This window comes from Rhipicephalus microplus, unplaced genomic scaffold (genome assembly GCF_043290135.1).
Source record: "Rhipicephalus microplus isolate Deutch F79 unplaced genomic scaffold, USDA_Rmic scaffold_35, whole genome shotgun sequence".
Lineage (NCBI taxonomy): Eukaryota > Metazoa > Arthropoda > Arachnida > Ixodida > Ixodidae > Rhipicephalus > Rhipicephalus microplus.
Window position 1 is genome coordinate 4537658 of NW_027464608.1, and position 72089 is coordinate 4609746.

General features: G+C 45.3%; 1 pseudogene; it reads right to left on the reverse strand.

Annotated features, from left to right (window-relative positions):
- Window positions 1–15148: 15148 nt before the first annotated feature.
- On the reverse strand, window positions 15149–41507 carry LOC142786875 (monocarboxylate transporter 10-like; annotated as a pseudogene).
- Window positions 41508–72089: the final 30582 nt, after the last annotated feature.

Genomic DNA, 72089 nt, shown 5'->3' on the forward strand with positions numbered 1-72089 from the left:
CCAAACCTTACGTTTCTGCGTTGATTATTGGAAGCTGAATGCCGTCAGCAAACGGGATGTTTATCTTCTGCCAAGAATTGATGACACTCTGGATACGCTGCGAAATGCCAGGTATTTTTCCTCATTGGATCTTAAAAGGGGGTATTGGCAGATAGAAGTCGACGAAAGAGATCACGAAAAGACAGCGTTTGTGACACCGGACGGTTTATACGAGTTCAAGGTACTCCCTTTCGGCCTTTGTTCAGCAACCGCCACATTCCAACGGATGATGGACACAGTGCTTTGTGGTCTTAAATGGCAGTCATGTCTGGTTTATCTCGATGATGTTGTAGTTTTCTCTGCTACCTTTGAGCAACATTTGGAAAAACTCCGGGCCGTGCTCACTGCGATCAAATCAGCGGACTTGATGATAAAACCCCAGAAATGTCATTTCGGCTTCCGTGAGCTCCTTTTTCTCGGACATCTCATCAGTGCAGAAGGCGTCCGCCCGGACCCTGCAAAAACTGAGGCTGTAGCAAGATTTCCGAAGCCGACAGACAAAAAGGCTGTTAGGCGATTTTTAGGTCTCTGCGCCTATTATCGACGCTTTGTTAAACATTTTTCAGGAATTGCTGAACCACTGACACGGCTGACGAAAGAGGCAATGCCTTTCGTATTGCTTGCCGAACAAGAGTATGCCTTCAATGAACTATGAAAGTGCCTCCAAAGCCATCCTCTTCTGGCGCATTTTGACGACGAAGCGAAAACCGATATCCACACAGATGCAAGCAATTTAGGTCTTGGGGCCGTGCTCATCCAATGACAAAACGGACAAGAACGACTCATTGCGTATGCCAGTCGCACTCTTTCGAAAGCTGAGGTGAACTACTCAGTGACCAAGAAAGAATGCCTTGCCGTGGTATGAGCTATCAGCAAGTTTCGACCATATTTATATGGTAGGCCTTTTCGAGTTATAAGCGACCATCATTCGCTATCCTGGCTGGCTAATCTCAAGGACCCATGTGGACGGCTTGCACTATGGAGCTTGCGATCACAGGAGTATGTTATCACGCTTGTGTACAAGTCAGGTCACAAGCACAGTGATGCGAACTGCTGGTCACGTGCTCCGATTTAACCTGCGGCTTCTGCTTCCACCGAGGATGGTGAAGAGTTTATTTTCTTGGGAGCTGTGACACCATCAGAGATTGCACATCAGCAGCGATCCGACCCTGAGATACTCCTCTTGATCAAGTACCTACAAGGACAGTCTGTCGATGTTCCACGACCTTTTGTCCACGGCTTGTCAGCGTTCGTCCTACGAAACAACATCCTGTATAAAAGGAACTTTGACAACAATACAGCGACATTTCTGCTTGTCGTCCCTTCACCTCTGCGACCAGATATTTTGGAGGCTTGCCATGACGATCCATCAGCTGGACACTTAGGAGTGAGCAGAACGTTAGCACGCATTCGCACTAAATACTATTGGCCGAAGTTGCTTAGCTCTGCACGAGACTATGTGAGAACCTGCCGGGACTGCCAAAGACGTAAAACGCCAACGCTAAAACCAGCAGGTCTCCTTCAACCGATAGAACCACCAGAAGCCCCATTCACACAATAGGGAATGGACTTACTGGGCCCATTTCCTACTTCGTCATCGGGAAAACAGTGGATATTAGTTGCGACCGACTATTTAACCAGATATAACGAGACAGCAACTCTTGTTAAAGCGTCAGCCGTTGAAGTAGCCGAATTCTTCGTCTCCAATGGCGCACTGCGGCACGGAGCTCCAAAAGCGTTGATCATGGACCGAGGGACTGCATTTACGGCCGACCTGATGAAATGTATTATGAAATTGACGCACACCAATCATAGCAAAACGACGGCATATCATCCTCAAGCAAATGGTCTTACGAAACGACTGAACAGAACGCTGGCTGATATGTTGTCAATGTACGTTGATATAGAACACCGTACTTGGGATAAAATATTACCCTATGCAACATTCGCCTATAACACTACGATGCAAGAGACAACACGGATAACACCATTCCAACTTGTTTTTGGCCGGACGGTAACGACACCTTGAGATGCAATGTTACCTATTGACGAGACGCCCGAGAATTACTATGACGTTCACGACTACATACAAAGAGCAGAAGAAGCCAGACAGCTGGCACGATATCGCATTCTCCAGCAGCAGAAAACCGACACGCATCGATACAATCTGTGAAGAAGAGACGTCCAGTACGCACCAGGAGAAGGAGTATGAGTGTGGATTCCCGTACGAATACGTGGCCTGTCAGAAAAACTGCTTCGCCACTATTTCGGTCCATACAGAGTGCTCCGCCGCGTCGGCTCACTCAACTACGAAGTTATGCCAGAGGGACAGGATATTTCATCCCGACGGCGGCATCGCACGGAAACTGTGCATGTCGTCAGGATGAAACCATATGACGACAAGCAATGAAACGATGAAGATACAACGTTCTTTGACGTTAACGACATCCCCGACGAGGGTTTGCGAATGACTGGCTTGCAACCAAATTGACACAAGCATCGAGACGATGCACTCTGGAAAGGGGGCAATGACACAATGTGACTTTAAATTACGCGCGCTAGCAAATACTTGTGCCTTCTAGATGATTTGCGACGCACGAGCCTGCGGGACGCAGCTGCGCGCGAACCGTGTTGGAAAAAAGTAGAACGTAGAAGAAGAGGCAGAAGTGAATCCTCGAGACTATCTAGCTGTGTTATTGTTCTCGGGCACAAGTTCGCCCTACCTACGTTAGCCTATTAAAAGAGTTCATTGAAGAGTGCGTTACAATATTCTTGTTTATCAATCAGTGACGACTATTTCAAGCAGGTGCATGAAAAAAGAAAGCAGCTACAGGAGTATGCCAAATAAAAAAAAGCAAATGGTCAAACTGAAACTTTCTTTTGAATAGCTTGTGATTGACGGCAGAGCTTCCACTTGAGGTAGTGATGCGCAGGATGTGGCAAAAGTAAGACATTCGTGGCGCGATAACAACGAAGTGAGACGAAAGCCCAAAGGTGCCCACGATATCGCCTTTCTGATGATGAGTTGCCGCAGTGTTAAGAATAACGCTGATGATCTGGATAGCTATATCAATTAGTGAACGCTGACATAGTCATTCGGTCAGAATCTTTACTTGACGAAGCAGTTTGGAGCTCTGAATTGTTTCCTTGCAGTTTTCAAACATATCGGAAAGACCGGTACAGCATGGTAGTGTTGTTTTCTTGTCGAAGATTCTTGTGAAGGATTCTTTGATGACCGAAGAAATCTTTGTTGATAACAACGAAACTGAATTTGTTTGTTGCCGCGCAGTGCAAAATGATCGTTCCAGTTTATTGTTAGTGCTTTTTATCGGCCTGCTGTTTTTGAACCAAATGTTATGTGTCGGCTGAGAAAAATTGCCTGCACGCTTTCTAAAGAGAGTGTCGTTTTCGCTGGTGACTTTAATTTGTCTGACGCTAAGTGGTATAACGGTAACTGTGTCTTAATATTTATAGCAGTGACCTATTCTGAATTGAAAACATTGACTGACGTGCTCAGCCTTGTGCAGTATGTCTCAAGTTCTACGCGAGGTGACAACATTCTGGATTTTCGTTTTATATTTCCTGATATCATTGATGCGACACGCGTTATTCCTGGTATAAGTGATCACAACGCTCTTTGCAAAGCTAACAAGATCTCGTGAAATGCAAAGAAATGTGAATCTGGGAGAACCTTCTTTTATAGTAAAGCAAACTATGGGCAAATATCAGTGAGACTTGAGCATCAATTTCTGTCTTTTGAATGCAGCGCTGACGAAGCTACTGTTGAGCAGCTATGGCAAGTGTTTAGGGAACGCATCACTGGGCTCATTCAGTACCACGTCCCGAGCGTCTCAAGCAATAAACTGAGCAAAATAAAGAAACCTTGGTGTAATGAGCATCTTATTATTCTTATCAAAAAGCGCAAGGGAGCCTTTTGCCAATATTGGTAAAATGAAGCCCCCGAAAATTTTTTATGAAGAGATCTTACATAACTTCCCAAAATAAACTGAAAGAAGCCAAAAATATAACTTAAGAGTTCGGCCACTTACTTTCCTAATGAGAAGACGTTTTGGAAGTAGATGAGACGATGTGGTAATCAGAAGGTTAGCACAGCAAATCTACGTTACGATGGTGAGATTGTAACTGAGGTTACAGATAAAGCCACATTTTTTAACGACTTTTTAAATCGGTTTTCCGCCTTCCTATACAAGTGATTGTCGCGAATAAGAAAGAACAAAGTTTGCATATGGGTGAGATAGAACTTTCATTCAATGGCATAGTGAAGTTGTTACAACCCATTGACGAAAGTAAAGCAACAGGCCCAGATGGCATATCACCAAGAGTTTTAAAACACTGCTTTGAGGCAGTAGCTTGTTGTCTATGTTATCTATAAAAAGCACTCGATAAAGGCAAGCTTCCTGATGACTAGAAAATAGCTAATATTGTGCCCATTTTTCAAAGTGGTTTTAAATCAGATGTATCAAATTACAGACCACTTTGTCTGACGCCAATTTGTTTTAAAGTACACGAACATGTTCTTTTTCCGCTTTAATGAATCACCTCACTTCAATTAATTTTCAATGCTAAACAACACGGAATCAGACAAAAATGTTCATGTACATCCTAAATTTTGAATTCTATCATGATATAGCATCAGCTTCAGATTATCGAGGACAGATTATTTGTTTATTTTTGGATTTCAAAAAGGCGTACGATACGCTATCCCACTCGATTTTGATTGAAAAACTGCAGAAGTTGAAAATTCATCAAACCATTTGCTGATGAATTGTGGATTGTTTACCTTCAAGAAAACAGAAGGTTGTTCTAGGTGTATCATGTTCTTGTTTAGTTTTGGTGACATCAAGGGTACCTCAGGGTTTCGTGCTTGGCCCACTTCTCTTTGTTGTCTTTATTAATGACATCTCGGATACAATTAGGTGTCATATTAAAATGTTTGCTGACGACTGTGTGTTGTATACTGAGCTAACCGACCAAACAGATTCCACCCAGCTTCAGTATGACCTCAATCACGCGGAGGTATGGTGAAAAAATAATGATAGGGTACTAAATAACAATGATGCGTTCACGTCAGTTACACGAAGAGAGTCGATTGGTTTACAAATCAGTACATCTTAAGCAATGAAGTTTTTAGGAAAGAACAAAAATACAAGTACTTGAGTGTCACAATTTCTGAGGGTAGGGGATGGTCTGAACGCATCGCCAGTGTTCTCAGCAGAGCTGGAAAAGCCCTAAGCTTTTTACAAAGAAATCTTGAATGTGTAACCAAAGAGAATAAACAGGCCGCATATTACGCCTATGTCAGAGCAATACTGAATTACGCCTGTCCTGTGTCGGGTCTGCTTCACAAAGTACAGATTCATGCACTAAAGCACATTTAGCCGGGAGCAGCAAGATTTTCCTGGGAAAATACGACCGAACTGAAAGCTCTAATTGTATGAAAAGAGAGCTTCACTTGCAATTCTTACAACGTCGAAGACGTAAGCTAAGATTGAAAATATTTTATTCAATCTATAACAAGATAACAGGCATTAGTCGTTCCTAATATTTAAAACCAACGCATTATCATTCCTCTCGTCATTATCACAAATTTAAATACGGCCTTATAATCCCTGAACAGATCTTTTTAAGGATTTTTTTCCGGAAGCCATTGTCGGAAGGATTAAGTTACCAGATGATTTACTTGGCCGCAAGACTGCAGATTCATTTTATTAGGCACTGTGGCCCCGGCAATAGTGCCTAAGATGGCGCTGCGGATAATCTTCCAAATAAATAGTAGCAGCAACGGCTCTTACCGCAAGTGATAAGGCAGATTCAGCATTACGCAAAAATAAATATTCGCCAGCACGCCCGGTGTAAGAAATGCGAAAGCATACGCCAGAATAAAAAACATTGTCATCGGCACAGCCATGTATGAAGTCAGTGCATACATGGCCGCTCCTAACAAACATCCAAGGGTTTAAGTAAAGTCATCGGCCCTGAACCGAGTCTTGATCAGCTTCAAGATATTATAATACAATCAAGAAACTAGAAGTATTGGACGTCAGAAGAACAAAATCTGCGAGTTTGGTCATTGCTCTCCTCGGTGGGCTTAAAGTGTCAGATTATCTCCACTGTGGTCTCAGTCTGATCAAATGCTCGCTATACTGCAGGCAGGCGAATTTGAGCTATGCATGCGGGAGACTGTATCACACAGCAGACGTATGCCCCACACCTGGAAATGGCATATGCAAAATCTGCGGCACAGGGAACCCAGATGACACACAGATGTGTACACCCGAATTCTTGTTGTGCGGAGGGCCCCACCCGACTGCTGACAGAGCCTACAGAAGCCGATTTTGTGTTTCTTGTGTTTTCAGACAAAGAAGGAGCCTAGGAAGAACTCAGAACCACTCAAGCCCAGCGGCAGATTCGCCAGCACGAAAATCAGCCTTCAGCAGAAAGTTGAGATCAAGAAGTCGCACACCACAACAAGCCCATAAGACACACAGCCGCAAAGCTGAAGGACGACACTTGAGCGGTGGAGAGAAGACCCTGTGCAAAGTCTCAATCTTAGAAGCGGCTCTCATCGAAAGAAGTTCTATGTCCCAGATCGAAGTCCTGATCGAGGTTGAAAGGTGCATCGGTACACATCCAGCCTCCACACCCTGGACTCTCCTGGGCAGGCAGGGTCTGTGGAAAGAATATCCAGACTGATGGAGCTAAACAGCAGCACGGAGGCTTAACCCAATGTTGAAGAAAGATGGAGCTGGGGGATTTTCACGTGAGTACGGGGTACGTGAGCACGTCCTAGAGCATAATTATGAGATAGAAAGGCTTGAAAGTGAGTATGCAGAGCTAAGGGCAATGAATCAAACTTTGCTAAAAAATTACCCGAAATGTGGAAGCTGCTTAGTAAGAAAAAGCTATCAGAAAGCATCGATAAGAAAATATCTTTTTTTTGCACCTGCAGGAAAAGCAGATATTTCAGCAAATTGCTGGGCAGTAGAAGGTAGACAAAAAAGCAGTGAAGCAAAGGTAGAGGAAATAGAACTATCGTCGTCAACTTTCTCAGAAAGCAAGAAAACAATTATGAACAGCACAAAACTCACCAGTACTATAGTACAAATTCAAGCAACACCTAATTGCCCTAAGAAGGGCCTCTGAGCCTTCGGGAAAAAATCAAGGCCCTAGAAATAATTACCATGGAAGCAGATACTCGAGAGCAATGCGGGCACCCCCTATTTAGACCAGCAATTCTCATCCCTGAAGCAGCGGACACGAGTACCCATTATGGCTCACAATGTAAAGAGTTCAAAATCTGGCAAAGGAATTGTCAGAGCTAAAATAACAAAACAAGTCCCTCTCAAGCAATACTTACGCACATCAGTTGACCAGCCAGACATAATAGCACTGCAAGAAACCGGCAAAGCGTACTTTACATTTGCAGACTTCAAGGAAATATTGTCTCAATCAAGTCGCAGGAGTATAAGATCTAGAACTGAGCATGATCTAGAACTGAGCACAAAAAACTTGGAGCACCTCTTCGTAGAGGTGCTTCCCGTACAATAAAATCACTAAACACTTCTATCTCAGCAGGAAAGTTTATCCACACCTTTACGCAAACCTAAACGGAGCACAAGCCATAACCCTTAAACAAATACAAACAAAATTGTACTAGTCACCGATCAACTCAGACAGTGGTATGGAGGGGAAGAATTAGAAATTACACGCGAAGTCTGCAAGAAAAATGCATGCACATTACATCATACTCTAAGGGACTGCGGTTCATTGGGGCCGGTATTACGCGTGAACGCTTTGAAAGGCTCCTCAGATCACCAGCTTAAGAAAATCAAATATGGTTGTCCACTACCACCATGACAGGGCCAGGAGGCTAGATTTTCTTGTTCCGTTATGCGAATAGTCAGGCTGACGCATTTATGTCATGCACGAGATAAAACTATAATTTTTAAAGAAGAAGAAGAACACTTACACAAGTTATGTTAAACTTGACATTGAGCTTTTATTGCGCAGCCAAGCTCCGCTCTTGCTGACCCGAACAAGTAGAGTGGCGAGTTGGTTCGGTTCAAAATCAGGCTGCACCGCTTTTGAATGGTGGAGCGCCCTGAATAATATTATTAAAATAACAGTGTATGTTGAGTGTGGTGTCTGTAATTGTGTTGCTTTCTCCTCAATGTCGATCGATACTGTGTAAAACTTGAATACTTCTGTGCGTTGTACTTTTAGTAAGAGTTGCTTTTCGTTTGCATTACGATTTGTAAGGTCTGTATGTTGTAGCTTTGTTTAAACCTGTCAGATGCATTGTCTGTTTTGATTTCACTGTGCAGTGCTTGTGTCTTTGAACAATGTGTGAAGAGTATTTCAGTACTCCACCCTGTATTGGCGTTTGGCTAACTGTGTAGTGCTTGTGTCTTCAAACAATGTGTGAAGAGTATTTCAGTACTCCATCCTGTATCGGCCTTTGGCTAACACTAGCAATAAAAAATAAAAATGAAAAAAAATTGAGTGCCCTTATGAAGTCTTTCAATTGGACACCAACGCGCATACAAGGAGCTGCTCTTGTCTGCTTTGTTTGCTCTTAGTCGGCTTTCGTAAGTCTGTTGCACGCATGCGACACGGATGCGATAATTTTCGGTGGAATTTCAGATGCCACAAAACTGAGCCTCTACTCTGAATAAAAGAGTTATAGTGACAGCATAATATCTGTAGCTTGAAGTGCCAAAGTTACCACGCCAGCATGAACCACGCCTTAATTGAGAGCTTAAGAAGTTCAGGCCGTTTGGGTTCTTTTAGCGCGAGCCTAAGTGAATGTGGACAGATATATAGCATTTCGCTTCCGTTGGAATATGTTCGCCACTGTCGAGATTTAACCCACAGCTTTCGGGTCTGTCTTGAGCACCGCAGGAACTGCTCCCCTGTGATGGCTGCAACGGCAACATACTATTCTCCTCCCACACGCCCAGGCAGACGGATAGACAGACATCAAAGACTGTGAAATTGATTCTAGAGAGCAGGCTATGTGAAGTGCACACACAGAGAATTTTTTTATCCTGTCAAAAAAGAAAGCAAGCTATTTTTTGGTCGTTTGCAAAATTTTCAGTTTCAGTGCATGTTATCTTGTTTCAAATGTGCTGAACACAACCAAATACTTGACCCGAGTGACACTGGCTACATTCTCAGGGTTCACACGTAGAGGAGAAACACTGGCATAACCATTGATCTTGGACATCGAGTCAAACGTGATAACTCATTGAAGCTGGTATGTGGTGATTGTGACTGAGTAGCTACAGCACAAAAGAGCCGTAATGATTCTAGGTGTGTTCAATATTCAAAGATAATCAGATATATAATATTGCCGCGAACTATGCCTTCTCGTCTGTGTTTCGTGGCGAACATCTGGCTGCGCCCGATCGTGCTATCTGTTGTGGGCCGCACCCATACTGTGCCGCAAGCGAAGTGCATGTTTTCCTCCTCCCTCGGACGATCTCATTTTGATAGGGAGAGCGTTTCGCGGTGGGCCGTTCCTTCACCACCTGGATTTATCATTCTTTGGCATTCATTTTCAGAGCACAGGTTCGCTCTAATAAAAAACTAGTTTTTCCCAAGAACTCTGCGTCGTTCCTGGCTACGTGACATCTGGTGGAGGTGCTGGGTACATGAACCCTGAACCCCTGACAGGTCGTCGGGCAAGTCCAACTCGCGCCAGCCGCCGACAGCTCGGACTTCAGCCGGAGTTTGGACTGCTTCCGGAAAACGTAAAGAAAGAAGACGTCGTGACCACCACCATGAACAACGCTGCTACTATGACGAACCCTGCAAACCCCCCTGTAGTCCTCCAGCAACCCAAGGAGCCGCCACCATTCCACGGGTCTCCTTCGGAGGATCCCGAAGACTGGTTGGAGCAAGTTGAACGGGTCAGGCTCTTTAACCGCTGGGACGACGAAGAGACGCTGAGGCACGTGTTCTTCTACCTTGCCGACTCAGCTCAAACGTGGTTTGAAAATCACGAGAGCACACTTGGATCGTGGCAGGAATTCAAGAGGAAGTTTTTGATGACATTCACCACAGTTGTGCGGAAGGAGCGGGCCGAGGCCATGCTGCAGACGCGCATGCAACACCCTAACGAAGGGGTTGTTGTCTTTGTTGAAGAAATGAAAAGGCTCTTCAAGCGAGCTGATCCGGAAATGTCCGAAGAAAAAAAGTTACGGCTGTTAATGCGCAGTGTGAAGGAAGAACTGTTTGCTGGGCTTATCCGGAATCCCCCCAAAACCGTCGCCGAATTCGTCGTTGAGGCTAGCACAATTGAGAAGGCCCTCGACATGCGCGCTAGGCAGAGTAACCGCCAGTTTGTCGACGTGGGCAGTTCGAACTGCGTTGACGGGACACGTATCCCGACGGATACACTACGTGAGACAATTCGCGCCGTAGTAAGGGAGGAGTTGCGGAAACTTTTTCCAGCGGTGCCGCAACCACAAGTGGCTTCCTTAAGCGACGTCATCCGTGAGGAGGTGCAACAAGCACTGGGCACCTTTACGCTTCCGGAAGCACCACGCGAGCTACAGGCGATGTCCTACGCCGCTGCAATTGGCACCAGTCGCCCGCTGGTAACTCGTCGCCAAGAGTCGCCGCGACGCCACTACTCGTCGCCCGCCCGACTACCTACGGCTCAACCTCCGACGCCAAGGAAGACCGATGTATGGCGAGCCCCCGACCGTCGTCCGCTGTGTTACCACTGCGGAGAAGCCGGCCATGTCTATCGTCGCTGCCCCTACAGACAACTCGGCTTGCCAGGTTTCTCAGTCGACGCACCACGCCCCGTACCCGGCCAACGACCGAGGGAGATCAACGAGTACCTCTCTCGCACTAGCCAGGAACCAGCTCGCTTCAGCCGGTCACCGTCGCCCCACCCCTACGGATCAACAAGCCGCAGTAGCCACTCTAACTCCACACGCGGAAGGTCCCCCAGCCCAGGAAGGGGAAACTAAGAGCTGCAGCTTCGGGAGGTGAAGTTGCACCACGGCCGCAAAGTAAAAACCCTCCAGCGACGCACCGACGCGCAATGGACGAAGATGCACGATGCGCCCACAGCCCGACGCTCCGTTGTGTCCCCGACATGATTCCCCAGCACGACGACAGCCACATGGCGCCGCCGCTACCCGATGCAACCAAGTCCGCAGTTACCAAGACGACGACGACGACGCCTGTACACCGACCATCAACGCGAACAAGCCGTGAGAGGACGCCCAGACGAACCCGAAACTCGAGAGTGACCACTTCTGATATACAACTGTGCATTGACGGCCTCGACGTAGTTGCACTAATCGACACGGGTGCCGACTATTCAGTGATGAGCGGCCCATTTGCATCGAAACTGAGGAAAGTTGCCACTAGCTGGGACGGTCCACACATACGTACTGCGGGAGGCCACCTCGTCACGCCTTGTGGAACTTGTACGTCACGCGTCACCATAAATGGCACCACTTACCCTGCTGCCTTCGTCATATTGCCCTGCTGCTCCCGCGATGTGATTCTAGGCATGGACTTCTTGACTGAGAATGGTGCTATTATTGATTTTCAAGCCAAGTCGATCAGTTTCTCGGCTGATCGCAGCGCTACAACAAAAGGAAGTGCGAAACAGCATACCGCTTTGAGGATTGCCGATGACCACGTCACCCTGCCTCCCCGTGCAAGCCTGATGATCGCCGTTTACTCTCAGGGCACCACTCCGGACACGGACGCCATCGTGGAGAACGACCACAGTTTACTTTTGGACCGCGGTGTCTCCGTCGCAAGAAGTATTATACGGTTGGTCGAGGGAAAGTCGCACGTTCTAGTCACGAATTTCACTGAAGAATATCAGCACCTCAACAAGGGCACTTCCATCGCGTTGCTCGAAGAAATTCCGGAGGAAAGGGACGTGATTGCCGTCGCCAACCTTGAACGCCAATCGGATGACATCAAGTCTGCTCATCTCTTCGACGTGAATCCGGCGCTACCGCAAGAAAAACGAGAACAGATACGCGCTCTGTTACGCCACTACAGCGAGTGTTTCTCGTCGACTTCGACGCTACGTCAGACACCCCTTGCAAAGCACCGCATAATCACCGAAGAGGACGCCCGACCATTGCGGCAGTCGCCTTACCGTGTTTCTGCCCACGAGCGCGAAGTTATTCGGAGCCAAGTTGACGACATGCTCGCCGCCGATGTGATACAACCATCCAAAAGTCCTTGGGCTGCCCCAGTTGTGCTCGTCAAGAAAAAAGATGGCACTCTAAGGTTCTGCGTCGACTACCGGCGACTGAACAAAATCACGAAAAAAGACGTATATCCACTCCCTCGAATCGACGACGCCCTCGACCATCTTTGCCATGCCAAGTACTTCTCTCATATGGATCTGACAACCGGATATTGGCAAATCGAAGTCGACGAAAGGGACCGTGAGAAGACAGCATTTATAACGCCGGATGGACTATACGAGTTCAAGGTAATGCCTTTTGGGCTATGCACGGCACCGGCCACATTCCAAAGAGTCATGGACACCGTACTAGCCGGCCTGAAATGGCACACCTGCCTCGTTTACCTTGACGACGTCGTCGTATTTGCGCGGAATTTCGACGAACACCTGGCGAGGCTAGAGTCTGTGCTCGAAGCCATTCGTGCGTCGGGATTAACGCTGAAATCTGAGAAGTGCCATTTCGCATACGACCAACTGAAGTTTTTGGGCCACATCGTCAACGCCGCGGGTGTCCTACCTGATCCCGCAAAAACGTCAGCCATAGCAAGTTTCCCGAGGCCGAAAGACAAGAAAGACGTGCGACGATTCCTCGGTCTTTGCGCGTACTACAGACGCTTTGTGCAAAATTTCGCTAAAATCGCCGAACCGCTCACGCGCCTGACGAAAGACAGTGTTCAGTTTCGCTGGGAGGAAGCACAGCAGAACGCGTTCGGTGAACTGCAAAATCGCTTACAGCGGCCACCTGTGCTTGCACATTTCAACGATTCTGCAGAGACAGAAATGCACACAGACGCAAGTGACGTAGGCTTGGGCGCTGTCCTTGTACAAAAACAGAACGGCTGTGAAAAAGTAATCGCTTATGCCAGCCGTGGCCTTTCCAAAGAAGAAAGGAACTATTCGGCCTCTGAAAAAGAGTGCCTTGCGATAATATGGGCCATTTCAAAGTTTCGTCCATACGTCTACGGCAGGCCGTTTAAGGTAGTAACCGACCACCATGCGCTGTGCTGGCTCGCAAACTTGAAGGACCCTTCAGGCCGCCTTGGGCGATGGAACCTGCGCCTGCAGGAATACGACGTCTCCATCGTTTACAAATCCGGCAGGAAACATTCGGACGCCGACTGCCTATCACGGGCTCCCGTCGAGGAGCCGCCACAGGACCCCGAGGATGACGTCCCGTTTTTTGGTATTGTGACAGACAGTGACCTTGCCACTCAACAACGTGCCGATCCCGAGCTGCGCGCCCTAATCGAACATCTCGAAGGACACAACGCCGCAGTGCCAAGGGTTTTTAAGCGCAACTACACCACCTTCGCTTTGAAAAGTTCGGTGCTCGTGAAGAAGAACTTTGACCCTACAACGAGAACAAAGTACCTTCTCGTCATCCCCGCTGGTCTCCGTGACGAAATCTTGGCAGCGTGTCACGACGACCCGACATCGGGGCACCTCGGCACGGCCCGCACGCTGGGAAAGATAAAGGCAAAATACTACTGGCCGCGTCTCACGTCCAACGTCACCCACTACGTCAGGAGCTGCCGCGACTGCCAGCGCCGAAAAACGCCGCCGACCAGACCCGCCGGCTTCCTACAGCCGGTTGCAGTACCATCGAGGGCCTTCCAACAGATTGGCATGGATCTTCTCGGACCGTTCCCCACGTCACGGGCCGGGAACAAGTGGATTGTAGTAGCCACGGACTACTTGACGCGCTACGCAGAGACCGCCGCGCTCCCAAGGGGAACTGCAGAAGAAGTCGCCAAATTTTTCATCCACCAAGTGGTGCTGCGACATGGAGCCCCTGGAGTACTGATCACGGACCGCGGAACGGCATTCACTGCAGAGCTTATGCAACGGGTCTTGCACTACAGCCACACGGATCACCGGAAGACCACGGCGTATCACCCCCAGACCAACGGGCTTACCGAACGCCTGAATAAGACGATCGCGGATATGCTGTCTATGTACGTCGACGTTGAACATAAGACGTGGGATGACGTACTCCCTTTCGTCACGTTCGCGTACAACACAGCTATCCAAGAAACTACTAAATTGCCCCCATTTGAGCTTGTCTATGGGCGACAGCCGACGACAATGCTCGACGCCATGCTTCCACACGTAGAAGATGATGACCTCAACACCGACGTCCAAAGGTACCTACAACGCGCGGAAGAAGCCCGCCAGCTTGCTCGAGTGCGCATAACAGACAAACACCTCGTGGATGCCGGACGCTACAACCTCCGACGCCGCGACGCCGATTATGACCCAGGTGATCTTGTGTGGGTTTGGACCCCTATTCGACGTCGCGGACTCAGTGAGAAGCTCCTGCGTCGGTATTTCGGGCCCTATAAAATTCAGCGACGTGTAGGCCCACTCAGCTACGAGGTTGTCCCCGACAGCGACCATGGCATGTCACGACGACGCACGCGGCCCGAAATTGTCCACGTGGTTAGGCTTAAGCCTTACTACGCCAGATGACTGACTTTTTCTTGACTACTTTTTTTTTTATTAGTAGCATCGGGCCGATGCTCTTTTTTTTCGCGGGGGGCAATGCCGCGAACTATGCCTTCTCGTCTGTGTTTCGTGGCGAACATCTGGCTGCGCCCGATCGTGCTATCTGTTGTGGGCCGCACCCATACTGTGCCGCAAGCGAAGTGCATGTTTTCCTCCTCCCTCGGACGATCTCATTTTGATAGGGAGAGCGTTTCGCGGTGGGCCGTTCCTTCACCACCTGGATTTATCATTCTTTGGCATTCATTTTCAGAGCACAGGTTCGCTCTAATAAAAAACTAGTTTTTCCCAAGAACTCTGCGTCGTTCCTGGCTACGTGACAATATGATGGGACAAAAAATATCCATGCATAATTCAACTTGCATGAGCGAGTTCACTCCGCTCTTGTCGCCGTCTGTAGTCCAAGACACTTAAGAATACAAAAATACCACCAACGCAGCCATGTATTCCTGCTTGCAGCTGGTAGAGTCCATCGTAGCTGCCCTTCGTATCACGAAAATACCCTAGGAAGAAAGTGAACACATAATAATTATTTTTCGCAATAATTTACGCGTAGCAGCCATAATTTTGAGCTTTATTCTGATACCTGTCGCCTCGTTGAGAAAACTGACGACATAAAATTGCAATTCATTTCCTTTACCGCGAGTATAATCAACCTATTATTTTTATTCATTTGGCTACAAGAATAGGTCGCGGGTTACCTTTCTTATGCAATGCACACTTCCTGCTTTAGTCGGCAACAGTACATTACAACAACCCGAGTTTGATTTGCCTCTTTTGCGATTGGTTTTCAGTAGAAATGTTGATGAGAGTGCTAGAAGTACTCTTGGCTGTGGAACACCGGTCAACAGCATATAAAAAGGTTATTAAATTATCCATTCGGCAATAGCGCCAAATTATGTAGAGGCCGCCAATGAGTAGCTTCCAAACGACAAGTCCCGTTGCCGAAACAGTGACTCCATTGTGCATTCCCTGTTTAACTATTTCGCATCGCTTCATGCTTGCATCTTTCACTGGGATCGCTTGAGCAGCAGATATACATATTTTCCATTCAAAACCACGTGGGTACTTTATGCAAGTCCTCGATGTTCGCCTAAATATTCAGGGCTTTTACACGGGATGTCGCGCTCACATGGTATTCGTAGTCTTCATGGGTAATGTTTGCTGGCAAATGCATGCGTCAACAAACGACACGAAATGTGTTATAGGGACACCTTGACTGCCCTACACATAGTCAAGTGGACCGCTGTTCTCCTTCGGAAATCGGGGCATTTTTCAGGTCCTTCATATTTATATTGGTGAGATGCTGGGCATTTTGCCTCCGACTCGGCCTGAATGTTCCTCGAAAAAAATAGATAACTTATTTCATTCTCTAACAGACCAACTTTGCTACAAGGACTGGATTTTAGTCAATCGCAGTGCAGTTACTCCATGGCGAAACACACACGTAATCTATACCAGCTTATGATCATTAGGAGCTCAAGGAGTGCAAGAAGTGAACTCTGGAACCGAATCGAACACGAATACAAACCTACTTAGAACTGAACTAATTCTGTGTGCTTCACTTTGCTTACGAAGTATCCGATTACTATAGCGCCTGCGGAAAACAGATTGGCAATAATTTCATGGCCCTCCGCGTTTGCTGATTTGCAATGCGAAAAATATAGTGAATAAAACATCACAAAAACCACAACAGTTCTTGAACATTCTTACAATTTGAGACTACGTAGCGTCGAATTAGACGTTTCGCGCGGTCATTTAAACGTATTCTGCAGGGTTCGTCGTTAAAAAGGTTTATAACCATTAAAATATTTACTAGTCATTTTGGTATGTCACTTGCCAATAATGGTTTTAATGTTCTGTAGTCGCAAGTAATTCCTACTTGCACAATTTTTGCTTGCAAAAACTTGTATTCATTATTTGCTTTTTCTGAACGTTTTACACTAGAAATTCGCAAAGGAATTAAAACATTAGTCCTTCCTCAATGTTTTGCTATAAAAACAATAAAGTTTAATAAATTGTAACTACTTTACAGCTTACTGAAATAGACGAGCTCTAAGCGAATTACCTTGTAGTACACCTGTCTCTTTCGAATAGCTTTCAGACATTTCAGATCACTTGCTCTATTGCGCATCCTATTTGTCGCAAATGATAAGGAACATGGGCAATGAACATCACCCTTACTTCTAAGCGATATAAATATATTACATATTGGTCTACCAAGCGAAGGTTTTCGTTCACCAAACACAAAACTACATTTTCGTTTACCGGAAGCCACTGATGATCCTTGATGATGATGTGTGGTGTTTGATGGCGCAAGAGCCATTTGATAGCCAAAAAGCACCAGGTCAGTGGACAAGCGATGCGAACAATGATGGTGATAGGTGGCTCTAAAAGGGCTTTAAAATTTCTCACGCTAACATGGGTGAAAAAATAGAATTAAAACGATGACATTGACGTGAATCACGTGCAGTAATAGTAAATGGCAAAGCGTCGTGATGGTAAGACAATGACGGAGATGTAGCCACCACGGCAGTGAATGCTCTTCAGACATCGTGCTACGGAGCGCCAGGGTATATGACGTCAAAAAGTACGTACATCTGTTAAAAATGTTGAAAAAGGAGTTTTCCACCGATCAAAATTGTGCAGAGGTATCTGTTGTTGGTAAGACAATAAAAAGTGCTTTTTACTGAGATAATCTAAATAACTGCAGTGGACGAGGATGTAAAGATTCGTTAGTGACTCTCTACATCTCTCACACAATAGTTCATCGCCACTAGACAAAAGGTATGAATGTGTTGAGCGTGTGCGTCCTATCTGTAGTCTTGCAAGTGTGACTTGTGTGTAGCGGGCTCTGGATACTGTTGGCCAATTTTCAATTCTCGGTTTGATAACATGTAGTTTGTTTTCTGTTTGCCTATCCCATAGGCGCTCCCAGCATGCCCTGAGCTCCCGTCATTGAAAAGGTTTCAGACCAAGTGCAGGGACAGCTACAGTTGTATTGGCAGCAGCGTTTTCTTCAGCAGATGCGGCTAGCTGATCCGCCAACACGTTTCCAGCGATTTCGCGGTGCCCTGGCACCCAGCAGACTACAACAAGTCATTTAAGAGCATATATTGTGCGTAACAAGAAGTACGAAGACACAGGACCGGATTTTTATGCTTTCGCAGAGTTTTCAGAGCCCTTACTACGCTCAGCGAATCTGTGTATATTACCCCGCGTTGTAGCTGCAGTTTTTAATATGCTCGACGGCCACAGATACCGCGTGAACATCAGCTGTGAAGACGCTTGTTTCGAAATGCAGAATACCGAAGTTGAAGAAAAATGGGCCAACAGCTGCATAGAACACATGAGTGTGAGACTGAAGCATCTGTGAAAAAATTGCCCGCAGCTTCCCTCGGGGGAACACTGAGGAGGATGCGGACCATATAATTGGTTAACGGGGTGTTAAAGTGCGACTTACTTGGGTCGATGGCTAAATTGGTTAACGTGGTTATGAAATGGGGTGTTAAATTGCGACTTACTTGGGTCGATGGCTAAATTGGTTAACGTGGTTGTAGGAGGGGGTGTTAAATGAGTGAACACGTACACACGTATGCGAAAGGGCGGCGCTGGTCGAAGGGACGTCGATCATTGTGTTTGTGGATTCGTTGGAATTCATTTCACCGCGACCTTGGACGTTGACGCGCCGTACAAACCAACCGACGAGCGGCAACTGAGCGAGCGAGCGCCGACCTTGAGTATATATACAGCACGACGGCGCATGCACTGTCAGCTGTTGAATGTTTTCGAAGCGCGACGCCACATGCGCGTCCACTGGAGAATCAGGAGAATTGTAGATGTTGAACGCGGTGTGTAGAGGAGGAAGGGTGCACAGATGGTGGAGGAGTGAAGCGCGCGCGGTGTGTAGAGGAAGAAGGGATGCACAGATGGTGGAAGAGTGGGCGACGGCGCGACGGCGCATGCGCGCGCGTTAGCTGTCGAATGTTCGAGAAGCGGTGCGGACGGCGCACTACAAGGCGCGAGTATAAGATGCTCCGCGTCTAAAATTTTGGGCAAGTGTACTCGTGTTGGAGCTCGAGGAAGTGCGTGTGGATATGTGCGGTGGGTGCGTCTTTAGCGACTTGCACGAACGGTAGATCGCAGTCTACAACTTTCCACTTCCTTGGTGGCAGATATACTGCTGGAGCCATGAAACGTTGTTATAAAAGTGGCACAGCTGTTTCTTCAGCGAGCCTCCTTACAAAAAATGAGTAGGGCTGTCTCAGCGAAGGACGGTTATTGAACAATGTACAATTGCACAGAGCATTAATTGTGGAGTGCGCGGGATGTTCCTCGTCAGCGGTAGCCTTGAGACTATATATATGTAAGAGACAAGTAACATCGCTGCACATGGAGCGACCATTCATTGTATTCTACGTACAGACTCTCTTTAGGGCTAGTTTGAAAAGCAACCGTAGAGAGACGAATGCCTAGATGGTCGACAAGGTCGAGAGTCTTTATGGCTGATGGTGTCGCAGACTGATAGATTATAGCATTGTAATCTAGACCGTACGAGGCTTTTGTATACATTCATTAGACATTTCATGTCACTACTCAGTCTAGTTCGGGACAACTCTTTCAAAACATTCATGGTTTTCATGTACCTGTTCTTTAAACACTTAATATATGGTAAGTTTTACATCCAATATTAGCCAAAAACTTATGCTCAAGCATCACAGACAGATGTTGACCATGCAGGTCAATCTTTGAATTGGGTTGAACGCCCCTCTTTCGGCAGAACAAGATAGAGGTACTCTTTTGCGCGTTCAGTCTAAAACAATTCCTTTCTGCCTACGCAGAGACCTTGTTCAAACCCAATTGAACCTGACGTTCACAAACTGAGAGGTTACAGGACTTAAAACTGACCTGCACGTCGCCAACATATGTACAGTAAAACATAATTTGTGGGATAACGAAGTGCAAGGAGTTCATTTTGACTCTAATGGTGTACAAATTATTACCCCTCCTAGCGGCACTCCTGTTTCTTGAAACAAGACAACACAGTGCCCACTCGAACATGGAATGTCCAATGAGACAGGTAGGTTTTGATTATTGCCAACATTCTGTGCCGCACACCTAGGCGTGACAGGTCTCGAAATATGCCAATAAGCCACGTAGTGTCATATGACTGCTCTGTATCAATGAACACTGACAGAAAGAATTGTTTATGAATGAAAGCATCATTAATTTATGCCTCGATACAGACAAGGTGGTCAGCAGTACATTAGCCTCTCGAAACGTGCACTGGCATGGGTCAGGCAGACTATTTGTTTCAAGGAAATGCATCAGTGATCTGTTCACCATTTTCTAGAAAACCTTGCAAAGGCAACTCGTCAATGATATGAGCCCATAGCTAGATGCTGAAGGTGGGACCTGGTGCTGTTTAGGAATCAGAATAATGATTGCTTGTTTCCAGGTGGAAGGGATCTCACCGGAAAAGCAAACGGCATTATACAATAAGGAAGAGCTTTTTTGGGTTTCGGTAAGCAGACGCTTGAGCATTTCGTATTATCTACAATGGGAGCCTTTGGCGGTTCTGTTACAGCAGTTTAGCGATGCTTGTAACTAAGTTGAAACGAAAGGTTCATTGTGTGCTTTATTTTTTCGCGGATTTGCGTTCTATGTTTTGTTTTTTATTCTTGCTTTGTATCGTTGGAACGCTGGACTCGAATGAGTTGAGCTGGAGGCCTGTTAGAAGTGTGCACCGAGTGAGTTCACTTGATTTTCCAAACCATTGTCTTATGTGCTTATTAGAGGAATAGGATCTGGTTCTCGTCCTACTACCCTAGTGACCATGCTCCGGACTCTTGCTTCATATGTATACGAGTTGATTCGAGACAAAAACCTCTGACAACTCTCCCTCCTAACATTTCAAGGCATTCTTCTGCATTGAGATTTGATGTCTTTAAAATATACCAGGTTTTAGACTGTACGTGAGCCTCGAAGCAAACTTCATGCTTTGTTTTTTGTTTGTGAGCATTGCGGTATTCACTGTTTCACCAGGGGACTCGTCGTTTTCCACCTAGTCCAGATGTTTGCGGAATTAGTTTAGCTGTAGCTTCAACAAGAAAAGCAGTAAAGTATTGTACAGCTGCATCTACGCTAAAACCGCATAAGCTAGCACCCTTTAAAACTCATCCCCATTAGATTTTTATATCAGCCATTTGGGATCTTGGGGAGGACACTCATTCGGTACTGCTGAGCTCAGAAGTAAAGTATGTGCTCTCTTCGAGAAGGATTAATAATGACTTTCCAGTGAAGTAGAGGAAAAAAACGGAGATACAATGCTCAGGTCAATTGATTAATAGGTATTGTTAGCGAGGCTATATTATGTTGCTTTTTTATATTAAGGAGACACGCGCCTGAGGAGAAGAGAAACTGTTCAATCAGACGAAAGTGCTAGTCACCCCTCAGACTGCTATGTGCGTTAAAATCTCCAAGAAGGAGACACAGTTCTGGAAGTTCATCAATTAACGCCAGGAATGTTTATTTACTAAGTTGGTACTGAGGAAGAATACAACGACAGCAAATTGTGACCTGTTCAAGATAATGGCTCGGACGGCTATTGCCTCAAGAGATGTCTGAAGTGGTGAATCCACAACAATGGCAACACCACTGGAGAACGCCACTGCATCATTGCGATCTTTTTGAAACATAACGTAATAGCGTAAAAAGTTTCTGTGTTTCGGTTTCAAGTGTGTCTCTTGTACACACAGCACTTTTGGTGTATGTTTGTGAAAGTTCTAGAATATCGTCGAAGGTTTTCAGCAGTCCTCTGTCAATCAACTAGTGTATTTGTGTCATTTTTATTGTGTGCGGTGCTGTCTGTACAAAAGTGTTTCCCTAGGTTACAGGGTCCTTAAGGGGCGCTCTAATGCGCAGCCTTTATTATTAGTGCGCTCCAAAGAGCTGCGCCTTTCCTTCGGCATCTCGGGCACGGGAGGAGTGGGACTTATGTACACGGCCTCTTGTGATGTGGCAGATGGTGCCTGCTCGACAGACACATTCATGGTGCTTTCGGGCCTCACTGTGCTTCCACTGGCCCGGGTTCCGGCAGACTGGGTAGTCTGCTCGCCCTGTTTGTCAGGTGGTGGAGCAGTACTGGCTGCTCCAGCCGGGGGCGCTTGTGGCGCGCCCGCAGTCTCAATCTGTGTAACTTTGCAGGCACGGAAAGATGTGGCGCGGCACCCCGGCGTGTCACATCGGCGAAGGAGGGACTAAACTGATGACTGGATAACCGTTTACATGCTTCTTGAGAGTACAGATAAAACTTCACTTTAATTTGAAGGGTTTCTTTTTCTTTCTTGCAGATGGGGCACGACCTCGAGTAGGCAACATGGTCTGCTTTAGAGTTCACACAGCATGTTGTTGTTAAGGTAAACGTATCTGATGCGGGCTCGTTAGATGCACATTTTGTGCAAGTATTGCGCCCTCTGCAGATTTGTTACCTTTGTCCAAGGTACTGACACTTGAAACATCCACGAGGGTTTAGCACATAGGGCCTGACAAGGAGCTTGCAGCAGCCAGCTTCCATTGAATCAGGTAAGTCACTGGTACCAATGGTGATGATAATTTGTTTTGTGTTTCGTTTTTGTCTCGTCATGTAATTATTATTTAGACCTCGATTACATAATGGTCTTCCCAGCCTTCCAATAATTCACTTTCGGACAGTCCAAGCAGGTCGTCATCAGAGACTCTACCTTGCACTGTATTCATTGACCTGTGTGGGCCCACTGAAACTGGGACATCCCGAAACGCTACCAGTTTAGGTAAGTTGTCGTATTGGAGCTTGTCTCGAACATCCGAAAAATTTCGCCGCTTCCCAACTTGCATACCCAATATCCGGGGCTGATTGCGTCGGTGAGTGTTTTCTAAACAAAAAAAAAAAGGTGAGATGGCTGGAACTGCTTTGTTCCCTTCCTGGCTATGAACGACATGAAACTTGGGGAAAGACTGCTTTTCGTTTCGAAAAAGGAATGGTTCTTTGGTGCGCCACCTTTTCGGGCGGCGATCAGGGAGACGGGGAAAAGTTGGCCATACAGATTGTGAACAGCTCGGCGGTGATGGTGGCCACCCATCACGGAGCCCAACAAGGGGACGGTACAAGGTTGAATAGTTAACACTTGGAGACGCCAGCCACACAACGCCACTATAACCAAATTTAACTACCCAAAGTTGAATAAATACACAGGGTTAACCCTCGCTGCCAGCAAATTCGGAAGTAAACAAAAGAGAAGATGACAGGACAGATAAAAAGTGAGAGTTAAGGACGAAGATGTAGTGATAGAGATATGGGAAAAGGCGACTGCCGATTTCCACTGAGTAGGTATGCCCAGGAGTGGCATCTACGTGAAGTTGGGGCCAAAGGGGTGTGTTGCCTAGACCGGGACCCTTTAAGGTCTAAGCAGCAAGCGTCAACTCCACCCCAGAATCATCTTTTCCCCGGACACGGCTTAGCCACGCATGGATAGGCGTGGGGGGGGGGGGGAGTCGAAACCCCTCCATTAGCTCGGGCCCGTGATGTCGCTACACACAAATTGCCTGCTTATGCAGACACCCCTGCGGAAACTGAGGAACCTTCGAGATTTCGTAGGTGTATGTTTAAATAGACAGCAGCTACTATAGTGTCCACTGCGACAAACGTTACAAGCTTTAGATCAAGTCTGAGGCAGAATATTTCGACTGCTTTAGCAACAAGGCACGACAGATGAGCGGCGTGAGCTGTAAGATATCATGGCGCACAAGCACACATGCAGTGATCGCCACAAAAATTTGGCAACGCCACTGCCTCCCTATCACTGTCGGCTCATCATAAATATACAAAATGACAAATACGAAGTATTGTAACTTACTTCTAAGGAAGTCGTGGCAACCCCGCCGGAAAGAAAGACGAAGGGTGTTGCGAGGGAGGGGGCAGATTTGAGGTGGCACCCCGCTTTCTTGAAGAAGTCACGTGGAATTCTTTCAGAAATTTGCTATTGCTTTGAATAGCCTGCATTCCATGTAATGTGTGGAGCTTTGCAGTCACCACACACTAATAAGTGTCGGATTTTCTTCTTTCTGAAGCCACCATGATGAATTGTTCCTAAGAAATTCAATACTAAAGCGAAGTTGGTCAGCCAAAACAACTTTTAATATGTCTCGGAAACTTTTTTTTACTCGCACTGCCCCTGTCATGCTCAAGTTTGGTCAAACTCCATCACAATTCACTTTTAGCTTTCGGTCCTCAATTTATGCGTCATCTAACACCGTTGACACTGTTGTCAGAAAACACGGGGCTTTATAAAGGGCCCAGTATTGCTCTGGTAAGGATAGTCAATGACGCACCTTGAATACGGTTTCGAAGCTTGATAAGCATAGGAGCGGGAATGTACGATAGGGCGAGAGCACAGAAATATAGTAAACATGCTTCTTGCATATATTCAGTCAATAGGTCCACAAAGCAGGTTTCTTAATTTTTTCCCAGGGTGCCTACTAATACCAGTAGTGTTCGGGTGTGCGTGTGTGCGTGTGTGTACGTGAGAGAGAAAAAAAACGAATATAATTGGTGTATGTGTTCACCACATGCACCGCATAGTGCTGAAATCATTCTTGTACATCGAGTGCGTCTGTATTTCTATCCTCATACCAAACATTATCTTTATTACTATAACTGTGACAGCAATTTCTCTGCTGAATATTACTCCCAATTCGTGCAGTTTCGATTTTATTAAATTCTCCTCGAGATTAGTGCTCACCTGTTATGGCGGGGCTGCACAACAGTAGAGGCAGCAGTATTACACCGGCAGAACCCCATGCTCCTGCGACGGCATCAATGCCGAAGTAGTCGGCAATTACGACGGGCTTCAGACTCATGAGGCATCCCAACAGCATCGTGGAGCAAGCGCACACTAGGATGTATGATAGGAATGAACACGTGACTGGTGCTACAAGGAACGTCCCACCAAGTAAGAAGAAGTTCGCCGCCACCAGCGTCGTCCGGCTCACCAGTCCGCTGTCGGCGACGAAAGGAAGTGCTATGCGTCCATTATTTCTGCAGGAGCGCAGTAAGAAACTGAAAGGTCTGCATGACGGCGAGCTGACCCCTTGTCAAGAGCGTAATCTACGATTGTTGCGGGAAATATGGCCACAGTGTAGTCTATCGCAACAACAGCGAGCACAACTGCGTAGAACCTTGGCTTTGCTAAAAGTTGCATCATCTTCTGCAACATGGTAAAACTCGTTGAGGATTCTAAATGACATTTTTCCTTCAGACGAGCTGTGTGCAGCTCAACGGCGTTATAATCAGCCGTCTTCTCCGCACACGTGTTTGGGTATTTTGGAAATAGATGTGCTGTGCTTTCGTTTCTTAGCACAGAGTTCGATGTTTGTAGAGAGACTGTTGTTCGTGATTCTTCCGTCTCAGACTGTAGTGCAGTTGCGACCAAAACAGCTAGTCTTTCGTTGTTAGATGCGCTAGCACGCGCAGTAGCGATATCCATCCTACTGCTGTGAAGGTCTTCCAGCTTGTTTACTTGCATTGACACAGGAATCGAAGGCAATGTCATGCTATCATGAAGGTTCTGCAGGGATAATTGGTCAAATTCACGTGGCTTTCACTTTACTGCTAAGCTGTTTGAACTTGGTCTCTTTTCAGTGACAGGTGTTGTACTAGAATGCCATCTCTTTCGCTTACATGTCCACCATGGCGGCTCTTTCAGGAGTAGTGACAACGCTGTGACGTTCATGGTAAGGGCAGCGCAGATGAGCAGAGCTCCTCTAAAGCCGTAAGCATCTTTGAGAGACGTGAGTATAACAGGATACAGCAGGGAGGACCGTGAATATCCAGCGAACTTCATGCCGCTGGCTATGCCTCGGTACTTGTCGAAGTACATCATCACCAAGACGATCAGCGTTAGGCACACCACACCAACGCCAGTGCCTGCGTAAAGTGGAAAAAATGTACCACATCTATTTATTGCTCCTAAAACAAAACCTGTTGAGGATCCAAAACTATGGTAGTTCAAAAAATTTCAGTTGTAATTTTGCTTTCTTTAATTAATTATCTTCAACCACGAAGTTAACTGCCCAATGCTTACCTTTTGGTGCATTCGCTGAAATTCTAATAAACAATGCATTCCTTTCTTTCGCAAAAATGTTTCAGATTTCTGGTTGCATTCTGTAGCTTGTTACTTGACATCATACACAAAATTTACATCTTCTATGGTGAATACGCAAATGTGACAGCGTTATATTAGGAGATATCATTTATTACTGCTGCTGCTTGCTTGCCAAAGTAACACTGCGTCATGCAGGGGTTCAACTTTTTATTAAGTGCACTACAGTAACTACTCAGAAGTCTTTGGAAGAGACAGTAATTACCTCGCCATTTCATAACTTCTATACCACTTACTTTTGAATACAGCAACCAACACAGGATTAGAAAACATGCACACAGAAAAGATGCAAACCAAGCGGTGTCCTACACCTCATGCAGTACAGTGTGAATACAGCGCCTGTGTGATAATTTTGATATGTGCGTGTTTTGTACCCTTCTCATTGCTGCAATGAAAAATCGTGGCTCACCGAGTAGCCTAGCAGTACATATTGTACCGTACAATCAAGAAAAATTGCATGTCAATTAGTCTACCTCGTTTGTTCTGTGTGTTATTCACACACGGAGCAATTTCCCTTCTTTCCGTAGTTTACGGTCCAGCGTTACTGAAATTGGAACTGAGATAGTTTGCTTCTTATGCAATATGTGATCACAGAATTGCTGAAAAAGAAACTGATCATGGAACATAAAGAAGAAATATGCACAAGTACTCTTGGCACCCATAATTCACAACGTTTATACTTCAGAAATTTAACACTAGTACATACATGCATTCGAAAAAAAAACGTCTAACATTCATGTCACATTCCTAAAGGAGGAAGTTTCTAGCAATAAACAAAACAGAGCTTTCTTACTAAATCTCTCTATTCTTAGTGCTCCTTGCGTTTAAAAATATTCAGCCTTCAACTTTAAGGATTTTCTAATGTTCTGTCCACCAGCACAGAATAGAAAAAAAGGAAGTGTGTTTGGTCGACAGTGAACTTAGTTGAACCACTTCGTACTTCATATCGATGATGTGGATATACTTTTAAAACACGGACAGACAAGAGACAGAACCCACATAACACATCTTATAACTGTGCATTGGAAAGCTGTGCGCTAAAGCAGCACATTGATAATTTCAAGAACAAGTTGCAGCAGGCATCTCGCAAAGTACTCGCGTGCAGCAAATTTTGATCAGCGCACGAATATTCATTCTTCGAGGCTCATATTAGGGGCAAAAATTATTTAGAAGGGTGCGCACTCACGTGTTCGTACAGCTTCACTGATGTTGTCTAAAAAAAAGTACATTTTCTGAGTGCCACTAACTTAGCATGCACATGCCCTGTACGGAGGTGATAACTACAGGCATATTGAGGCCATATATAAGGAGCTTGTATTTGCGATGCTCCTTTATTTTCCCACTAAACAACTTCAAAGTTGCACTGTTGGTGTCCCTTGCCTTCTCTGTGCGCGTCTACAAAGCACATCCACCCTGTCACCTAGTTCGCGTTTCTTCCCTAACAGCTGTATATATATATATATATATATATATATATATATATATATATATATATATATATATATATATATATATATATATATATATATATATATATATATATATATATATATATATATATATATATATATAATAAGGGAAAGAAGTGTGTATCTAAGGGCTCGTTTTTCCGTGTTTTGACACAATAGTAATGAGATCTACCAGACAGTAATGCCAAGGAATGTACAGGAGAAGTTATTAGAACCAATAGAGTGCAAATAAGAAGAAAGAAAAGTGGGTGAAAAATAACCAGCCGTGAGCAGGAATTGAACCTACGACCTTCGAATAGCGCGTTCGAGAGGATTGAACGCGTTATTCCCAAGACGAGACGTCCACCATTACGCCAACGTCTTCACGTACGCAACACCGCATCTATACAGACCAAGCACCACCAATACGCCAGAAGCCCTATCGTATATCGCCTTCTGAAAGGAGAGTCATCGCTGAGCAAGTTGAAGACATGCTAAAGAAGGGCGTCATACAAGAATCGTGTCGTCCATGGGCAAATCCTGTCATTCTAGTCAGGAAAAAGGATAATTCAAGGATATTCTGCGTAGACTATCGTCGCCTAAATGCCATCACAGAAAAGACGTCTACCCTTTGCCACGTATAGATGACGCCGTGGACTGCCTGCATTCTGCCTCCTATTTTTCTTCTGTTGACTTGCGTTCTGGGTATTGGCAAATTCCTATGCATCCCTCAGATAAAAAGAAGATGGCCTTCGTAACACCAGATGGTCTCTTTGAGTTTAACGTTATGCCATTTGGTTTGTGCAATGCTCCAGCGACATTCGATATATATATATATATATATATATATATATATTTATATATATATATCATTCATTAACTGGCGGGCTATGCTTTCACTGCTGTTGGCCAACACCTTAATGTCTTGGGCTTGGGGTGTGCACATGAGCGTTTTGGGGCGCGCTGGCAAATGTGCGTAGGTGAACGTGCCAACTGCGTGAACGGCCATGCAAGGAAACATGACGTGTCAGTTGGGAATAACGGGATCGTGATTTGTCTACAAGCGTGTAGTTGTTTTTCTTCGCTGGTTGGGTGAACAGTCACTCCGTCCAGCTGTTTTTCAAAGAAGCTGTCAGCGACGAGATCTACTTTTGCTTTGCAAAAAAAAGTAAAACCGTAATATAATCGTATTTGTACACTCCACCAAATCCTGAGGTGGGTGCAACACGGAAGAACTTTCGAACAATGACAGGACCTCATGACATATTTAGATCGTGTAATTGTGTTCTAGCTGCATACATATTTTATTCATTCTCAGAGATCAACAAAGTGGTTATACTGATATTAAGTATGGATGAACGAACACCTTCAATTTCTCACCGTGAATCAGGCCGACAGTCTGCGTCATCCACGTCATGTTTGGTGCAAACGTGGCACCTAGTAGTCCTGCCCAGAGGAAGACGCTGCCGACTATCCCCATCTGGAAGACGGACACGTGCCCTTGACCTAGTGACACAAGAATGCCTGCAGCGTATACACAAAGAAAACAGTATGTCATGTGCTTAAAACATGCTTATGTGTCTATCTGAGCTTGTTTTATTAAGATGTCTAGCTCTGACTGACAACTGTTACGAGAAGGTGGAGTGTCAGTCTATTGAAAGTTCTTTTGTTTTCTGGAATTTTCAAGCTTGAAATGTAATCTACATTACTTCCACACTGTTAATTATTATATTTAATGAAATATTAGACATTGATAAGTTTATTGGAGTTAGACAAGTTTTACTTGCGATGCGTCTATTAAGTAATAATATTTTAATCTAGAAGCACAGAAATTATGAGCCAGCTTTGTGATGGCTTCGGCGGAAGCTCATCACCCTGCACGCAAAGCCTAACATAGGAAACCAAGTGTATGTATTGCAGAATTTAGAGGCTTAGAAATTGCCTTTACTTGATAGTTTATATGTATGCAGATAGCTAGACTGCAGTCGGGGTTGTGGGCACTCAAATTCACGAGGTTGTCCTTGCTGTTCGGCTTTTGCCTGCCTTTCGCTTTCCTACTTCCTCTATTTATGTGAAAGTGACAGTGCCTTGTTAAACCAGGACCGCTATTTTCGCTTCATTATTTACCTTTCCCTGGCGAACGGGCATATGTTATTGAAATTTTCTTCTCAATTTGGTTTTGAAAATAATATTAGAGAAGGACAATAACGTGAGGTACAGATCATCTTGCATCATATTTTTTTTCGCCTTTAGCAAGCGACCTGGTAGTGCCATATTCTTGAAAACCAACATGTCCCCGCTTCTGAAAACATAAACACAACTTGTTTCTATTTAGTACACCTACGGTAACGATTAAAGCTAGCGCGAGACGTAGTCAACTGAAACGGTGTGGCGTAACGTGTCAACAGTATTACGAACCGGCCAAGTGCCCTACGATCGACAAGACGCTGGCGGGCCAGGACGCTGACTCTCGGTTGACGTCAAATTCCTCCAGGAAAGACAAGTACATGAATCCTGAGTTTGTCATCATCACAACGGTGAAGAAAGCTGCCACGCAGGATGTGCCAGCAACGCTCCAACACCGGTCCATTTGCGGTACTTGTGACGCCATGACCTGCGTATGTTGAACCCAAATATGCCGAAAATGTTGGGCGAAGCAGGAGTCTTTGACGGAAGGTATAAAATGTGATCTTAAGGGCTCCAGAAATTTTGACCACCTGGGCTTCTCTGACGTGTACCTTAGTGTAAGTGTACGGCAGCATTTTCACCTCGGTCGAAATTGCGGCGGCTGCGGTCCGGGTTCCATCGGTTGACCTGGAGGCAATGCTGCCAACACTAGGGAAATTCCCCTATATATAACTGATTTTGGTTGTACTTGGGGAAAATGGTAATTTGGCAACATCTATGAAAGTTTTTGACGTATGCATGTGGGAGGTAGTGGCCAGATACTGCACCAAGTGGCCAATCCTTCTCTGGTGAGGGAGTGCGTTCCCGGCGGTGGTTACCGAGGAGGCCGTACACCAGGCCTCGTAATACAGTTCCACCACCACGTGGATTTTTTTTATCCGGTTGGGAACTGCGCGGCACCGGGGTTTGAACCACGAACCAGGCGGATGCTCTAACTACTATGCCATCGCTGCTTTCCAAAGGAAGAAGCAGGATTTTGAAGAGGCTACTCAACAATCAACCACATTCATACTATCACTCAGGAAATAGAGACAGGCTCAGAATATAACCAACCATTATACATAGCCTTCATAAATTACGAGAAGGCGTTTCATTCAGTAGAAATATCAGCCGTCATGCAGACACTGCGGAATGAGAGCGTCGATGAAGTATATATAAACATCCTGGAAAAAATCTACAGGGAATCAACTGCTACCATAGTGCTTCATAAAGAAAGCAACGGAATACCAATCAAGAAGGGTGTAAGGCAGGGGGACACAATCTCCCCAATGCTATTTACCGCGTGCTTACAGGAGGTTTTCAGAAGCCTAGATAGGGAACAGTTAGGGATAAGAGTTAATGGAGAGTACCTTAGTAACCTGCGCTTCGCCGATGATATTGCGTTGCTGGGTAACTCAGGGGACTAATTGCAACTCATGATTACGCAGTTAGACAAGGAGAGCAGAAAGGTGGGTCTTAAAATGAATCTGCAGAAAACAAAAATAATGTACAACAACCTCGAAAAAGAGCAGCGCTTCGAGATAGGTAATAGTGCACTTCAAGTTGTCAAAGACTATGTCTACTTAGGGCAGGTAATAACCGCGGATCCGAACCACGAGATTGAAGTAACTAGAAGAATAAAAATGGGGTGGAGCACATTTGGCAAGCAGTCTCAAATTATGACAGGTAGATTGCCACAATTCCTCAAGAGGAAGGTATATAACAGCTGTATCTTGCCGGTACTTAGCTACGGAGCAGAAACCTGGAGGATCACAAAGAGGGTCCAGCTTAAATTGAGGATGACGCAGCAAGCAATGAAAAAAAATGGTAGGTGTAACCTTAAGAGAGAAGAAGAGAGCAGAGTGGATTAGGGAACAAACGGGGGTTAAGGATATCATAGATGAAATCAAGAAAAAGAAATGAACATGGGCCGGGCATGTAGCGCGTCGACAGGATACCCGCTGGTAATAAGGGTAACTAACTGGAATCCAAGAGAAGGCAAGCGGGTTAGGGGGAGACAGAAGGTTAGGTGGGCAGATGAGATAAAGAAGTTTGCTGGTATAAATTGGCAGCAGCAAGCGTAGGACCGAGTTAACTGGCGGAACATGGGAGAGGCCTTTGTCCTGCAGTGGACGTAGTCAGGCTTATGATGATGATGATGATGATGTTGATGATGATGGAAGTTTTTTGCGTCCACGTGAATCAAGCCTATCGACGGAGGGACCTCCCGCCTACAACCTTTTTTTTTCGTTCTTTCTTCCACCTTTTCTCTTTTACAACCCCTCAACACTCACCCAAAAGCGCTGTGCCATGCCCAGTAGCGGTTCTGAGGTGTGCAAGGAAGCGATAGGGAAGGTCTCCATCCACAATGCTGTGTCAGCGCTCTCCTCTTTTTCGCTTCATTGCGGTTCCTACTGTGCCGTCGGTGTTCGACGTCGATTGCCTTAAACCCGGGTAGAACCAAACAAAATGTGCTCTCTCTCGAGCCTGCCGAATATATGTTTTCCTTTACACCAGTCTCCCATTTTCCCGCCTTTCACCCGTGGCGTTATTTCTTTGGTTTATCGTTGTCCTTTATCGGTTTTCCTCCTTTGCGAAGGCTGTCTCGTTGCTAGCGAGCTGACTCTAAAGCCATGTGGCCCCGCCAAGGCTACGAAGGTTTCTGTGAAAAGCGCGGCCAGAGCAGTAGGCAGCATGTATGCGGTTATTTGCAGAGATGCGAAAAAAAACGTTGAAAAAAAGTGGCTTGTGGAAGACTGCAAGGGTATATTTGAAACAAATATATGGCAGTCAACATTTCTAATAAACATATCTTTTCGTAGCCATTCAGCAGGTTGCGAGCAATGAACTGCCACATCCTGCAAGTTATGCTTTCGTGGTTAAACTATTTGTCGGCACAATGCCCTGTATCAGATATCATGACAAAGCTTGAAAGTACGTTTTTCAAGACATCGTTTATAAGTTAAGTAAGCGTGCATCACTTCATGTTTTATATGAGCACCACCAAGCATTTCCTGCAGTAGAGTTGCAAAATAACAGAATTGCAAAATAATATCAGACAGTGCAAAATAACAGAAGTGATAAATTTTTCAAAGCTTGCTTGCCAGAATATTTCATGTACTACGCTCGGTATGCTCATTCTGGTTATATTATATCAAGGAGGTATATCTCCAGCTCCGGCTCGACAAGCGTCTTTACCCTCCCCCTCATCCATCACTCACGGCGCTCGAGGCTCGAACTCTACGGCACATCCAAATGAACTGCTTGATAACCCCCTCTCGCCTTTTCCTTTATAAATATAGGTCTAACCCCTGCTGTCCTAATTGTCCCTCCCCATACGCTGACCTGTCACACTGCCTGTTTTACTGCCCAACTGCTCAGCAATCCAGCTATTACCCTCCCCCATCCCTTTCCATCACCTCCTGGCTCGACTGGATCGGCGCCGAAGGGGAAGAAGAACAGCGACGACTGATCGCACAGGCGGTCGAAATGCTCGGCCTGTAAATTTGGCTGAATAAAAGTCTATTACTACTACTACTACTAATGATATTATCATTATTATTATCATAATTATTATTATTAGTTTGTAACTTGCGTGCTATTACAAGTGCACTATATCGAAGTGTAAGATTTCCGAGTCTAGCATTGAACAGCTAGCAGTGTTCCTAAACATTATTTCGATGATTTATTCCTTCTTCGCCCTTAATACAATGCTTCTGTCTTGGTGGTGATGATGATGCTGATGATGATGATGGTAGAATTTAGTGGCGCAAGGGCAACTCAGGGTAAAGAGCACTAAACACAGGGTTTTTCGTCGGTTCACTTAGAGAAAAAAGATCTACTCAGGGTGGCAAGAATAAAAGAGCGGTGCATAGTGAATAATCGTAAGTTTAATGACTATAGGTGATGAATTAAAAGCGGTCTAAACCTATGGGTTTTACAAAGTCACGCAGCGTCGGCAAAGATCCTTGTCAGGACATGGAGTGCATGCTGCATAACATTTGGTAGAGAAGTCTCACCGGTTCTCTCAGGACTGAGAGAGGACTGAGATTAGTGAGAATATGTAATGAAATGCAGGAATTTAACATAAGCTAAGAACTTTAAAACTACTTTTGTGGGAAACATAGGATCGTCAAAAAAAAGTAAAGGGCGAGGCTGTATGTCGCATTTGTAAAGCTTTGGGAACTGACGCAGTCTTTGTGGTTCAAGGTACCGGCACATAATTAAAGCGTGAACGACAGATAGCACATCACCACAATTTTCACAAAGCGGTGCTGAAGAGTTGCTTAAAAGGTGCGAGTGTGTTGCATGTGTATGACCGATCTTGAGTCCGCACAGTGCAACCTCTTATTATCTGTTACGTTTTTCAAGAGCATATCTACCTATTATTGGCTTTACTGTGTGCAATTTGTTTTTAATTGCTGCGTTCTATTCCTCTTGCCATTGCCTACGCATTTGGTTTCTGGTTAGCGGCGTCAGTTCCTCATACGGTACGACGACTACGTCTACTGTTGGGCAGAATACAGAGGACTTCGCAAGTCGATACGCTGCCTCATTGCCAGTTATGTTGCAGTGTCCCGGAACCCAGCCTATCGTGATTTTGAGCTTGGATCTGTAGGCTGACATGAGGCAGTTTAGAAGGCTATTAGTCGCTGCATTTCATGGGTATTTGCGAAAGACAACGCAGTCACTGCACTGAGGGAATCTATGTATATGATGGAGGCTTGTTCTTTCTTCTTTAAGATGTGCCTTATAGCCAGCAGTATGCAATAGCACTCAGCAGTAAATATGCTAGTATGTTCATTCATTGTGGCAGATTCAGAGTAGGCTGAGTCATATGCAGTACATGCGACGGCCGAGGACTCTGAAGCATCCGTGTACTACTCAGCACACCTGTATTTTGCCTGCAAGTACATAAAACGCTTATCGATTGCGACTGGGAGGCCGTGCTTTCTACCTCTAGGAATGACAAGTCACAATTGATAGCCTGCATTTCCCATGGTGCAACAGTGTCCTTGTTGAAGATTGGAGACGGGTATATGCAGATTTTCAAAGTACGAGGCCACTTTTGTGGGATGGTTTAGCGTAGCTGATGGTCGCCTCAAAAACAGGTGGGTGTTTGATGTAGCCTGCAATTGCTCGCGAGATGGGTCGTCGACAAGGGAAAGCACCTTGGTTGCATAATTGATGCTTGAGAACAGCCGTCGTTGTTTTAATGACCACCGATCTGTCTCAACATAGAGGCTAGCTGTTGGGCTGGTTCGGAAGGCAACACTAGCCAGACGAAGCCCATAGTGATTAACTGGGTCAATCATTTTAAGTGTGGATCTCCACGGTGATTTGTATACAACCCAGCCATAATCAATACGTGAGAGCTCTACACTACTGAGAAGGTTTAGTACACGGTCACGATCTGTACCCAACGACTGATGTGAGAGAATTTTGAGGAAGTTCAAGACTTTCAAGCATTCCAATCGCAGCGGCTCGATGTGTGGGACAAAGCTGAGATTTTCATTCATTACAACACCTAAAAATTTATGATCCTTCTTAGTGGTATTGGTGTGTCCATTCATTGAAATGTTGAGGAATGGCCTTATGCGACGTAGTTTCGAAAAGAGTAGGCAAACAGTCTTGTCACAGTTAAACTTGAAACCATTTTTGTCTGCCCAGCTTGAAAGCCTATTTACTGCCAACTGAATCTGACGTTCGCAGATTGCTAGGTTGCAGGATTTGAAGCTGATCTGAATGTCAATCAGATATAAAGAGTCGGAGCTTGTTTCAGACAGTATAGTGTTTACGGAGCTCATTTTTACGATGAATAAAGTGCAACTAAGAACGCCACCTTGGGGGACACCATTTTCCTGCGGAAACTGCTATGAAAGGGCATTTCCAACACGAACCACGAACGTACGTTCAGATAGGTAGCTTTCAATTGTATTCAGCATGTTCCCTGACACTCCAAAAGATTGCCAGTCACGGAGAATGCCAAAACGCCATGTCGTGTCATAAGCATTCTCTAAGTCGAAAAATACATAAAGGCAGTGTTGTTTGTGAATGAAGGCATCCCTGAAGTAGGATTCGAATGCAACCAGTTGGTCAGTTGTCGAACGTTGTGAGTTGAATCCAGCTTGACGACCGTCAAGGAGGCCATTATATTCAAGGTAATACATGAGGCGGCGGTTTACCATTTTTTAAAATACCTTGCACAAGCAGCTAGTCAGGGTGATAGGCCTATAACTAGCAACAAGTGTGGCTTCTTTTCCTTGTTTGAGGATGGGTTTGTTGACTGCCTCTTTCCAGGCCATGGGTAGGTGCCCAGAGGACCTTACGCTGTTGAACAATAACAGAATGGCATCAAGCGTGTGTTCGTGAAAGTGTTTCAGCATGCCATATGTAATCTTGTCTGGGCCTGCTGCTGAGTTACCACATGTCAGCACTGCCTTCAATTCGTCTATGGTAAACAAAGTGTTGTAGCCTCCAGGAGATGGCCTTCTATCGCGCATAGGCCTACGTTCCTCAGCAAGCTTGTGTCGTTTAAAGGAGTCTGTGTAATGTGCTGGGCTGAAAATGTACTCAAAATGTTGGTCTATGGGATCTGCCTGGTTTTCCAGCGTATCATCAGCAGTACTGACGAGAGAGCCGGATGAGTGTTGTGCCATTGAAGTGCTCTTACCCTGTTGTGCACCCTATGCGTATGAGTGTAGGAGTTGACTGACGAGAGAAAGCACTGCTAGGTCTCCCGCTTTGATTTTCGTCGGATACGCCTACTACTCTCTTTTGCACGCTTGAAGTTCATCAAGTTGTCAGCTGTAGCGTACCTGCGTAATATCGACCAAGCTTTGTTTTGGTGCTCCCGAACGTTTTTGCTCTTTGCGTTCCACCAGGCCCATCGTTTGTTTTGCGTCTTATCAGTTGTCTGTGGGGTCGATTGCTCTGCGGCCTCAATGATATGTAGTACGACCAATGCTTCACAGTCATTATTGCCTAGCTTTTTATCAGATGAACGCGCCAGTTCTGTAAGTTCTCGGAATTTTATCCAGCCAGCATCCCGTTCTATAAAGCTGAATATATTTGTAGTCGTCTTACATGTACTTCGTGTGCGTTTTAGACAGACAGGGAAATGATCACTTCCGTAGAGGTTATGAATTACAGCCCACTCTGTGATTGCCATGAGTGAAAGAGAGCCGATAGCAGGATCTATGGCTGTGTATGAGTTGTGTGCTGCGTTAAAGAATGTTGGCTCTTTTTTGTTAAATATACAGGAGCCGGAAAACAAGAGGAAGTTATCGATTAGGGAGCCTCGAGAATCTGTTCTTCTGCATCCCCGTAGGGGGTTGTGCGCATTAAAATCTTCAACCAGGAGGAATGGAGGCGGGAGCTAGTGGACGAGAAATTCAGTCTTTACTGGACAGGTGGTTGTCTAGAGAGATATATAATGAGCAGACAGTTGTCACTCGTACAAAGATAAGGGTTCGTATTGCCACTGTCTCCAAGTCGGTAACCAGAGGGAGGATTTGAGTTTGGAGCGCTTTCTGCACCATAATAGCAAGACCACCGGATGAAGGGGCAGTGTCATGCCTGTCCTTTCGGTATACCACATATCTTTTTAGAAAGTTGGTGTGTGTTGAGTTCAGGTGGGTCTCCTACAGGCAAAGCATGTTAGGTTGGAGCTGCGCAAATATTTCTTAAATGTCATCCAGGTTCTTCAGTAGACCTCGGCAATTCCAGTATATGATACTGTCGGCAGCCATTTTTGAGAATGAAGAAAGGAAGGAGGTTATTCAGACCTCGCCACATTTGTCACGCGTGGGGGTGTTTCCATTTGTCACGCCACATTTGTCACGCCTCGGGGTGTTTCTCCCCTCTGAGGCGTTCTATTGGGCTCCGCTTCAGTAGGAGGGATTCCATGAGCATCGGAGAGGCTGAGGACGCCGGTGTCACATTCACTGCTCCCCTGTGAACACTCGGAGGCTGATGGGGGTTTCTCAAGGGGAACAGGTGCCCTCTCATTTGTCTTTGTCGTCCCCAAGGTCTCATGGAGGTTGACCTGCGGGGTTTGGATTGCCTGTGTTGTCCCTGAGGTCTGATGTAGGTTCTGAGGCGGTCTATGAGGTGATGGAAATATGGTAGATTTGCACTCCAGCTGTTTCCAGAAGAAAGTGCGGACCTCGTGAAAATATTCCAGCAGCACGTGATAATGATTTAATCAATGATTTCACCTGACATGACCATGTCATAGGAGCGGAAGAAGTTACACATGGAACTTCGTGTTTCCCCACTTCTTCTACGGGTTTTCCCTCAAGTGTTAACAATTGGTAAAGGTTAGTTTCTGTGCCCCTGAATCTGAAAAAGACAGCTTTCGTTTTTTCTATTTATTCTCAGGTCATTAGTAGTAGACCAGCGCAGTACATCTGATAATACACTTTGGACTTCGACAGTAATATCAAGTGAATTTTTTCTCGAAACAAAAAGACTGGTGTCAGCCGCGTACAGTAGAAATTCCGCATCGGTGTTTATGTCGACAATAGTATTTATGTATATATTTAAGAGCATTGGCCCTAGGAAGCTTCCTTGAGGCACACCGCAAGAAATGATTTCATAGAAAGAAAAACAGTTAGCAATTGAAACACACCGTTTTTTTCTAGGAAAAATATGAACAAAAAGAGAATTCGGTACACCGCGTACCCCACAGGCGTCTAACTTGCACAGTAAAGTGTGATGATCAAGGGTATTGAATGCCTTGCTATAGTCAATGAAGACACCCAGCGTAAGCTTTTTTTTTTTCGACGTTTTTGATTATCGATTCTTTTTTGGGTTAACAACGCAGTCTGTGTGGATTTGCTAGGCTGAAAACCATGCTGATTTTTTAAAAGTATGTTGTGCTTGTTAGGAAAACTACTCAGGCGGCAGATAATTATTTTCTCTAATGCCTTCAAAAATACAGGAATAATTGAAAATGGTCGGTAATTATTGGCATCATTAACATCTCCATTTTTATAGATGACGGATACTTTTGTAATTTTCATGAGATTCGGGAAGTTTCCAGACTGGAGAACTAGATTAAACACGTAGGCTAAACAAGGAGCAAGGAGGTCAATTACGTGCTTAATTGCTTCGACCTGAAATCTGTCAACATCAATAGCTTTGCTGTTTTTAAAGATAAGAGTGCGCGCACTATTTCTGCTTCATCTGTGGGTGCAAAAAACATTGTGTCACAATTGTGGTAAGAAATGTGAGTATGGGCAGTACTTCCCAGTGGTTGTACTGCAATCGCAAAGTGCTCACTGAAATGCTTGACTAAAGGTACACCGGTTAGGTTATACCCGTTTACAGTTATTTCCGTTAAAGTAGTCTGAACAGCATTGCGATTTAGGCCTTATTGATCGCTTTCCAAACCTGGTTAGGCCGCCGTTGACAGATATAAGAAAACACGTGGTCATAGTAAGAGGTATTTGCCTTCTTTATTGATGCAGTTAGTTTCTTTCTTGATCATTTTGAGGTGTCCTCGCCCTACCCAAGGTTTTCTTATTTTTTGTTAAGCTTAGCGTTTATGTAAGGAAAACATGTATTTTAATGGTTCCTGAATATAGACACGAACTCACGAGAACTCTCATTTGGCTCCATCTGAACATAAACAGGAGACCAATGTTCTCTCAGAATCAGCCTAGGGAATGAATTATTATTTTTGGTTGGACATACATCTGCACTTAATATTGCCATTGCAAGTCATTTCCTGTGCAGCAGTTCTGGTAAATGCAATGAAAAAAGGACAATGGTCACTCACCCCTGCGGATATCGTGCCAGCTGCGCGTACAGCAGTATGTATGCTAACAATGAACAAGTCTGGGACTGACGTGCAAGTCATTGTCACAAGTTTTGGTGTAGTAATGACACTATTATAACCCCAAGCGGACAATGTGTTAATGAACTCCCGGGAAGTCACTTTATCTTTCATGAGGTTTAAGTTAAGATCACCGCTTATTAAAAATGTCGTACTGATTAAACTAAGAATATTCTAAGATTTCCTCAAGAAATTCCAAAAATGTGCTGAGGTGACGAGACGGTGGGCGGTAAGACGCCACGTACACATTGTTCTTATTCTTTATACAAGTCACTTCATAATCAGGTGTATTACACGTAAATCCCGGAATTATGTCACGAATTGCCACTCCGCCCCCTCGGCCCCCTTACGCGAATTGCCACTCCGCCCCCTCGGCGTACTTCGATTGCTGCAGTAGTGATTAGAGTTAATGAGATTAGGCATTTCACTTTCTTCATGATATCATGTTTCAGTCAGCATAATCACATCGAAAAGAAAGTTGAATTCACTAAAAAATGAGCTTAAATCATCTACCTTAGGGGCCTGGAGCGCGTTGAGGTGAATAGCAGTGAACATGCACTGCGACTGCACCGGAAGTTCACAGACTGACCACTGATATCAAAAGCTACAAGGTCAAAATGAACTAAGGAGGGCACCATTTGTGGTAACTATTATCATTAAAAGAGTACTATGAATTTCAACAGTTTTTGTATTGTTGCTACGAAAAAAGTTGAGGTGCCAAAAAATTACATTTGTAGTGCAGTTAATATATTTCTTAATACCGCTTCCTAAAATAATTGTTTCGTTTTGACATTTAGGTGGTGGTATTATAGTGACACATAAACAGCGTGGTATATATCTAAGTCACACGGGGATAATAACAAGCACTGAGTAGATTGCTGTGTGTTATTAGTACATGTTGCATTTAAACAGTGAAAGGTGAATAATGTGAAGGTGCTCCAAGAGTCATTTTGGTTGCACACATACGCAGATTTTGCAAATAAAGTGATCTGTTCTATCTCTATGTAATAAGCTCTGTAACGGGGGTTGTCTTCCGGATGCTGGCAATTTAACAAAGCTTTAGAAACCATGCATGTATGCTGCCATACAAAGAAATAGCACTGCAAGAAGCATGACATCATACTTTCCATGATGCGGCGAAGCTTCAATAAGCTGCGTGAGCCAAGATGACTTTAGTATTTTGTTTGGCAAAGGCCTAGCGTACTCGCCAAGGCAAGAAAAATTTCGAAATGAAACTAAATTTTTTATACTTGTTTGCTGATTAGATTGGTAATTTTTAATGTTAACCCTAAATGCAAAGCAAAATAAAGTGCATTGACACCATTGTTCGGAAAGCTAATAATAAGTTAACCGACTCATGAGTTAACTCACTGAAAATGATTGATCCACAAGTCTGAAAGCGACCGGTTGCGTAATGTTTTGCTGAGTTTTATTACAAGTGAGTCAGGTTGAGGAAAACATTAAAAAGTTTGAGTTCGAGTGCGCTTGGTTGAAGAAAACCATTAGTACAAGGCCCAAGAAAAAAACACATATCTCGAGTCCACCAGAACACATCCAACCAGAACACACCACACCAATGTGGTCTTTCCACCAGAACACATCCCACCAGAACACACGAGAGTGTTTCAGTGTTCCCACCAGAAAACAGCACACCAAGAGTGGCGTGTAAATGACAACACATCAGTGTGTTCTCATGTATCCACCAGATCACACTAGTACACAGCAGAGACACACTGGTGGGATTTTCAACTGGAAATTGTCGAGGTTTCTCAGCAGTCCTCTGACGTTCCACTGTAGCATTTGTGTCATTTTATTGTGTGGTGCTGTGTGTACAAAAGTGTTGCCTTAGGTTACAGGCTCTCTTGGAGGCCCTGAACTTTAGGGGGTTTTTTGGCGTTCTCCGAAGAGTGGCGCCTACCCTGCGGCGCCCTAGAAGCCGGAGGAGTGGGAGTTGTGTTCATCACCTCCTGCGAGGTGGCAGATGGTGCCTGCCCAGCAGGCACCTTCGCAGTGGTTTCGGGTCTAACTGCATTTGCAGTGGCCCGGGGTCCAGCATACATGGCAGTCTGCTAGCCCTGTTTGTCAGGTGGCGGAGCAGTACAGGCTGCTTCAACCAGCGGCGCTAATGGCGCGACAGTGTTAACACTGTGGGTGACGCGGCCACAATACGTGTGGCGCGACACCCCAGCGCATCACATTGGCAAATGAGGGAGTGGACTGGGGATCGCAAACCGTTTGCATGCCTCTTGAGAAGATATATTGAATTTAACTGTAAGCTCGAGGATTTGTTTTTCTTTGTTCCGGGATGGGCACGATCGCTAGTAGGCGGCACGTTTCCTTAGCAGTTCGCACAGTGGACTGCTGCAGTACCTTCTTCCGATACCTGTTCGTCGGAGCTACAATGCGCGAAAGTTGTGCGCCGTCTGCAGCTTTGCGATATGTGTCCAAAGCGCTAACATTTGAAACACCTGTGAGCGTTTGGTATGTAAGGCTTGACTGGAAGCCTGCAGTAGCCGGGTTCAATTGAATCGGGTATGTCGCTGGTAGCAAGGGCGAGAATTGTGTGTTTTGTTAATGTTTCTTTTTTGTCTTGTCGTATGAATATTATTCGGACCTTTACTATATTCTGGTATTGCCAGCCTTCCAATAATTAAGATTCAGATGGAGGAGGTCAGCATTCGATACAACACCACGCAATGTATTCCTAGACCTGTGCGGGCATACTGGGACTGGGACGTCTCCAAATGCTACAAGTTCTGATATGCTTCATATTGCCACGTTTCATTTCGCAAGTTTTTGTTATCATCCCAAAACACCACACGATTCTCAGCGCAAACCGCGCCTGCAGTTTTCTAGAAGGTTCCGGACTGTAGAAGATCATTTCGATAAGATCACGCCCACTGTGCGAACGGTGCATATTGTTCTGGAACCTACGCCACCGCCAGCGATAACGCTAGAACATTGGACTGCAAGAGTATAAATGTCGACGCGCTTCGCCGCCTGTCAGTTGTTGATCGAAGGCCGACGCTGCGTTCGCCGCTATCAGTCCGAGACTGCTATCTGTGCAAGACTTCTGCTGTAATTAGACTTTCCCTTTACCGGGCACAGGTTCGCCCAAATAAACAGTTAAATTACAACTCGAAGTTTCCTGTCTTCGGCCACGTCACGATCTCGTGACATCTGGTGGAGGTGCTGCTTCGTTCATGTACCGGACGCCCCTGTCGCGGAGAAGACACCGACGCCAACAAAGAGCAGCGAACAAGCCGCTGACAGCGAGGTCTCCCACCGCAGTACGGCCTTCTACAAGACAAAACGCGGAAGACCAAGACCATGACCTCGACTGCAGCGACAATAACAACCGGAGCGTCCCAGCCCGCGATCGTCATTCATCAACCCAGGGAACCACCAACGTTCTATGGCTCATCGTTTGAAGACCCGGAAACCTGGCTAGAAACATACGACCGCGTGGCCGCCCTCAACCACTGAGACAACGAAGAAAAGCTCCGTCGTGTGTACTTCTACCTGGAAGACACCGCAAAGACCTGGCTAGAGAATCGGGAGTCCACGCTCCGAACGTGGGATGTCTTCTGCGGCGCATTTCTGCAAACGTTCGCGAGCGTCGCTCGCAAAGAGAGGGCCGCTGCTCTACTCGAGACCCGGGTTCAGCTACCAAACGAAAAGGTTGGAATTTTCACGGAGGAGATGACCCGCCTATTCCGTCACGCTGACCCAGACATGCCTGAGGAAAAGAAAGTTCGTTTCCTCATGCGAGGGGTCAAACAGGAGCTCTTCGCAGGACTAATGACGAATCCACCGAACACCGTCCAAGAATTTGTATCCGAGGCGACCACCATCGAAAAAACCCTGGACATGCGAACCAGACAGTATAATCGTCGCTTGTCTCCAGAATGCGCTGCTGCTCGAGCCAGTGACTCCGACGACCTGCGTGAAACGATCCCAGCGATCGTGCGGGAAGAGCTGCGCAAACTGTTGCCTTCGACGCAGCCTCAAGTGGATTCGATCACGGACATTGTGTGAGAAGAAGTCCGGCAATCGCTTCAAATTCCCCACGCACCGCTGCCCGAGCCGGAAGCTATGAGCCACGCCGCTGCACTGCGCCACAACGCTCCTCCCCGTCCACGCCAAAACGCCGCCCCATCACACTTCCGTCGACAGACGCCACCGCCGCCACAACCCCCACCGACGTCATACCGTACGCCAGCAGCCCAGCGCAGTGCACCGAGGAAGAGTGGCGTCTGGTGCACCTCTGACCATCGCCCACTCTGCTACCACTGCGGCGAGTCCGGACACACATACCGCCGTTGCCAGTACCGACAGATGGGACTGCGTGGCTTCGCCGTCAATGCACCGCGTCCACAGCCAGGAGAACGACCACGTGACATCGCCGACTACCTGACAGGAACTCGACGAACACCACGAAGCCCTTCGCGTTCGCCGTCGCCCAGCCGCCACACGTCACCGCACCACCGGCAGTACTCTGGCCCAACGCGGGGCCGGTCTCCTAGCCCGTATCCGGGAAACTAAGGGCAGCAACCAGTGGAGGTGCGGTTGGTGTGCGACGAACTACCGAAGATCCTCCGACGACGACGACACCGCGACGGAGCTTTCCGAACACAATGCCAACCAGGCAAAGCCCTGGCGGCGAAAGCTCACTTACCGGAGGTGGCCTGACGATGCAACATGGAAGCAGTGGAACAAGCCGACGCAGCCGTGACCCGACGCCACGCCCTAACTGTAATGCGAGACGGTGAACTAGCGACATCGACGTTCTAATCGACGGCCACAGTGTGACCGCTCTCGTAGATACTGGAGCCGACTATTCTGTCATCAGTGGGTCGTTCGCTGCGAAGTTAAAGAAAGTTAGGACAGCTTGGAAAGGCCCTGAAACCCGCACAGCCGGAGGCCGTCTCGTAACGCCTGCAGGAATCTGCACAGCGAGAGTCACCATTAACGGCCGTATTTATCCTACAGACTTCGTAGTCCTACAGCGTTGCTTAAGAGATGTCATCCTTGGCATGGACTTTTTATGCCTCTATGGTGCTGTCATCAACCTAAAAACAAAGTCGATAACGTTATCCACAGAAGAAGCACTACCGCCGCGCACACCGTCAGAACACCATGCCTTGAATGTGCTGGAAGAACAAGTCACCATTCCGCCTCGCTCAAGCGTCATTATTTCAGTCGGCGCTCCTAAATCACCTGGCTTGGAAGGCGTCGTTGAAGGCAGTCAGCATCTGTTGGTCACCCGAAATATTTGCGTCGCAAGAGGAATTGCAGAGCTGCGGGGAGGCAAAGCAACGGTTATGCTCACGAATTTCAGCAATGAGTAGAAACATGTGAACAAAGGAACAACGGTCGCATACATCGAAGAAATTGTCGAAGCCACCAGTGCTTTCGCCCTCGCCGATTCTGCGGAACCTGCTCAGATGAACTAAGCCCCTCCCATAGCTTTCGACGCCAATCCCAGACTTCCGAACGATAAGCAAGAACAGCTCAAGGCCCTGCTCCTGCAATACGATGATTGCTTTTCGTCGTCATCGAAAATTCGGCAGACCCCAATCACGAAACATCGCATCATAACCGAAGAAAAAGCCAGACCACTCCGTCTGAGTCCGTACAAGGTTTCGACGCGAGAACGTGAGGCCATGAAGAGACAAGTTGATGAAATACTGCGGGATGACATTATCCAGCCGTCCAAGAGTCCATGGGCATCCCCCGTGGTGTTAGTGAAGAAAAAAGATGGGACCCTACGTTTCTGCGTCGATTATCGCCGCCTGAACAAAATCACAAGAAAGGACGTGTATCTTCTCCCACGAATAGACGACGCACTTGATCGGCTCCATAACGCCAAGTACTTTTCGTCAATGGACCTCAAGACTGGATATTGGCAAATCGAAGTCGACGAAAGAGACCGAGAGAAGACGGCGTTAATAACACCAGACGGCCTCTTCGAGTTTAAGGTGATGTCCTTCGGCCTTTGCTCAGCGCCTGCAACTTTTCAACGCGTTATGGATACAGTACTGGCAGGATTGAAGTGGCAGACTTGCCTTGTTTACTTGGACGACGTCGTCGTGTTTTTCTCGAGTTTCGACGAGCATCTTCGGTGCCTTGAAGCTGTACTTCAAGCCATCAATACTTCGGGACTCACACTGAAGCCAGAAAAGTGCAGATTTGCGTATGAGGAGCTCTTGTTTCTGGGGCACGTTATCAGCAAGTCTGGAGTTGGTCCCGATCTACGGAAAACAGCCGCCATCGCCAACTTCCCGCCGCCTACTGACAAGAAAGCCGTGCGCCGATTTCTGGGCCTGTGTGCCTATTATAGGCGGTTCGTGAAAAACTTCGCCCGCATCGCCGATCCTCTCACTAACCTTACCAAGGCCGACGTGGAGTTTAAGTGGGAAACGCCCTAGGAACACGTTTTATAGGAGCTTAAACATCACCTCCAGACGCCTCCGTTACTTGCCCATTTCGATAAATTCGCCGAGACAGAAATACATACTGACGCAATCAGCGTAGGTCTTGGCGCCGTTCTTGTGCAGAGGACTGACGGACTTGAAAGGGTTATTAGTTACGCCAGCCGATCGCTATCCAAAGCAGAAGCAAATTATTCCACAACAGAAAAGGAGTGCCTCGCCATCATCTGGGCTACGTCGAAATTTCGCCCCTACCTCTACGGCAGACCCTTCAAAGTTGTGAGCGACCACCACGCATTGTGTTGGCTAGCCACCTTGAGGGACCCTTCAGGTCGCCTCGCACGATGGAGCCTGAGACTTCAAGAATAAGACATTACTGTCATTTACAAGTCCGGCAAAAAACACTCCGACGCCGACTGTCTCTCTCGTGCGCCTGTCGACCAACCGCTACCCGACGACCCGGATGACGACTACTTCTTAGGAACGATAACTACCAACGACTTCGCTGAACGACAGAGGGCCGACCCGGAACTTAAAACTCTAACAGAATACCTCGAAGGCAGGACCACCGAAGTCCCGAAGGTATTCAAGCACGCACTTGCGTCGTTCTTTCTACGAAACGGTCTTCTACAAAAGAAAAACGTTTCACCGCTTCGAGCTAAGTACCTCCTTGTGGTGCATTCAGCTGTGCGACCAGAACTCCTGCAGGCCCTGCACGACGATCCGACGGCCAGGCACCTCGGTGTTTCTCGCTCGCTCGCGAGGGTACAAGAAAGGTACTACTGGCCACGTCTTACCACCGACATCACTCTTTATGTGAGAACATGCCGGGACTGTCAGCGACGCAAGACACCGCCGACAAGGCCAGCGGGACTTCTGCAGCCAATTGATCCACCTTGGCGACCTTTCCAGCAGATTGGTATGGACCTACTTGGGCCATTCCCGACGTCGGTTTTCGGAAACAAGTGAATCGTGGTAGCTCCGACTACCTCACCCGCTACGCCGAGACAAAAGCCTTGACAAAAGGCAGTGCATCCGAGGTAGCTAAGTTCTTCGTCGAAAATATCGTCCTACGTCACGGCGCCCCGGAGGTCCTTATCGCCGACAGAGGAACGGCATTCACTGCCGACTTAACTCAAGCGATCTTGGCATACAGCCAAACAAACCACCGCCGGACGACAGCGTACCACCCACAGACCAACGGCCTCACCGAGCGGCTTAACAAGACGAACGCCGACACGCTGTCAATGTACGTCGATGTCGAACACAAGACGTGGGACGCCATTTTTCCGTATGTGACCTTCGCATACAACACGGCGGTGCAGGAGACGACGCAGATATTTCCATACAAATTGGTCTACGGAAGGAGCCCGGCAACGACGCTCGATGCCATGTTACCGAACGTCACCGACGAAGAAAACCTCGATGTGAGCGAGTACCTTCAACGCGCCGAAGAAGCCCGACAACTTGCGCGTCTCCGTATCAAGAATCAACAAACGACCGACAGCCACCGTTACAACCTTCGACGACGCTTCGTGGAATACCAGCCCGGTGAACGTGTTTGGGTGTGGACGCCGATACGCCGACGTGGACTAAGTGAAAAGCTTCTGCGAGGGTACTTCGTACCGTACAGGGTGGTTCGATGTCTCGGCCCACTTGATTACGAGGTTGTCCCCGACGGCATCACGAACTCTCAACGACGCCGATCGCAACCTGAAGTCGTCCATGTCGCGCGCCTCAAGCCGTTTCATGCGCGTTAACAAACTGAACCAGTTTTTTTTGTATTATTGTTGTATCGTAATTTATTCATTGTACTTTCTTGCATTACTATTGTACTTTCATCTTTAGTTAAAGCATCGGGACGATGCCCTTTTTGAGAGGGGGGCAATGCCACGTTCCATTTCCCAAGTTTTTGTTATCATCCCTAAACACCACACGATTTTCAGCGCAAACCGCGCCTGCAGTTTTCTAGAAGGTTCCGGACTGTAGTAGATTATTTCGATAAGATCACGCCCACTGTGCGAAGGGTACAGATTGTTCTGGAACCTACGCCACCGCCAGCGATAACGCTAGAACATTCAACGGCAAGAGTATAAATGCCGACGCGCTTCGCCGCCTGTCAGTTGTTGATCGAAGGCCGACGCTGCGTTCGCCGCTATCAGTCCGAGACTGCTATCTGTGCAAGACTGCTGCTGTAATTAGACTTTCCCTTTACCGGGCACAGGTTCGCCCAAATAAACAGTTAAATTACAACACGAAGTTTCCTGTCTTCGGCCACGTCACGACCTTGTGACATTATTGTAGCTTGTTGCGTACATCCAAAAGGAGGTCGCCGGTCCGCAACTTGGTTACATTGTAACACACACACACACTAACACACACACACACACACACACACACACACACACATATATATATATATATATATATATATATATGTGTGTGTGTGTGTGTGTGTGTGTGTGTGTGTGTGTGTGTGTGTATACAACTGTTTATTCTGCCGACGTTTCGACGGGAGCCCGGTCTTTTTCAAGGCATAATATTATTTACACATGTTCGGTGTCTTCTTATAGCCGGTCGAGACAGGAGGGAAGGGGTCAAAACAAAAGTAAAAAGAGAAACAGAGAAACGGGAGGAGAAACGTTAAATAAATATAGGAAATCTAGAAGGGGAAGCAAGACCGACACGGTGTAATTAGAAAGAGCAGCTTCTCAACAGAGTAGGGCAGAGGTAGATGAGCAATGCCATCATTGTCAACAATCCCTCCCCCGCACCCACTCTTCCCCATGTGGGCAGTGTCCCGCCGTTCTTGTATTTCACCTTTCCGTGTAATCCGCTGGCGGCTCGTTCCTCTTTGAAGTTTAAGACAAGTTAATGGGGAGAGCTTAAAGGCTCCGAGTGCGTGCTGGTGGCGTCGGGAGGAAAAAAAAAGCCGGTGATTGAGGTGCCGCCATCCATATTCATTATATGCAATAACTCTTTCTTAGTGAAGGAACAGAATGTGCGTTAAAAATTAAAGAAGAAAAAACTGAAAAGAAAAGGGGGGGGGGACTGTATGACATCCGGGACAGTCACCACACAGTTGCGGCTCACTGGGAAGACATGCACGCATGTATGAAAGATTTAACAAAACCACCTAGCGGTCAGCTCCTTGTCAGTGAAGGAACGGATTGTGCGTTAAAAATTAAAGAAGAAAAATTAAAGAAAAGAAAAAGGGAGGAAGGGGGACTGTACGACATCCGGGACCACTTATCTGTGCGTTCCGGCTGTGCTTGATGAAACAAACCATTTCTATGTTGTCAGATGCATAGGCTAAAAGCTTTGTTAGCGGGTAATAGTATTGTCGTAATGAGACCTGACTGATGAGAGGGAAGCGTTTGCGTCTTTTAGCGGTCGTAACGCTGGCAGAGTGCCTGGGCGTTGATTTATTCCGTATTTTATCGTGGTAAATTTGTAGATATAATAAGATTCCCGTTGTTGCCGTTCTCTGACTGTTCAAAAGTTGTTTTTTAATAGTGTAACCCTGATGTCATCAAAGCGGTGGTGTTTTAATGTGCTGTGTTGTGAAAGCGGAAGGCCTGGCTGGGAACGTACATGTGCTCAATGGTTGTTGAATCTAATTCTCAACGGAGTGTCTGTCTGGCCCACGTATTGCATGTTACATACGCCACATTCCAGGAGGTATATCACGTTATCTGAGTCACAGTCTAGTGCACCTCTTATCCTGTGCTTCTAAATGCGAGTGCGTGCTTTTCGTCACTGTTGTTGTCTGCATGTGTTTGCATAACTTGCACCTTCTTTTTCCGCAAGGGTGACACGCAATTTGAGAATTCACGCCTATTTTTGAATTTAATAAATAATCCTTTATATTTTTCGGCCGTCTGTAACCACACAAGAAGGACAAGTGAAAATTTTGGATAAACGCACGCTCTGTTCCAATATAATAATGTGTTTTTTTAGGACCTTGTTTATATATGTGTGGTATAACGACGGCAAAAAAATATGAAGGAACATTTATTAAATTCAAAGATAGGCGTAAATTCTCAAATTGGGTGTCACCCTTGCGGAAAAAGCAGATGCAAAGTATGCAAACACATGCAGACAACGACAGTGGCGGAAAGCACCCACTCGGAATTTGAGCACAGGATAAGAGGTGCACTTGACTGTGACTCAGACAACGTCATATACTTCCTGGAATGTGGGGTATATAACAAGCAATACGTGGGCCAGACAGACACTCGTTTGAGAATTAGATTCAACAACCATCGGGAACATGTACGATCCCTGCTAGGCCTTCCACTTTCAAAACACAGCAGATTAAAAGACCACAGCTTTGATGACACCAGGGTTACACTATTAGAAAACAACTTTCGAACAATCAGAGAACGGGAACAACGGGAATCCTATTTTATCTACAAATTTAACACGATAAAAAAACGGAATAAATGAACACCCATGCACTCTGTCAGCGTTACGACCACTAAAAGACGCAAGCGCTTCTTCCTAATCAGTCCGTTCTTATTACGAAAATACTATTACCCGCTAACAAAGCTTTTAGTCTATGCATCTGACAACATAGAAATGATTTCCCTCATCAAGCACAGCCTGAACGCACAGATAAGCGGTCCCGGATGTCGTACAGTCCCCCCCCCCCCCTTTTCTTTTCTTTTTTTTTCTTCTTTAGTTTTTAACGCACTTTCTGTTCCTTCACTGACAAGGAGCTGACAGGTAGTTGGTTTCGTTAACTCTTTAATACATGCACGCATGTCTTCCCAGTGAGCCGCAACTGTGTGGTGACTGTCCCGGATGTCGTACAGTCCTCCCCCTTTTCTCTTCTTTTTTATTCTTTAAATTTTGAACGCATATTCTGTTCCTTCCCTGACAAGGAGCCATTGCATATAATGAAAATCGATGGCGGCACCTCAATCGCCCGCTTTTTCATTCGTCCTGACGCCACCAGCACGCACTCTAAGCCCTTAAGCTCTCCCCATTAACTTGTCTTAAACTCCAAAGAAGAACGAGCCGCCAGCGGATTACACGGAAAGGTGAAATACAAGAAGGGTTGCACACGGCCCAATCGGAGAAGAGTGCTTGGGGGAGGTATTGTTGACAATGATAGAATTACTCATCTACCTCTGCCCTACTCTGTTGAGATGCTGCCCCTTTCTAATTACGCCTTGTCGGTCTTGTTTCTCCTAGATTTTCTACATTTATTTAACGTTTCTCCTTCCGTTTCGTTGTTTCTTTTTTCTCTTTTTTTTTCTTTTTACTTTTCTTTTGACCCCCTTCCCTCCTGTCTCGACAGGCTATAAGACACCGAACATGTGTAAGTATTATTATTCCTTGAAAAAGACGGGGCTCCTGTGCAAGCGTCGGCAGAATAAACAGTTGTTATGTGAAAGCGCAAATATTTTGATATATATATATATATATATATATATATATATATATATATATATATATATATATATATATATATATATATATTATACTTGGGAAAGAAGTTTATACCTAAGAGCTCGTTTTTGCGTGTTTTGACACAATAATAGTGAGATTCAACAGACAACAATGTCATGGATTGTATAGCTGAAGTTATTAGAACGAATGTATTGTAAATAAGAAAGAAAAGTGGGTGAAAAAGTAACCTACTGTGAGCTGGAATTCATATATATATATATATATATATATATATATATATATATATATATATATATATATACAAAGAGAGAGAGAGAAAGGTCTTACAAACAATAATGCCAAGGAAAGTTTAGGGGGCAATACTGTTATTAGACCAAATTGTAATGTAAATGTAAGACAGAAAAGTGGTAAAAACATAACTTGCCGTGGGCAGAAACTAAACCGGCGGCCTTCGACGAACGCGTTCGATCCTCTGCCAACTGAGTTACTATGGTGCTCATCCCCCAAGCCACTTTATAGAATATATATGTGAATTAAACCCCCGCTGTGGCAACACCATGAACCCGAGCCAATAGGGGGGTTTGACCTTTTCCAACAATTTGCCGTGCGTGGCTTGGCCATGTCCGGGGAAAAGGGAATCCTGGGGGTTGAGCCAATGGTGTGTGATTGGACCGTTAAGGCCCCCCAGCAGAGGCAACACACCCTTTCGGCCCCAGCTTCATGTAGATGCACGCGTGGGCTGGTCCACCCAGGGAAAATCAGTCAGAAACCCTGTCCTGTCTCTTCCTTACCTGATCTTCGTATTTTTCTCTTTTTCAATCTTTCCTGTCATCTTCTCTTTTCCGTTTACTTCCTAATTCCCCGGCAGCTAGGGTTAACCCTGTCTAGTTACTCAACCTTGGGTAGTTATATTCGGTTAGAGCGGTAATGCATGGCTGGCGTCTCCAAGTGTTTACCATACAACCTTGTAGCGGCCACTTGTTGGGCTCGGTGGTGGGTAGCCAACATCACCGCCGATTATTACATTTCCCGTATGACACACTTTTTCCCGCACTCCCTGATCGCCATCCAAAATGTCGGCGCACCAAAAAAAGCTTCGCATGCTCGAAACCAAAGCAGTCGTCCCCAAAGTACCTTGTCCTGCACGTCCAAAAAGAAAACGAAACAGCTATATCAATCTCACCTTTCCTTGTTTCGAAAACGTTCACAGAAGCCATTGCCCCAGGCTACAATGTAACCAAGTTGGGGACCGGCGACCTCGTTTTGGATGTACGCAACAAGCTACAATATGTAGCACATCAGAACTTGTAGCATTTAGAGACGTCCCAGTCCCAGTATGCCCGCACAGGTCTATGAATACCTTGCGTGGTGTGGTGTCTAATGCTGACCTCCTCCATCTGAATGTTAATTATTAGAAGGCTGGCAATACCAGAATATAGTAAAGGTCCGAATAATATTCATACGACAAGACAAAAAAGAAACAATAACAAAACACACAATTCTCGCCCTTGCTACCAGCGACATACCCGATTCAATTGAACCCGGCTACTGCAGGCTTCGAGTCAAGCCTTACGTACCAAACGCTCACAGGTGTTTCAAATGTTAGCGTTTTGGACACATATCGCAAAGCTGCAGACGGCGCACAACTTTCGCGCATTGTAGCTCCGACGAACAGGTATCGGAAGAAGGTACTGCAGCAGCCCGCTGTGCAAACTGCTAAGGAAACGTGCCGCCTACTAGCGATCGTGCCCATCCTGGAACAAAGAAAAACAAATCCTCGAGCTTACAGTTAAATTCAATATACCTTCTCAAGAGGCATGCAAACGGTTTGCAATCCCCAGTCCACTCCCTCATTTGCCAATGTGATGCGCTGGGGCGTCGCGCCACACGTTTCGTGGCCGCGTCACCCACAGTGTTAACACTGTCGCGCCATTAGCGCCGCTGGTTGAAACAGCCTGTACTGCTCCGCCACCTGACAAACAGGGCAAGCAGACTGCCGTGTATGCTGGACCCAGGGCCACTGCAAATGCAGTTAGACCCGAAACCACTGCGAAGGTGCCTGCTGGGCAGGCACCATCCGCCACCTCGCAGGAGGTGATGAACACAACTCCAACTCCTCCGGCTCCTAGGGTGCCGCAGGGTAGGCGCCACTCTTCGGAGAACGCCAGAAAAACCCCTAAAGTTCAGGGCCTCCAAGAGACCCTGTAACCTATGGCAACACTTTTGTACACACAGCACCACACAATAAATTGACACAAATGCTACAGTGGAACGTCAGAGGACTGCTGAGAAACCTCGACAATACTTAGTTGAAAATCCCACCAGTGTGTCTCTGATGTGTACTAGTGTGATCCTGTGGATACACCAGAACACACTGATGTGTTGTCGTTTACACGCCACTCTTGGTGTGCAGTTCTGGTGGGAACACTGAACCACTCTCGTGTGTTCTGGTGGGATGTGTTCTGGTGGAAAGACATATATATGTGTGTGTGTGTGTGTGTGTGTGTGTGTGTGTGTGTGTGGCGCCACATAAATAGTTGAGAATAAAACATTCCAAATCCAGCCATGGTAGATTCTTCTTACCAGCGACCTTTCGCTTCTGTTCGCGCTGCATTAATCAACTAGGTTACGCCACTCACGCTGTTCATGACACTAGCGGCGCTTTTTGTATACAAAGCATATACCACTCGCTTACTGTCAAAGGACTTAAAACAAGCATTCTTGAACAGAGCATGCAATTGGTCTGGTCAAGCCTTTGTGCCTTCCCTAGATACTAACTTGTCCGATGACTTCATCACAGGAGGGGTGGGTTCACTGAAGCACTTATAGTTGCATGAAGGGGCTTGTCGTCTCGGGTTCCACTTTCACGTTGAAGTGATATTTTTACTGCGAGGCATAAAAAAAGAACCCTCACATTACAGCATAAACGTATAGCAGAGAACTCTGAAGTAACAGAAAAATGGCTCCATCAAGTCGAGGACTATTCGGGAAGTTGCCGGTCCTGACGCGCCTGTGATTGCAGTTCTCATAGAAATGCGCACCACAAATATCAATCACTTTATACGTACAATCTCAACTGCCTACTCCGGAAGAGTTGTGATGAGCCCAACTTGGGGACGCTACAAGGTTGAATAGTAAACACTTGGAGACACCAGCCATACATCGCTGCTATAACCTGTGACTATCCTAGGTTGGATAGGTACAGCAGGTTAACCCTCGCCGCCAGGAAGTTTGGAAGTAAACGGAAGAGAGAAGATTACAGGTCAGATAAAAATTGGAGATAAAGACGAAGATTAGGAGGAGAGAGAGGAAAAGGCGACTGCCGATTTCCACTGGGTCGGTCAGCCCAGGGGTGCCGTCTACGTGAAGCCAGGGCAGAAGGGGTGTGTTGCCTCTGCCGGGGGGGCCTTAAAGGTTTTAGCACCACCCAGCGTCAGCTCAACCTCCAAGATCCCCTTTTTCCCGGACACCGAAAAGCCATGCACTGCTGGGCGTGGGAGGGGAGTCAAAACCCCCGTTAGCTCGGGCCCGTGGTGTCGCTACACACCAAACCTCTGCATATGCAGACGCCCCTGCAGGGAGTTGTGAAGAGGCTCGCGCCGCTGAGACATCGCTTGTCTGCAATTTCAGAACAGTGCACATCTCACAAAAATCCTTGCGGACTGATGTCGAGAACCTCTTACTGTACAACTTCCGTGTGATGTGCCAACAGTATGTAGGCATGTCGCGAGGAAGTTGTGCAGGCATATCGCATGAAAGCACGCGATGTGCCTTCAGCATGTATGCACATCGTTGAACTTGAGAGTTGAACTTTAGTGTATACTTCGACGTGAAAAGCAGTGGCTCATCACGTTTCTCGATGCCAAACTGAGACTTTGCCTCATGTCGAATGTATCGCAGTCAAATATTCTCAACAAAACCTGTTCAGATACTGTTGTTAGTGCATTACTGTCAATTGAATCACAATCGACCATGTTTACTACATTTCGTATGGTTCCTAAATCTCTTAGCTTTTTCGCTAGGACCATGAAATCAAGCGCACGAAATGGCTTTATGATCTCCCATGTTAGAGTACCTCATACTCTAAATTGTTATCAACTCTTTTTAAACACAGCTTTACGGGATATTATCCCGCCTAAGGCAAACATGTGTTGCACTGCTCGTTGAGCTAGGCTAAGAAGCGGCTCAGACCAAACTTCTTCCTGCTTTTACACACGTAGTTCTCCCACGCGATACCATCCGGTAACCTAACAGCCCGATGTGTTGCGATGCAACCATGGTTCCACCTTGTAGTAAAACATTTTTTTTAAACAACGTGCTATCGAAGTAAAGATAGAAGCTTTTCCTTCTGCTTTAAAATCCTTTCAGCACTCCTAATAAAGGCTCGTTTCTTTGAAAGGCATAAAGAAATCGCACCAAAGAGTTTCTACCAGCACTGTTAGGAGAAACATTTCGAGAGAGTTTTGATTTCACTGACGAAAATTGATATGAGATACTGCACAGCATTCCTCGAGAGAGCACATTACTGTAACACTCGTACCTCGGAATGTCCTCCCTGAGTACAGTGTAGGCAGACGATGCGCTAGGGCTAATGCGCTCCACAAGGGTGCCCACACAGAAGCCCGGCGTTGCTGCTTCGTTGACGCTGCACGTCACCCTAACAGAAAAGGATTCGTTGCAGTCAACGTTCATCAAAAGAGCAATGTTACAAACTTCTAGACGACGTTGATTACACGGCTGTGGTTCCCGAACAGGTTGAAATAGCATTGGCCCTGCTTCACGACAGCACAACAACAGTATTCAGTGACTCGATATAAGTAGCCTAAGCATTCGGTGAGGGCACCACTTGGGAATTAGCCTTGCGGATCCTCTAAAATAAGGAAGCACATCAAAAGACAATCCTCTGCTCCCCCTTCATACGGGGCTGACAGAGGGCGCTCCGCCAACGAACACGCCATCTTCAACGTCTTTGAGTGACGTGATTGTAATTTTCTAGTGCGCTCACACATCGGGGTTCCGTCTTCAAGCGCGAGCCACCGCCACCTTGCGCGTATCATGCTTTTAATTGGCAAACCATGAATGATCCGCTGGCCACATTTATTCGTCGTCTGTCTGTCTGTATGTCCTTCCGTCTGGCTGTCTCTGTGTTTGACGCATGGACGGACGGATGAATGCATGGACGGACACGCATGCACGAACGCAGGAATGGACGCACGAACGGACGGGCGCATGAACGAACGCCGGGACGGAATCAAGAACGAACAAACGGACGGTAGCGCGGACAGACTTACAGACGCTTCACCCCACACATGATCATTCTCCATGGATATGCTGTGATTTTTATAATTTGTCATACTACAAGTAATGTCCTCTAGTATCGTACCATTTGCACTTTTCAGCGTATATGCACTTCGTTATATGTAGAAGTACCAACCACCCTCTACGGTCGGTTCAAGAACTAATGAGAGGTGGCTACAAATCATTACGTCGGGACGCTCAGCCCATGCTTTTACAAGATTCGCTCCTAAAAGCCAGAAAGAACTATTTCGCTGGGGTTTTTTAATTTTCTGACCTATGACAGATCTCAGCCAGCAAGAGCTTCGCAGATCATTAGCCACCTAGTTCCTGTCGGAAAAGGAAACAGCGCTGCGGTAACATGTGTGGGGAACCCGAGACAACCTGAAGCTGCCTGAAGATTGCAAAAAAGAACGCTGGTACAAGCAAGCGTAAACATAGACAAACGCTACCTTCATGGCAGCAAACAAAACAAAGCACCGCGTGCGCGTTGACTTTTTTTCTGCATTTTATGATTGTTACTGCGCGGCAAAGTTTGCCGAAGAGCTGATAAAATATCCTCGAGCGTACGCATTAGGGTACGACTTCGTACGCTCTCACGATCACTCCCCACTCGACACATCCGCGAACGAAACATCCAGCTGGCGCATGCCGCCTCAAGAATGATACAAGGTGAGCTGCTGCGCCGGTGAAGGCTTAACAAGTTCAAGTCTTCTTAGTGCGTTACAGTACTACACAACGCGACGCCAAATCACGGGAAAGTGATAATGTTCCAAAAGAACTTGAGGGTGCATACCTGCTCGGCTATCGCGTAGTATACGTCGCAACCATGCGTTGACCACTTGCGTTTTTTCTAAAGTTCAGACATGCGTAAGTATTGGTACGATGAGTACGCGTTGTATCTAAAACGAACTTATGCATGACGCGTTTTCGACTCATTTTGGGTCTTGCCTGGGCATCGTATCAGTGCTAAGTGACACTTACGAAGTCTCATGAGCCTTTTATTTTAACCACTAGCTTATAACCGTACATAATGCACAGCTATATTGCTAAGAGGAAAAAACACAAAGCCGACTATAAAGTAAGCAACGAAAGGACGTATACCGTTCCTAATTCACCTTCGTTTTTTTTCTTCGTGTCATAAGTACGACACCACATATGCTGGTCGATAGATTGAAGGACGCTCGCGCGTGGTTCGGCACCAGCGAGCATCACACACTTAAAAATAACAGTCGCGATCTATATTATCCAGCCAGGGCATTCTATAACCCCCGAACACCGAGTAGTCAAGTTCTAAGAGGTTCACGCACGTAAACCTACGACAGAGCGAGCTAGGTGGACCACCATTGTCTTCGCTAAGCACACAGGAAGCAGGCACAACACCACAAATGACTGCTACCAGCAATAACTCGAAATTTGTCTCCATGCATGCGTACAAACGTGTATGTACATAACCTTTGAAGCATGCGCATGACGCAGTTTGCTGGCAACAAGTCGCCGCATTGTTCACAGAAGGAAGCTTCACGGTAAACATAACAAAGGCAATGAAAAGTAATACAAAATTGCGCATGGTTTTCGTTGGCCTTTTGTCGAGAACTGTTGGCAATCAACACTACAGCCACTCCCTAACCAGGCTTCTCGTCATCTCTGAACGCCAAAGTGCCTTGCTGCGACCATTTTTGTTAGACTGCCTTGCGGGACGGGGCAAAGCGAAAGAACTGTGACTTGCAAGCACGGTGGCGCCAAGGCATCTTCTCTATCAGCACAGCCGTATATTTGTCTGTAACCTAGGACATACCAGCAGCTATATAATCATAAGATCAGGGCACCTGTCATAGAGCCGCTGTGTGTAATCCAACTTTTATTATGTTTTAATTTCTAAGCTTAATCTTGTCTTCGTAAATCTGTGCTTTGCGCATCGCTATTCGTTAGAACTATTTATTGTATGAATAAAATAATTTCCCTGATTGCTTGTGCAAAACACTTACGGTGATGATGACCTCTCTGCAGAATAAGCGTTATTGACACATGGAACAAGCTTGAAAGCCAAAAGGCATTTATACAAACATTTCTGTTGACGGAGTGGGAGAGACCTTGGCCGGATAAGAGCGGATACACGTGCTGCAGTGAAACAGCACAAGTGTTCGCACTGGTTGGCTGACGGGAACTTTCACGAGATAACCATGACGTTTCTTTTTTTAATACCAGGCGCGAAAATCCTTTGAAGCTTAAAACACAAGTACAGACGGAAACGCGCGTGTTGCCACGACGTTGCACATCCATCGCTGATCAAAATCGTTGTGCAGCAGATATTCCAGATGTTGCTGGTGCTCCTACAGCAGCTCCGTAATGGCGATTCATCTTCTTGGGTTAGTTCAAATATTATTTTAGGTTTTGCGCATAAAAAACTTCGAAGAGTGGATAAAGAATCGGAAACACGAGTTGCAAAAGTGGAATTGTGGGACGTGCATCAAATTTTTTTTCCATCCGCTAACACGAGAGCTTCTATCAGCCACTCGTGGCTTCAATGCCTACCACGACAGCCCCACCTCGATAAATACCGAGTGCTAGAGACTCATGTACTGTTTGATGGCAGAGCTGCTAAAGGACACGGCAAGGTGTAAATTTCTGAAGTCTTTCACCACGGCGTGCCTCGAAATCATATCGTAAGTACACCATTTATAATAATAATAATAATAATAATAATAATAATAATAATTAAATAATAATAGTATTAATAATAAAAGTAATAATAATTATAATAAAAAATATTATTATTAAGAATGTTAATAATCGTTTAGTTAACGTGGCCAGGAACAACCGCAAGGTCTTTGTGCAGGCGCACGGAAAAATAAAACAATACAATAAACAATACAATGCAGACAGTCTTCAGAAATATCAAGCGAAAAAAGGCGTAGACATAGGGAAATCGATAAAAAAGTGGAGGAGTAAATAAGACAAGACAAGAAATACTGAAGGGGAACGAAAAATTAGATTGCACATATACAACTATATGTGCAAGACCGAGAAGGGAAGATATTGTACCTTGTATCATACCAGGTCAAGACAGTGCGAAGTTCAGATAAAAACAATGACTGTGGACCATGGAAAACGTCAAGATCATGAAAATTAACAATATAGAGACTTTGTATCCTGTAAACTGTATAGTGTTGGAAGAAGCAGGCGGCTACATGAAACGGTCTATTCTCCCTTGTTAACTTAGGCGGAATTCGAAAGTTAACACAATTGAGAAGTACAGGACGGGATATAATACCATGGACTAGGTTGTAAATAAATAACAGGTCAGAACGATTTCGTCGGCAGTGAAGTGATGGCAATGATAATAATTCAGCAGTATTTGAACGAGATCCAGAGTGATTTCTAGCAAACCGATGATTATATATGCTGAGGAACTTTTTTGGACTCGTTCAATGGTGTTACTGCTGGATTGAGCAATGCCATTCCATACCACGGAGGCTTACTCAAGTTGTGGAAAACATATTGCGGTGTACAATTTGTGGAGGGCTATAGGAGAAAAGAATTCTCGAGATATTCTGCAAACACATCCGAGAGTACGAAGGCCCCGCATAGCAGCCCGCTTAACGTGAGCAGAAAAGTTTAAGGTTCTATCAACAACAACACCAAGATCACTGATCTAATAAACCTTGCATACTGACACAGAATTGACAGAGTATTTAAATGACACGCTAGATGTTTTGCGAGTGATAGACATGAATTTTGTCTTTGAGGTATTCAGAAAAAGGTTATTCGGAAAAAGAACACATATCTGACTGCACTAAGCGACAGTCATTAACTGAACGAATTTTCCTAAATATCTTGATATCATTGGCATACAAGAGGAAAGAAGAATAGCGAATGGCGAAAGAAACATCATTAGCGTAAATAAAAAATAGGAGTGGGCCTACTACCGACCCCTGAGGGACCCCACTAATCATTCTATGCAAAGAAGAGGTTTGGCCATTTACGGCAACATAACAAGATATATTAAGCAGATAGCTGTGCTGGAGATTCTGAACCGACAAGTCAACATCAAACTGCGGAAGTTTAACCATAATCAGTGAATGGCTGACTACGTCAAAAGCCTTGCTCAGGTCACAGTATATTACGTCAACTTGTCCTCTCGAGAAATAGGTGTGGAGATCTGCGTCATGAAACTAGCAAGATTTGTGGTAGTTGAGCGACCAGCAAGAAAATCATGTTGATAAGGAATCAATGAGTTTCACACCAAAGACAGTATGTTGTGAAGAGCCAGCTCAAAAATCTTTGATGTGGCACATAGTAGAGAAATCGGGCGATAATTTGAAACATTTGTTTCAGAGTCCGACCTAAATACTGACAAAACACGAGCAGTTTTCCACATGCTAGGAAATGTGTAAGCGTCCAGGCAGTTATTAAATATCGTTGTAAGTACAGGGGAAAATATACTATTATAAGCTTTTAATATGGCGGATGGGATGCCATCTGGGTCACATGATCAGGATTGTTTTAAGCGCTTAATGCATTCGCCGATAAGATTTTCATCCAGCGACAAAGCACTGGATGAGCTAACTTCCTTGGGCTGTTGTACGATATCAGTGCTAGAGTCTGAGGCCTTATAAACGAATGAAAAATGTGTGGCAAAACAGTCAGCGATGGCATGCACATCTACCCAATTTGAGTCCAGCAGTCTGAAGGACTATACGCTTTTGCTAGACCGTTTACGCACATACTTCAAAAACTCAGCTGGCCTGTCAGAGGCGCTTTTTTCTAAGAAGCCAATATACGAACTATGATCGCGCTTATATTGGCGTTTAGAGAGAGTTCGAAAAACGCTGAACTCTTCCTTCCATTCGCTGGATGGAGAACATTAGGATTTCCTGTGTGCGCGATCTTTATGCTTCAGTGCACTGATAAGTTCAGATGAGAACCAGTTGGGATATTTACGTTGTTTAGGTGTATATTGGGGAATAAAATTACGCATGCTGCTCAGTGAGGCTCCGTAAACCGATGAACCTGATCATCAACATTAGGTTTGTCAGTAAGCTGTGATCACTCAAACTGTACGCAAGTAATGATACAGGCCCGTGTAATCACGTCGCTTGAAAGCAAATCTTGGAGATTTCTTTACGTAACTGCTGTAGCTCTTTGTTTCGGCTGATGCAGATAATCTTACGTTAAGTGGTGGGTGAAATTTGTCGGAACGTACAAAGAAGATGATTGATTGATTGATATGTGGGGTTTAACGTCCCAAAACCACTATATGATTATGAGAGACGCCGTAGTGGAGGGCTCCGGAAATTTAGACCACCTGGGGTTCTTTAACGTGCGCCCAAATCTGAGCACACGGGCCTACAACATTTCCGCCTCCATCGGAAATGCAGCCGCCGCAGCCGGGATTCGAACCCGCGCCCTGCGGGTCAGCAGCCGAGTACCTTAGCCACTAGACCACCGCGGCGGGGCACGTACAAAGAAGATGTCGTAGTGAGAAACTTCAAGGGGTTGATAGTTCGACGCACGCAGGTCTAAGACGTTGCCATTGGAATTAACGACTGAGTTATGTTGCAGTAGGGTATGGAACGCCAGGAAGTCAAGAAGCAGGCTGCACTTTTTCTATAAAAGATGACCGTAATGAGAAAAGGTGATTGTTCTCCGGTCCATTCCAGATGTGAAATCCCCAAGAACAATAATCTGTGCCCACTATGAGAAATTATCACAAGTTCTATAGAAGACACGATATAATGAAACGAGGCAGGCGAAATGCTGGCCAGTAAATAGAAACATCCAATGAACAATTTGTCACGGCGCTCAAAGTTGATTTTAAGCCAGATCTATTCTTCTATAGATTCTAGATCTTTCTGTCTAACGGATTTCATTGAATTGTCAATGGCAATCAGCACGCCACCGCCTTTTTGTGTGGTTTCGCTGAAATCTCTGTTACTGCGGAAGGTGGGGTAGGTCGGGGGAAAAAGGTCAGATGAGGGAATTTCAGTGCCTAGCCAGGTTTCAGAAACAGCGATGATAAGAAAAGAAGACAAAAGAAAATTAGAGAAAACCTTGAGTGTCTTGATACGCAGACCCCGAGCATTTTGGTAAAAGATGTCTACGTTACACGGCACTTTCGATTCCAGTCACAAACTCAGAGGAATGAAGCATGTCATCGCGCAGCTCCCCACGAAATGGCTTGAAGAGGCATCTTAGGGGCCACATCGAAGGGTCATTCAGGCGTTGTAGTGTTTGCTCGCCAACTTCGATGTAGAATGAAGAATATGACTGGAATTTTGTTTGAAGTCGCCGGCAGGAGATAGTAGACAAATCCAGTGAAGCATCATGTTTTTTTTGATGCCAGCAGCAGTGGTGTCCGGGCTCAGCTTCGTAACAAAACTGGCCTTTGGCCGTCGTGGCTGTTGTGGCTGTTGAGCTATGGATATTGAGCTACGGTTGTGGCCGTTGAGCTACATTGAGCTACGGCGCGTTTCTTCTTTCTTTCACCCTCAGTAACCGCCGCAGAAGAGGCTGTCGCTGGCATCACACTGACACGCTCGGACGTATCTGTGTCAGCTTGAGGCGAATAGGAGGATGGAAGAATTTTGAAGAGAGGTTGTGCAAAGTACGCAGGTTGCTTGGAGGTCACAAATCGGTCAACGTTCACAACCTCTGGGGGGATCACAGGTGCCGTCACTGCCACGGCAGCCGTGCGGCGCATCAGCTCCTCACGCAGGAAGCGAACCTCTGCACGAAGGGAGGCGACCACGCCGGCTTGTTGTTCAACACCGCGTGTTGTTGAACAACAAGCCCGCAATAATAATAATAATAATAATAATAATAATAATAATAATAATAATAATAATAATAATAATAATAATAATAATAATAATAATAATAATAATAATAATAATAATAATAATTTAATAATATCATTGTGTAGGGCGTCCTCCAGGTAGTTTGTATGACTACAACAGAAGTTTCTTCAGAACCTTAGATGGAATCAGAGTTGGCTGCTATTAAAGATAGCCTTGCTTCTTTGTTGACCCTACATGGCAAAGTCGACCTACTGCTTCTCCTAAAAGCTGAATTCACGAAAATACCCATGTCAGTGAAGGATCTGGAAGAAACAGTTTCTTTCATGTCAAAGCAGTATGATTTCGTCATGCAGCAGCTATCAGCCAGCAAAGAAAGGGAAGCTGCACATGAGGCGCAAATTGCTGACCTGAAAAGTGAACTGAAAACGCAAGCAGAAATGATTCAACAACTTCAACAGAATCTAAATGAAAGTGAGCAATATAGCAGAAAGGCCAACATGGAAATTGAAGGACTACCAGTCATACATAACGAAAACCTGAAAGCAGTCTCGCCGGACATAGCCAGAAAACTCGAGCTATCAGACTTTGTTAGCTCTGATATTGAGGCCGTTCATCGCTTGCCAAGTCCAACCCGATGGTACTTGTGCGCTTTTCGTCGGTGGCTGCAAGACAACGATGGTTTGATGCTAGGGGGAGACTAAAACGTTTGCACCAAAATGGGCAGTGTCCGAAGCTGTTTTTCAATGATAACCTGACAAGGCTCAACCGTAATCTGTTCTGTCGAGTGAGAACGGCAGCACGAGAAAAATGCTACAAATTTTATGTGTGAAGGGAGGCAAAATTTTTGTGAAGAAAGACGGAGATGCGCCTCTGATCCGAGTGAAAAACTTGTTGGACACTGCTAAAATCTCATAAACTTCATGGCAATGAACTTTTATACCACATCAAATTTCCCTGAGTTTGGCAACAACGAAGAACATGAGTTTACAGTGATTAGCGTAAATATTAGAAGCCTTCGAATGTACTTGGATGAATTTAAAACGGTACCAGAATCGCTCAAGGATTGTGTGGACGTGGTTGTTTTAGTAGAATCAAATGTATCAGGGGATGTCACAATTATGTTTGTCTCGAATGGTTACAGGGCCTATTTTATGTCAAGGGAAAACAAACGTGGTGGTGGCATAACGCTATTTGTTTGCACGAAATATTGTACCACTACAGTGAATATCACTTTTAGCCATGCTGAATGCCTTCAAGTGAAAATAACGCTAGCAAGCACGAACTTACTTTGGCTAGCCATTTATCGTCCTCCTAAAAATAATTTCTCACGATTCATGAGCGGGCTAGATGAAGTCCTAGACGGCCAAGCAACAGTGGATCAAATTTGCGTTGTAGGATATATAAACATAAATACATTGAACTATACCACTGTCAGTGCATCTAATTACCTTTCAGTTTTAGCAGAATACGGCTTTCAGTCGACCATAACATCCTCAACACGCGAAGAATGCATACAGACCAGACTTGTGTGTTCCTGTGTAGACCACATTGCAATGCGAGCACGAAATGATTCATTAAGGTCTTGCGTGATTGAGAAAAAATTAGCTGACCATTATTTTATGGCCTGTCGCCTATGTGGACAACTGCCGCAGCCGAGCGATGAGAATACAGAGGGAAAAAATAATAGTAATGAACGGAAAATAGAGTTATTTATTAGCAGAGTTTTCGATCAGTTCATAGCACAGTTTGACTGGATGCAGTTAACTGTGGGATCGAACTATTCCACAGTCTACGAAAAATTTTGCGAGCAGCTACTAAAACTTCAACGTTCAAGTACACAAGTAAAAACCAAAAGAAACATAGCAAAAATTATTCGTGGTTCACTGTAGGTATTATGAGTGCTATTTTTCATAGAGACTGGCTATGGAAAGGTAGCTGACGGGCACCGAAAAATCAGGATTTAAAAATTCAATACAAGATTGCAAAAAATAGGGTTGTCGCTCTTTTAAGGTTAGCGAAAAAGCGGTATTTTTTGGAACGATTCACCCAAGCATACAAAAATCCGGCATAGACATGGGCTTTGATAGATAATCTACGAGGCAAAAAGAACACGCCCACTGACGTACTCAAACCGTTTTCCGAGAAACCAGAGATAGTGGTTGATAAGTTCAACCACTTCTTCACGCGTTTTTTCAAGAAAGTCCATGCGCATAAACGCACGTGCACGCTTAAATAGTCTGTTCCTGCATCTGCTTATTTGCCCACGCTCTCGAAGGAAGATCTCAGGAGAATAATTTTCAGTTTTCGTCCAAATACACAACCAGGAATAAATGGGGTAGCTGTGGCAACGCTTGGACGGAACTTTGAAGCAAGCATTATCTGGTATACTTCTTTTTATGGTAAATGGATTTTTTACCGATGCATCGATTCCCGAGAAATTAAAAACGGCAATAGTTAAGCCATTGTTTAAAGCAGAAAAAAGATAATATAGAAATATAAAGAGCAATTTCTATCTTGCCTATACATTCCTAGATACTAGAAACATTTAGGGGCGAAGCTCCTTATGGCGTGGCTTGTGCGTCCCTCGTAGTACGTAACCACCAGTGGCACATACCCGAAATAGCGGTCCTTACGATTTTGACCTCGAAGGTGGTTCCGGTGCGAGATTTCTTCTGTGCGTTATTGAAAAATAAAAGATAGTGCTCAATGCACATGTTAATGGCTGCTAAGAGGGAATGAGAGACAGGAGCATTCGGCCTTTAGGTAACGCGCACGCTGCAATCCCCATTAGCAGCTATTTGCTTCAATATATGACGTCCTTCCTACAGACGTTCTCGCTACTAACACCCCGGTAATTTGGTTTCATTGCTAATCGCAGTACTATAACATTATTAGAAGAGTTTAGTTATGAAATATATTCGGCTTTAGACAAGAACTTGTTCTGTTGTGTTCTGTTTTTAGACTTGGCAAAAGCGTTTCAAACAGTGAACCATACCATTTTGTTAGAAGAGCTATTTCGTTTGGTCTTTAGGGGGCCTTCTTGTGATGTGCTCTATATTTACTTTCCAGACAGGTCACAGGTCGTTAGGGGATTTAGGGAGGTAATTAGCAAGAGAAAATATATTAATACTGGTGTGCCACTAAGATCCGTGTTTTCACCACAGCTATTTTATTTATTTATGAATGACTTCCCCCTGGGAATTCGTAAAGCCAATGTGTACCAGTATGCAGATGATACGGTGCTATTAACACGTCACATATGTTATAAAGGGGCAAATAATGCTCTTCAGAGTGCAATTCATAATGCTATGATATGGTTTGAAGAAAACTCTGTAATTGTAAACGAAAAGAAAACGAAACTTATCTGCTTTCGAAGCCCTCTGAAAACAAAAAAAATGAATATACCAAGTTTTCTTCACACTGAGTATTGCAATCTATGCAAATGTTCTGCGATAGAAAATGTCGAAACATTCAGATAACTAGGCGTAATTTTTCATAGTGGTATGTCTTGGCAACATCACATGGCATTTATTTGTTCCAAACTGAGAAGTGTGGCCTGTCTGCTTTTCAATATAAAAAACTTGGTGCCTCTAACAGTGAAAAAAATGAAAGTTCATTCGTTAGCATATAGTGCAGTGAGATATAGGATACCAGTTTTTGCATTTTGCTCAGAACGCTGGAAAACACGCATTGATAGTTTAGTGCGAAAAAGTTTAAAAACTGTAGCTTACGGTAGTAAGATTGATGCCAGTACTATTTTTCAGAATTTGGGCTTTTGTGTATTCGAGGATTTGTTTATTAAGACAGTTGTTCTATGATACAACAGGTGTTATGACTTGAATGTTCCATATGTAACGCGTCGACCCCTGAGAGAAAAAAAAGCGTTTTATAGTACCCTGAATATGGTACCCTGAAGCACGTAGAAGTGTATATATTCTAAAAGATTTCAATCCACTACCTGAAGAAGTTTTTCAGCGAGTTCGAAAAAGCAATATAAAGAAATCGCTCGCTGAGCTGTAAAATCACATGGTCTGCTTGTATGTCACGTATGCTCTAGGTCCCTCCTCTGTTTCACTTTTTTATTTACTGCCTGTAAAAAAGTAATGATGTCAATCATTTGTCTGTTCGTTAGTGAAGAAGCAACAATCGTTTTTGTTACTTGTATCTACATCGCTGTAACCGGCTCTGTCGAGCCTAGTCGTACAAGTCCTGAGGAGTTAGACAGGCCCGTTTCCTTGTATTTCCTATGGGTGGGGACAATGAGGTATTATTATTATTATTAATATAATTACTAATATTATTATATTATTATTATTGCTAATAATATTATTATTATAACAGTTCTGCCTGCTTCAACACTACAGAGTGGATACTTGAAGGTTGAAGCACGAATACAAGCGGGACGAAGAGAAGACTTTAGCCCCAGCGCTTTGTGCACGAATCTATGCAAAAAAGTAGTGTAATAATTGAGGTGAAGAAAACTATCAAACTAGGTGATTTATGTGTCAGCACGGCTACCATTTCATTATCGCCAAAGGAGTAACGCTACCTAAACGAGTGTGCATTGAGGCACAGTGACGGTGCGCGTAGCGTATATATATATATATATATATATATATATATATATATATATATATATATATATATATATATATATATATATATATATATATATATATATATATATATATATATATATAAATATATATATTTATATATATATACATATATATATATATATACATATATATAAATATATATATTTGCTCTTTCAAAATAAAAATTTGTTGGAACTGGCACTCCATGTGTGTGTATGGTCACTCTTCTTCCGTGTCGTATTCACGCCTTAAACTTCAACTATGTTAAACCAACAAGCCCAGTATTATGTATAGATAGTTTTGATTATGATGATCATGAGGATGAGTGGTTTTTAATGGCGCAAGGACCAATTGATGGCCAAAGAGCGCCATTTCGATAGTCTAGAGTTATGAACAATGATATGATGCGTGGCTGTAAAGGGGCCTTAAAATTCCTCGCGCCAACGCGGGTAAAAACATTGAAGTAATAAAATCCTGACAGTGGCATGATATATGTGCAGTGAAAGTGGATGGAAAATTGTCATGATAATAAAACCATGTGAAGACGTAGTCCCCGAAGCCATGGCCACGGTACAGAGGTCATGCTATGAATCACCTCGAAATATGGGGTGAAAGCTATGAACATCTTTTACAAACGTGAAAAGAAATTGCAGTTTAAAAAGCGAATCCCTACCGATGAGCATCCCAGGGTGTAGTGGGAGCTGCTGCTGGTAGGGCAGTTAAAAGTGCTTTTATCTTAGAGCATCCAGCTCATTGCACTGGACGAGAATGAGGAGAACCGTAAGTGGTTCTCCACATCTCTCACACAATGGTGGATTGCCGGTGGACCGCAGGTGAGAATATGTAGAGTGTGTATGTCTCGTTCTAAGCCTTGTTATTGTTATTTCTGTGTGCCGTGATTTTGATAGTTGCGGCCAATTACCTAGTTGCGGCTTGATAGCATGGAGTTTATTGCCTGTGTGTATATCCCACCTGCTCTGCCACTACCCCCTAAGGCTTCGTTTTACAAACGGTTTCAAGTCAAGTGCGAGAATCACTATTGATCTACTGGCAGCAAATGTTTTAACGCATCACTTAGCTGCAACCACCCTCTGGTGGTTGCAGCTAAGTGATGCGTTAAAACATTTGCTTGTATTTCACGGTGCCCTGGCACCCAGCAGACTATGACATGTGCATTGAGTGCGTACACTGTGCACCGAATTGAGTAAAGGGAGATGAGCATCGGGTTTGTTTGCTTTTTGAGTGTTTTAAGGGCTTTTACAACACTCAGGAAATCTGTGTAGATTACTGCACTTTGTAATTTTAGTTGCTTTATGTGATTAACAGCTACCAGTATAGCATAAGCATCTGCTTTGAAAATGATTGTGTTCGGGTGCAGAATAGCAGCATCTAAAAAAGATGGACTGACTGCTAGGAGACAAAAAGGCTGTTTTTGAGGCACCAGTATAGAATTCTGCGTATGAGTATTTTTGCTGCAGTTCTGCACTCTAAAAAAATATCGAGTAAAAAGAGTGTCTTTTTGACCCACAGCAATTATCGCCATCAGGCTTGCATGCGCTTGCTTTCTTGAAAACTCGGCGCTGGCCACTTTCCTATTGTTAATGCAATGTAACCCTGATAATGGGTATGTCGATCGTGACCGGAATGTACCGGGCGCGGGGCGATAGCGCAAAGATGGAACGCAATATAGATGACGATTATTGTTGTGGGACAAAAAAACTTCCTTTTTACTCGCTCTTTTTTAGAGTGTAGGAAATGTGTATTGATATGTGAATTTGGCGCGTGCTTGGTGACTTTTATAAGAAACATATCGCAGCCTAACAGCTGCCACTGCCAAGGCGAGATATATACAGCGGGAGCAGCCAAACCGTGTCCGGAAAGTGGCACGCCCGTCTCTTCGGCGTGAGTCTTTACATGAAGTGCGTGGGGCTTTCTTATGGCAGGGCGGTTTTTAAACAGAACAGAACTGGACAAGTCATTGATGGTGGAGTGTACGGGATGTTCTTTGTTGGCAATCACCTTGTGGAAGTAGCCAAATGATTGGTAGGATCGTTGAAAATGAAGAGATTATTCGTTCGTTGATGATGATGATGGTATATAGTGTTTCTTGGCGCAAGGGCCACGTTATGGAAAAAGAGCGCCAATACATGCGACAAAAGAATTGGGCTATGAGTATGATGAGTGGCTGTAAAAGGGCCTAATATTCCTCACTCTAAAGGCGGGTAAACATAAAGGGAATAAAATTATGAGAGTGAAAACTAGTGGCCGATGGTTCTGATGATAACCTATATAGAGATTATAGAGCACGAATGTCTCTTCGGCGTCCTTGTCTCCAAGAGCCGCGAAACACGCGCTTTGTAATGTATGTACGGCAGCAACAACTTCTTGTGAGAGGTTGTTCTACAGATGACAAGGGTAGATCACGTGGAAGTTGCGAACATCTTTTAAAAAGGCAAATAATGATTGATGTTTGAAAAGTGGATCTCTACCGAGGAACATCGCCGGGTGAAGAGGCATTTGTTCTCGGTAGGATGTTGGAAAATGCTTTTTTCGTATAGGAGCTAACTCACTGCACTGTATCCAAATATGTAGGAAACTAAAAGGTTCGCCGCCTTTCTCAAACATTGGTGGATCACTACCGGTGAGAAGATGTGAGTGTGTACTATATGTGTGTCCGATACATACCCGGCAGAGTGCTACTTCTGTGCGGCGTGTTTGTGATGTTGGTGGCCAGTCACCAAGGTAAGGCTTGATTAAATGCAATTTATTATGTACTTGTCCGTCCCATGTACGCTGCCAATCATCCCTCAGCTTTTTTTTTTCAAAAAGGGTTTCAAGTCCATTACGGGGACAGCTACAGGTGATTGCGGAGTGTTCGCATGGATTGATGTTGAGAGCTTATCCGCAAGTACGTTTCTCTCGATTTCACGGTGTCTTGGTACCCAACATACTACTACAAGTTGCTTCGATGCGTAAATGGCACAAAGGAGAGAGTATAGCGAAGCAATGACAAGATTTTCGTACTTTCTGATGGCTTTTGAAGATTTTAACAACGCTTAATGAATCCGTGTATATGACTGCATTACTTATTTTCGTTTCTTTGATGTGTTTTGCTGCCGCCAGTATTGCACAAGCTTCAGCTGTAAAAATGCTTGTGTGATGGTGGAGAATACCGACATCCGATAAAGATGGGCCCACCCGCTGCATAGGATACGCCCGCGCGGGTTTTTGATGCATCAGTGAAAAATTCAGGATAGGTATATTTGTGTGCCAATTCCCAGAAGTACATCTGAATGTGTAGGGGTGGGGCATGCTTTGTCACAATCTTGAAAGATGTGCCACAATTTATAACCTGCCAGTGCCATGGCGGGGCGCATGTATTAGGATCCATTACGCGGTGTTTGAGCAATGCGACGCCTGTGCTCAAAGCTAGTGCTCGAACACGCAGCGAGAAGGGTTGTTTCAATGTGGGTCGGTTTTGAAAGAGCTGGGAGCTGGATGTGTCGTTTACAGCAGGGTATGTAGGGTCGTCGGTCTTAGCGGTTATCTTCAAAAAATATGCAAAAGACAGGTACAATCTTTGTATATGTAGCGACCATTCATCTGAGTCTGCGTAGAGGCTTTCCGCGGGGCTTGTACGAAAAGCTCCCGCAGAAAGGCGAATGCCTAGATGGTGGACAGAGTCCAGCATTTTCAACGCCGTTGGTGGTGCGGACTGGTACACTATAGCCCCATAGTCTAGACGTGTGCGAATAAGGCTTTTGTAAAGGCTCATCAGACATTTTCTGTCGCTGCCCCAACTTGTGCGGGACAGCACTTTTAGGATGTTCATTGTTTTCACGCATTTCTCCTTAATGTACTAATGCGTGGTATAAACGTGAGCTTCGTGTTTAGAATTATGCCAAAAATTTTTGTTCACCCTTGACAGCTACGCGCTCACCCTGCAACTCTATATGAGAATCAGGGTAGAGTCCTCTCTCCCTAGAAAACAGAACACAGGAGCTCTTTAGTGGATTCAGACTGAAACCTTTCTCATCTGCCCATTTACGCACCTTGTTAACACAGAGCTGAACCTGTCGCTCGCATGCCGAGAGATT